The sequence below is a fragment of the Dendronephthya gigantea genome, unplaced genomic scaffold (genome assembly GCF_004324835.1).
Source record: "Dendronephthya gigantea isolate DGI-Jeju-01 unplaced genomic scaffold, DenGig_1.0 000106F, whole genome shotgun sequence".
In the NCBI taxonomy this organism is placed as follows: Eukaryota; Metazoa; Cnidaria; class Anthozoa; order Malacalcyonacea; family Nephtheidae; genus Dendronephthya; species Dendronephthya gigantea.
Genome location: NW_021163116.1, coordinates 233,492 through 294,439, shown reverse-complemented (window position 1 = coordinate 294,439; position 60,948 = coordinate 233,492). Strand labels below are relative to the sequence as shown.

The following is a 60,948-nucleotide window of genomic DNA, read 5'->3' as shown; positions in this document are numbered from 1 at the left end:
ATGTGCGTGAATGTAATCCACCTTTGTCAAGGCCTGTCAGTGATGAAGATAAAGACGTTCTGCAAGCAGCTTTGACAGAACTGCCACTGGGACAAGGAAATAATTTAAGTGCATTTGGTTCTGTAAGTACACATTGTTCTCACCTGAGCTTATTGATGATATTGTCAGTAACTGTCATAAATTGTTCACTATATAAGATATTGCTGAAAGCGATTTCCCATATATTCCATTGGACATAGCCTCAAAATTCTTGAAGTCATACAAGAAATATTTGAAGATATCCCTAATCTGGACTGGCTTTGGGCTTTTTTTCCGAGTTAGCACATTGTGACTATGAATGTGAAAAAACCGAGGAAAAGGACAACGAGGATGGTTACTTTATAGATTACTTTGATTTATCTGATCATTAATGTGATATGTCATGAGCAAGTTTGAGAACAAACTATGTAGTTTTTTTGTAAACCATAGTGTTTATGTACCTCATATTGTAAAGATTAAACATTAATTATTCAATATGATTCTTTACTATAAAAAAACAGATTATGTACAATAGAAGCCAGAAATTCCCAAACAAGTATTTTGTTAGGGCTTGTTTTGATTAAAAGTATTATTTTTTGTCTTGTTTGTATATATAGATTCCCACTAAAAAAAATTCCCACTGTACAACTATAGAACTCTATAGTTGTAATGTTATATTGTTGCATAGGTTATTAATAAAATTGTCGTTTTCTGAAGTTGTTTCGGTCTGGTCTATCGGTGTCGTTTCATTGACAATACTATAAACGCCATTTGGGTCAAGATTTGGGTTTTCTGAGCAGTCTGAGAATAGAGTCTTGCAGCATGTGCTGTCACAAGTATCTGCTTTTTTACATTGTTTTCATTATCTTCTTGATGAAATTTCTTTGCTGAATTTCTATCGTGAGTTACAGTGCTCAGTAGCTGTCTTTTGACTCTTTCAGCTTCACTTTCAGCGTTGTCAACACGTGCAGCGGTGGTGTTGTCTCCTTGCGCTTGTGTAGAAGAAACTGCCTCCTTTACAAAGTTATATGACTCAGCAGCGTTTCTGATTATTCTTCCACGTGGTCTGCACACTCTTTTGGACAAACTTTCACTGCATGCTAGCTTAAATCCAACAGACTCGCATGCAAGAATCAAATTTAGACTTTCTTGCCTATGCGATGGCTTAAACAAATTTTCAAATGTGGTATTATTTCAACCAACAGCTGGGTAATTAGAGCAGATCGTGGGCGGAAATGCAAATATATAGGCCATCAGAGCAGGCGTTCCCTCCCTCCCTCCCCCCTTTTGTTCACCATTCCTCGCGCTCTCCTCCCCCTTCCTCTCCCTTCCCCTATTTAAAAACGCCTGCTACTCAACTAGTAGCTCAAGGCTATTCGCAAGTTGAAGGAATCAACTACTCTTAGGTTTTTTCTCCTGTCATGCGTAATACAACATTTTGAGCATTACTTGCTTTGCAAAAAGCCAAGGATTTAGAAATCCATCAAATGGACATCAAAACGGCATTCCTACAAGGAAATTTGGCGGAGGAATTATATAGGCAACAACTAGACAGTTACGTGGATAAGAGATTTCCAAATTAACTATGCAAATTGTGCTTGTAAGCCCAAGAAGAGTATATATGGTTTAACCATCTGCACACTGCTGGAACAATGCAATTGATACATTCGTGAAGTCATGTAAATACGAGCAAATGCTAAGCGAAGAAAAGAAGCTTATCAGTTTGAAGTTCAAACAGACTGGTATTCGAAAGCAAAGATTCAAAATGTTCATTGATTGGTTTCTCAGATGCAGATTTGGCAAACGACCCAGATACAACAAGATCGTTATCTGAATATGTGTTTAAGATCAAAACAGTTGGTGTCAGCTGATCTTGTTGTTCTTTCATGGTTTTGAGTTTGTGGCATAACGTTTTTATTAATGGTTACCATCCCATATATGCACTTAAAGAAGGCACGATAAAAAAAACTCATGACAATAGCAGAGTGGTAGGAGATCCAACATATCTAGTCTCTAAATGCAACATGTCTGGTATATCTAGTTTACTCATGCATCATTGAATTCATTGCAAAAGTTTGATGTTCTCCACAGATTGTGGAGCCCAGATTTGAGAAGTGTAGCATAGTTTCTAGCATACAAAGGCCAATATACATGTATATGTATATGTATGTAGATATAGATATAGATATTTGCGTTCACAGTGTGTGTCTATTTGGTTAATAACGTCCTAAAGCCCCTTACGAAAAAATCCTATAGGAATTCCTATAGGAAATTCCTACAGGATATTCTATAGGATTTTCTGACGTTTCAAATAGGAATTGTAACACAAATTTTGATAGGATTTCCTAAAGGAATTCTTATAGAATCCTAAAGGAATTCCTGTAGAATCCAAAAGGAATTCCTATAGAATCTAAAGGGAATTCCTATAGGATCCTAAAGGAATTCTGATAGAATCCTCAAGGAATTCCTATTAAATGCTAAAGGAATTTCTACGGAATCCTAAACGAATTCCTATTAAATGCTAAAGGAATTTCTACGGAATCCAAAACAAATTCCTATTAAATGCTAAAGGAATTTCTATGGAATCCTAAACGAATTCCTATTAAATGCTAAAGGAATTTCTACGGAGTCCTAAACGAATTCCTATTGAATGCTAAAGGAATTTCTACGGAATCGTAAAGAAATTCCTATAGAACCCAAAACGAATTCCTATTGAATTCTAAAGTATATCCTACAGGAATTCCTGTGGAATCCTATGTAAATTCTTATAGAATCCTAAAGAAATATTTTGCAAATGTCCGGAATTTACCAATGGCACAAATATAATAATAATGAGGATACCTTCTTCTAATGTTAACAATAATTTATGTTGGGCCTGTCCATGCAGTCTTGTCCTTTTTTCTACAATACTGACATGGATGTACATTACATATATAAGCCTAATAAGGCCTCGTTTACACTATACTGGAATGTTATAGGAGTGGGTTACATCTAGATATTGATGGACTGTCAGGATTTTTAATGTCAAAGACTGAAAAAATTATGGCAAATCTGTCAAGCTTTCATATGCATTTGCTACTATAATCATTAATTGCTTCTTTAATGGTAAACGAAAATCTTGTGATGCAAGGCGAATCCGGTATAGTGTAAATAGGGGCTAATTTTAATCAACAGATAATTTAAAATAAAGCAATAGGATTTAAATAAATACTGGTACATATAATATATTACCTATATATGGGTCATATAAATAAACGTTTAATATATTATACTTAATCATTTTTTGTTCAACAATTTTTTGTTGTTTGCAGCACATAATATTGTTTATCTTCGTTGTCATCAGGTTCCTCACTTCTTTTTGAGTAACCCCAAATTTCTGTTCCACATAACTTAATAAATTAAAACAAATAACACATTCCAATTAATTTCAACTTGTGCAACTGTTTCATAGTAGTTGGGAAAATGGCCAGAAATTGATTAAAGAATGAATTGATTCTTTAAAGTTGGCAAATCACATCACATCACAAAAATAGTTTAACATATAATAAAATTTTGTTCATAAAATATAGTAAAAATGAACAATGATTAAAATACTTATGTACTAACTGCAAAGACTATCCACTTTCTCAGCATCAAGTTGGGGCTTTGCCTCTCTTTCTTTATGTGCATTGGACTTCCGGCCAGTTACAGAATGTGTGCACAGCACCTCCCTTGACCAAATTATTGGAAGTGCTGAATAAACAAAATCTTTGGCAGAGAGTTTACTTGATAAGACTCTCTTTTGCCCTTTGCTTATTTCTACACCCGGACAAAGCAGGATCTAAATGAAAGCAATAAATGATAAATATAATTTCACTAACAGTGGTGCCATTACAAATGCTATTACCTCCAACCATATTTTCTGGTGTAAAAATTGGTCTATTGTTGTCACATAATTATATTTGAAGAAATACCAGAAACATTCTACTGCTAAATTGACTGAACACTCAGTAAATTATTATGCGTATAAATGTGGACCTGACTTACACTGTCAGATTCACTGTCGGAACTGGAAGCTTTGTTAGCAATGGTAACAGTTGGTGAAGATGGACGTTTTGAAACATCTTTAATTGTGTCAGGGGCACCAATCCCCTGCTGTTTGCATTTGAATCCAACTGAAGCTAACTGATCCAATATTCCCACTGAATGCTTTAGTTGGGTAACAAAATCTTGTAAATTTTGCATATCTATAATATAAATCAATCTTAATTAAGTAGAGAAAATTGAAGCTAAAGTTTTAAACATATAAAAAGAACCATCATTATAGTTAGGCCACTTATTAAGTTTTTAAAGCTTGTTATAAAGACTTCAACTGAAACATTTTGGTATAATATATTTAATATTATCATATAGATATAGAGATTTCTTCACAAAATTAACAGTGAATAAAAATCGTATTGTTAAAATTTCGGCCAATAGGAAACGCGAACAATTTTTCTTCACCGTGAAAAAACTTCGTTCGTCCCATAGAATTCGCGAACGATAAAATTTCACTGGTGAAGAAAAACTCACTTATTTTCTGTCAACAAGCCAAAAAATTATGGCCGAAAAGCGATTTGTTTCACAGTCGTGCTCTGCTGAAAAGTTCATTTTAGACCAAGAAAATAAGAGTACTTGGCAAAAAACTCGAAGAGATGTTCATTTACTTGAAAGCTTCCTCGGAACGAAAAGCGAAAAATTGAACAAATCCCAGCAACGGTACTAAACAAGTACCTTTCTGAGTTTATTATGTCAGTTCGCAAGAAAGACGGCAAGGAGTACGAGCCAACGTCACTTCAAAGTTTAGTAGCGAGCTTTGAACGGCACTTAAAAAGTAAAAGCTATCCTTCAAGCATCATAAACGATTTGGTATTCGGACAAACGATGAAAGTCCTCAGGTCTAAGCAAAAAATGCTAAAGAAACAGGGAAAAGGAAACAAGCCGAACGCATCGGTAGCGTTCACAAATGAGGAAATACAAATAATATACGAGAGGAAACTACTCGGTATTGAAAGCCCTGAGGCATTGTTAAACACACTCTGGTTAAACAACTGTCTTCATTTTGGTCTCAGAGGTTGCAAGAACATCGTGACATGTGCTGGGGAGATGTGAAGCTTCACAAAACAGCCCAAGAACAAGAATATCTCGAGTTTAATGAAAGGCAAACGAAAACTAGGACTGGTTCAGACTACTGTGATGTTCGAACAGTTCCGCCGAAAATGTTTGCGACCGATGGAAGCAAAAAAGATCCTGTTGCAGTTTATAAATTTTTCTTAAAGAAAAGACCTCGAGAAATTAATTACGATGATGCCCCCTTTTACTTGTCAGTTAACAATTTTAAAGCTACAGATTCCGCCGAAACTAAAGCGTGGTTTAAACCAGTTGCCGTAGGCGTGAACAAACTTAATAGTTTGGTAAAGAGGATGGCTGCAAATGCAGGAATTGAGAACAGCCGACTACGGAATCACAGCGGCTGAAAAACAATGGTCCGAAGACTCAGTGAGAGTGATGTTCCACCCACACAAATTGCCCAGCTTTCTGGCCATAAGAATTTGAAAAGTATTGAAAACTACAGCACTGTGTCGACAAATCAACAAATGCATATGTCCAAGTTATTGAGCGGTTTGGCGGCAAACTCATCATCCTCGCTGACTGAAACCGCGGCTTGCTCATCTTCCTCATCTGCTCAAAAGCAAAGTATGGATCTATTTAGTGGAGCTGTCATTCAAGGCGGCAATTTTTCCATAAACTTAAATACTCTCAACCAGTCACCGACGTTTTCAGTATATTCAGCGAAGAAACAAACTTGGAAGCAACTAAAACCTTTGGACAGCAACTCTGACAATGAGTAGTAGATTAACTTTATTTAACTAGCTGTTACTGGACCAAATTCAAAGTCTTTTATATGTTGATAGTATTGTTGAGAATAATTGAGTTTGGCTTTGTCATTTATAGAATATTTTGTGATTTTGAATTTCACTTTGAATGATTCATTTTGTGTTGTTGATTTCATCGAGACATGCATGCACTAGATTGGCTTCCAAGTCAAAATTTTTATTTTGCGATTTTTTTCAAGTAAGAAATCTCTATATTTATAAAATAAACAAATTCTCGTTGTGGAATATGCTAAAACTCACTCTCTCGTACCTTGCTCGTTCGTTTTAGGATATTCCACAACTCGTGAATAAAAATCGTATGCACGCATTAACCATGAAGTAATCTCTATTTATCTTTATAAAATTTCAGTAAATAATAATCATGTTTCAACACATTCTGACTTAGATAATCAAATTAATATTAATTTTGAAAAACTGACATATGATATCATTGTACCCTTCATATCAGCAATTTGTCTTTTCAATGACTCGATTTCTCTGTCTTTCGCATCAATTTCTCTTCTCATGTTATCTACCTCTGACCCAAATTCATCATCAGAAGATTGTGAAGAATTGCCCTTTATGAAATTAATAAATATAATTATTCCATCAGCAATTCAAACCTATACCCAGAATCAACTAAACTGGTGCATTCAGGCTTACAGGTATTTAACCTAAGCTCTTAAATTAGTCCTCTTAAGTAGTTGTCATAAAAACCAAGGTGGAAATTAAATTGTAATCTTTTTAAAAGGAATGGGAATATTTTATTTATTTATATAATGGTGCTAACCCATAAAGTAGCAAAACTCTCCACTTGATCAGTAAATGATCTGGTGTTAATTATTGTGAAATGCTTATAAATATATACATATACAACATATAGCATGTATCGGTACCTCAAAAAAAACATTAGGCTGCTTTCCCCTCACTTTTTCCTTCAACATGGCAATATGTTCATCTGACAAAATTGAATTTGTCACCTTCTTTTTGGCAGTCTTTTGCTTCTTTGCAGGCTATATTACAACATGAAAATATATGTATATGAATGTAGCCTTCAACATTTTTGCTTCACAATCACTACATCAGGAATCATGTAAAGCTTCACAATCACTACATCAGGAATCATGTAAAGATGGCCTTTTCCCAAAATACCACTGATCAAATTGCTCTTCATTTTTCAGATTCACTTCTATTGTCCAATGTGTTTGTTTTACCTTGGTGAAAGCAGAGTGGAAAGAAATTGTGAATCTTGTGGGGAACTATTTAATGTTGATGAGTGTACCAAGAACGGCAACTATTTCTTATATCTACCCATGAAACGTCAGATTGAAGACTTGCTTGGTGAGGAAAAATTAAGACAACATTAAATGAACCGTCTCACTAGGAACAAAAATTCCACGGGTGTCATCTCTGACATAACATCTGCAGAACTATATGGCAAGTTAGCAGAGAATCATAACTTTTCTGGCAGTCATGATTTATCACTAACCTGGAACACAGACGGAATTTTTGTCTTTTGAATCGTCTAATTATGCAATTTGGTCTTCGACCAAGTTCGGGGTAAAGTATACTTAATTATTTCCCAAAAGTTCTTCCAGGGGTCTGTGTGTCTGGTAAGCGCCAGTTACGCCATAGATAACTGGTAAATTAAAAATATACTGTACATGTTTTTCTTCTTTTGGTAATGTGATTTTGATTGCGTTCTTTTGTTGCCCAATAGTCTTGCCCAATTTAGGGACCCCTTGCCAAGTAGGGTATTCGCGGGTGCCTCGATAAAGCATGCATTGAGCATTATGTTTTGTGGACTGGCACAGAACAAACTTTGTTAACTCTTTAAAAATATTGTATTGCAGGGGTTGCTGTTGACTTCATGCATTGTGTCTGTTTGGGTGTCACCCGTCAGTTTGTAAACATGTGGATGGATAGTCAACAGCATGAGAAAAGTTTCTGCATTGGTAGAAGTGAAGAAGAGATCAATGCCTGACTATATTCTATTGAGGTTCCTGGGGAAATGAGCCGTGCACCGAGGTCGATTAGTGATAGAAATCACTGGAAAGCATCAGAGTGGAGAGGCTTCATTTTCTACAGTCTCGTTATTCTCCGTGGCATATTTCCTTCAACACATCTAAAGCATTTCTTCTTGTTTGTTTATGGCGTGTACTCGCTCCTTGGTGATTCCATCACGGAAAATGATATCAATTCTGCAGAAGGTTGTTTAACAAAGTTTGTTATTGAAGTTGAGAAATTGTATGGCTTGAAATATTGTACATTCAATGTGCATCAGTTGATCCATCTTGCTCAGTCAGTTCGAGATTGTGGCCCTCTTTGGTCTTCTGCAGCGTTTATTTTTGAGTTGAATAATCACACATTGCAAAATCACACATTACCGTTTCACGGTACGCAACATATTCCGAGACAAATTGTAGAGACATACATACGTGATTACCAAAAGGATTCCTGTACTTGCTAAGCAATACATCAACGATGAAAGTTGCCCCGCTGTTTACCAACTGTGTCAGAAGTTGAGAGATGTTAAGTCTTTTGACAACAATGTGTCCCTAGCAGAAGGTGTTCGAGGTGTTGGCAAAGGAAGAGCTATCCAGCTCTCTGCATCACAAGTGCTCGCTGTGCAAAATTTGATTGGTGTTGAAGTGAAAAAGCGCTGTGGCTTGATCTATTCCAGATTTGTTGCAGATAAGAAATTGTACTCAAGTATACAGTATGTTCGAGCAAAGAGACATGTGAACAGAAATGTAGCATTTGAACATGGCCAGTATAGATACGGTATTATTGTAGGTCTTCTAATAATTAAACCAGAGTGTTTATGCACTATGGAAGAGTTGCAATACTGCAAATGCAGTACTTATAATGTTGTGTTGGTTCAACCAAAGATTGACCATGGTAGAGCGCTGTACAGAGACCCCGATTTTAATGTGGAAAGCTTTTTCCTGAGAGAAGTAGAGCCTGCTGCTGTACAAATAGCAATTTATCCCAATCAAATTAGAAAGAAGTGTATTTTGATGAAATTGGAAGGGAATTGTCCTTTTTTCCACTTCCTTATAACATCAATGACAATTGATATAGATAGGATGTAAATATATGTAAATAGAGATATTGTAGTGTACGTAATGTAATTTTTAGCGACACGTTTTCCATATTATGTATGTTATATATTGTACAACACTTTTGAAGAATGGTAGATAATTAAAATTTCCAAACCTGGGTTTTTTCTTTGTTGTTTACCACTATTCTACTTATTTTACCTTTGATAAGTAAGTATTACAACATCGTCAAGCAGTATATATAGGCAGATAAAATTGTCAAGAGGATGGACGGGACATGTTTTGAAACCTGATGGGTTGATTTTAATCCACTTAATAAATTTCCTGCATCACATTTTTAACAGACATTAGCTGTATTAGTAACTTGTTTTATAATATCTCTGAAGTAATAACAAAATCGGAGATTTATAAATAAGAAAAATGGGTGCCCACTATTTACCCTGAAAAACCGGAAATTCCAATCCAAAAAACATGCTGTGAGACTACTATTATGAGTAATTTCGAACAGAAATTTCAGGAAAACTAGGGTGGATTAAAATCGAATTACTATGAAATATGCACAAGTTAGGAATTATAACAGGAATATTAGTGTCCATAGGAATTTTAATAGGAAAATGAATATCCTATAGGAGTTCTAAGGCATGGTGGAAAACACGGATAACGGATAGTGGATAGCGGGTACCGGATACTTAAATGAATAGAGAATAGAGTACATACATTATATATACCTTTGGCGGCAAATTGCAGAGCATGGCCAATTTCAACAAGATCTTGGGTGCGCAATAGGGTTGCACCTGAAGTGCAGGTGCAACAATACTCCCGAAATTTCTCAGGTGCACCAGCCGGCCCAGCCCAAGTGCACATGTTTACGCGAGCGGCCAGTGCTAGCGGTGCTAGTGTGCATATGTTTGCCACCATTGATTGCCACTAGGTCGTGCTTTTTCTCTGTTCTGTTGGGATTGTTTGGCTATCACTTTGAAAATTGAAATGGCGGAGTTTGGCGGCCATCTTGGATTTACGGTCATTTCAATTTTCAATTATTTGTCGATGTTTTGCAATAGATGTGCACTGATTTTAGTTTACAAAGAAGTTCTATGCTCTAAAATATCTTTCTAATTATAATCACAGGTTTGCCACTGAGGTTCATTAACACTGTCTTGAATTTACGTTTTAGTCATTTATTCGCCTTAAATTACACTCTTTTTTACTTACAATGAACTTCTGTTCCTTCTCTTTATTTTCGAAATAAAAATCCTGTCCTAGTCATGCATTGCAAATCGAGGCTAAAAACACCTTTTGAAAATGGCCTTTGGCTAATTATTCAATCATGAATTTTAGCAATATTGTTCATCAGATATTTAGGGTGAAAATCTTTTCCATGCAAATGGCTAAATCAACTGAGGAAAAATATCATTAAACAAACATTGAGAAAGGCAGATAAATAAGAATTGGTCCTTCATTGTCATTACTGGAAAATACCTGTTTGTTTTTGTGAATCACAATGTATTCTGAACGACCATTTTATGCCTATATGCCTTAGAATGTTGAGGTGAATTCTACTTTCATGATGTCAAATATCATTTAATTGACCTTGAGAAAGCTGCTGAATCAACAATTAAACCTTCAATGTAATGGATTATGGAGGAATATTTTACACGCAGTTGACACATAGTTTAGTTACGATTACTTAATACTAGAAATTGTATAGGTCTGTATTGTATCTCAAATGCCTAAAAAAACATCTCAACTACTCAAACTTTTTGCTTTTTGCAGTATCTCTATCACTAAGTTATAATTGGTTTCCTAACCCTAACCCCAACCCAGACTCTAACCCAAACTCTAATCCAAACTCTAACCCAAAATCTAACCCAAACTCTAACCTAAATGCTAACCCAAACCCAAGCAGTGAAAAAACTTTGTTTGCTTTAAAGAGTGGGGGAAAAATTATTGTCGCGGAGCGGATTCAAACCTGCGTCCGAGAATGTGGCAAACGTATGCTTTACTTCTTGAGCTAATCTACAATCGCTAAAATTTTTTGTAAACAACGCAATTTATATTAAAATTTTATTTTGATTTTTGTCAAAAGTCCTGCCAAAGTCCAGTCAAGTGTTTACAATCACTGTCAAGCCTGCAGCCACGTGTGGTGGTAACGTATCAAAATGGCATTTACGCTACCAAGCTTGAAAAAGCACTTGGCTTTACAGAGTAGACATTTTAAACATGAATTCGACTTCGAAAAGGTAGAAGACAAAGAGGTGATTGGTCGTGGCGGGTATGGCATCGTCTACAAAGGGCAGTATTTCGACGAAACTGTTGTAGTAAAAACTATTCTAGGTGAGGCTAAAGACGACGAGGAGAACTTTGTTAAAGAAGCCAAATTAATACAAAATTTACAGCATAAAAATGTTGTTTCCTTTAAAGGATTTAGTAGTAAACCATCTGCCATCATGCTTGAATATGTGTATTTTGATTTCACGCCATTTGAAGCGCCAAAGAAAGTGAGCAACTTGGTGGACTTTTTAAATTACCTCGACAAACTTGATAGTGTCGCATCATTTCATCCCAAACTGCACCAAACAATCTGCCGCGATATTGCTGAAGGGTTGGAATTTTTGCACGTCAAAGAAACTGCGCATTGTGATCTGAAGGCTAAAAACATCCTTGTAAGCAACCAGCATTACTGTCACATCAAAGACGAACAGGAACTATTTGCCATTTACCAACAAGCTCCTATTGTTTGCAAGCTTGCTGACTTCAGTGAAAGTAGGTCTATATTGATACAAACTGTTGGAATAAATTCCAGAACAAAAAGAGTCAACAGGTGAGAGGTATAGTTAATAATACCTAATGAAAAATTATCCACTGGATAGTGAATATTTTAAACGTTAAACATATCCTCACCGTTTGCGATGGCCAAGACTGAACTTAACAATTATGAAGTAAAAATAATTTTTAACTATTATAAATTTAATAGAAGTAGCTTTATTGTTTTTCATAGCTTTTTTACGACGGTTGGCAAAGTCATTATCCACCTTTCGAACAACCGGTCCCTGATGCCATTATAATTCCTTCTTGGTTCGTTAGTGCTGAAGTTAGAATCAAATTTAAGCGTGCTTTCTCGATATTCTACACCAGAGGCATGGGGGGGCGGTTGTATCAAAGGCAGGTAGAGCTATTCACCAGATAGCGGTTTTTACAATCGCTGCAAAATTGCTAAAAATAATGCTATGTCTATGAACATGCGTATTGCTTCTTCAGTTTTTTCCTGAACTGCAAATCGATTACAAAAAAGCGTACAGCGGTTTCATTCAAAATTGTTTTACTCTATAGAGGTACACTGTCGTATATGGCTCCAGAAATTATCGGTACCGTTTCCTGTTTACAAGCAGCATCGTTTGAAGACCTCAAAAGAATTGATGTTTGGGCTTTTGGCATGGTGTTGTTCAATTTGCTGAACCCTGACACCAAATATCCGTATCAATTGGATATAAAAAAAGGATCGACTCCCAAGGAAGCAACGCAGCAAATGCAAAACCTCATAACAAAGAAAAAACTACCAACCACATCCGCAAAATACAAAGATTTTCAAAGTTCGGTTTGGTACCCTATTGTAAAAACAAGCGAAAGGTGCTTAGAATTCAAAGCGTGTTTGCGTCCGACAGCAAAAACGTTAAAGGATACGTTTCAAGCTCTGCTGTGCCAAGAAACAACTGATCATGATCAAATAGAGGAAGGCTGCGAGGGTGCTCATGAGGAAAAAACACCTCAGATAACGTCAGATACAAGGTTATATTACATATTACATGCGTTTACACTGACCAAGCCGCATATATAAATACCTATAATTGTACTACTTTATATATAGTTCAAGTCAAAGGAAGAAACTGGTTGTTATCAACTTGACCGAACAGGGAAGCTAAAACAAGGATGATGCTCGAGTTTCTAGTCAAACGGCTACTAATAGGTAATCTATTATTATTATGTTGTTTTATTTTGGTCTGACTCCATATTTTATGTTGCTTATTTTTAATTTAGGTTTATAACAGCTAGTTTGGTTATTTAGGTTATCCGTCCAGAGATGTCAGCTTCTAGACTAATAATTAAGCCATATCATTGATTGGCCTTCAAAAATAATCTAATTTAGATTACCAATATCAGATTCTTTTTCCTAATATTTTTGAAGCATTATTGTTAAAAACGCAGTCTAGAAAGTCTTCTTATGGACGCAGTGAAGAAACACGTATAATTTTATATTTTTGTGTAAAGCGCGTTTTCGGTTTTAGTACAAAAACAAGTCATAGAGAGAATGTGTCAGAAAGTGTTGCTGAAAGAATGACGTTGATCAATGACAATGAACTCCAGGCTTCCTCCGACTCACAATCACCACGATTGTCTCCAAAGAGGTATAATGCTTTTGGTGTCATAAGCAGATGAATTGACACGTATTTCTAAATTTTGACTGGAAAAACTTTGTTTTTGTCTATTCTGAACATTTATAAAGAAGTAAATTATTCTGTTGCTTGTATAACGTTTAAATATAATCTTTCTTAGCGTGAAATCGAGTAGGAAGCAACTAGCTTCAAATTTGCCACACAAAGAAGAGAGGTATTAATATATTAGTATAGAAGTAGATATTTAATATTCCATCAAATTACGAGTAGGTAACTTGACGTTTTTCCTCAATGTAATGTTAAAATAAACTCTGGAAACACCATACTGTAGAATTCATTTTGCAATCCTACTTTTCATATAGAGATTCATTTATGGGACATAAATGTCTTCATTTGGAAGAAGTTATCTTAACAATAAGTACTTCACAGGAGGTGATGAAAAAGAAAAAAGATTCATGAAAGAGGTTTTTTGCGATTTTTTTCATTTTCAGGCAATATTTTTCATTCTACGGATGTAATATGTATGCACAACTTAGACAACGTTTTAATTCTTTACTTTTTTTTTAAAGGAAAAGAACCCAGGATGTATATGAAAATATGGCCACAAGTCACGAGGATGTCGAATATTACAAGGGAAATTTCTTATTACCAGTCTTCTCGAGCGGAATGAGTGTTCTTTCACCTCAAGAAGTAGTAAATTTTCTTTTCGGTGTGGGGAAATGCGTTTCAAGTCTGCTACTTACGAGTCACCAGCCTCTGCATGTGGAGCACAACAGATAATTTCTGGTGGATTTACATTCGCTTAAATCTCCTGATGATGTTAAATGCGATGATTGTGGAAGTTGGAATAACCTTAGTTCCAACAAGTACGAGTTTGTTCGGGAAGGGGATGAATTAATTCAATGTTTTCAAGATGAAGATTCAGACGATGATGTAACTGGGGAACGGTTTACCCTGAAGCGTACTTATTTCAAATTAAATGAAATCTTTCGAAAGAGAATCGATCAAATTCACTGTAAGTAAACGTCTTACAACGTCTTATACGCCTTGCCCACTATGACATTATTTAACCACCCTTTCGGTTTAATTGCAATTTTATATAATTACAAAAAAATCTTAGCTTGGTCTTAGTAGTTAGAGTTCTTATAACAGAAAACATTATACTTGCAAGTGCCAGGGCTGGCTCCTCTGTTTGGTTTACAACTGAAAACAAATGTTTAAGCTAAGTTAATCGCAGAGAAACGGCAAGGCCTTATTGAATTCCAAAATATTCATATGTTTGCTTTTCTATAGTGAAAAATGGTGAGCTGCACAGGTATTGTCTGGTACAGTACAAATTTAAAGATGGCAAGGAACGTCCAATAATACCTCGTCCACACAATAACGCCTGCAATTCATCGCAGGCGTACGTTAGAACATGGGAAAGTATTAAATCGCTAATACGAGATGCTGCCAAAGATATGAGACCGCGGGAAGTGGTCTACAAGACTGTAGCAGAGAGTCTTGGAGGGATGTCCAAATGTTCAAGTCATGGTCAACTTCCGAGAGGGAGACAACAAGTGAAGAATCTTTCAAGAAATAATGTCAAGAATTTAAACGGGAAAAAATGTATCTCGGGTAATGGGGGCGATGACGATCCATGGTACTGCTTGCTTGGCAAGTGCAAGAAGCAAGCGACTGAGTCAAGAAATACAGCTTTCATTAGAGATGTGAGAGTTGCGCCAGAGCCACTCTGTGTGATGTCAACAGACAGACAAATCAACGATTTAAAATGCTTTTGTTGCAATCCAATTGAATACAGACCGTTTACAGTTGACCCGACGTTCGATATTGGGCGGTATAACGTGACGCCGATAACATATCAGCACCTGCTACTGGAAAACAAGAGAGATGGTAAATGCCCCTCTCTCATTGGTCCAATTATGATCCACGAAAAGAAAACAAAAGAAACCTACTCGGCGTTTAGTGGCACTCTGAGAAACCTTCAGCTCGCATTACGTGACGTCTTCGCATTTGGCACAGATGATGAAGAAGCTCTGATTGATGGGTTCAGGAATAACTTTGACCGATCTGTTAATTTACGATGCGAAATACACTTGAAGAAAAACGTTGAAAAAAAGCTGCAAGAGTTAGGAATAAAAGGAAAGAGCAAGGACAAAGTTTGGTTTGATTGACGGGAAAGATGCGGAGAGTTTTGATGCAATACTTCTCAGCCTTGATGAACGTTGGTCAGCTCAACATGCAAACGGGAAAGAATTCCACAAATGGTTTAGTCAAAGAAAACGGCCTCTGTTTGTTAATTCCTCCATCGCCCCAGTACGCCAAAGAGCCGCTCTTGGCCATCCTCCAGAGAAATTCACTACCAATCGCTCAGAACAGACAAATCGAGCCATACAAGAATTTGTCAGGCAAGAAAGCAAAGAAAAAAGAAATGTTGATGAATTTTCATTCTGTATTTCTATGTCTAAGTTGGTCAACATCCAAAAGCAAGAAATTGAGTTGGCAATCGTGGGAAACAGCAAATATTGATTGAGAGAAAAATTCCGTCACCTTGAAATACCACCTGAACAGTGGACTAAAATGAATGCGGCGCAGAAGGAAAAAGCTGTTGTTAAGATCCATTCAATTACACTAGAAGAAAGCGTCGCAAAAAATATTAATACCATAGATTGTATTTTCAACGATATGCTTCTAAACGATATGATTCATGCTGGCATCAATTGGATCCCGCGAAGTATATTGTCTTCGATTCTGCAGAAAGCGGAGACCCTAAGTCAGAGTGCTGGAGCAATAATGCGGCAATCGGAAAACACCTTTGTCGTTGCATCCAAGTCCAATCCAAGAAAGCCCCATGTCGTTAATTTCTATGGGAATGGAAAAGTAGATTGCGCTGACTGTCCGTCGTGGGCATCTCTTTCAATTTGTGCTCATGTTGTTGCTTCATGTGTTAAATCAAAGAGAACGAAGCAATTTATCCGTTGGTTTGTGTGTTCCCAACGTAACAAAGGAGGAGTTAATCTTTCTAAAGCGGTGACGTATGGCATGCCTAAAGGAAAAGGGAAGAAAGGAGAGAGGGCACCTCGCAAAAAGAGCAACTATAGTCAACAAGCGCCAACTGCAGAAATCTCGCGTGTTCCCATGGCATCATTCCCTCCACAAAATAGTGTCCGACCTTTTCACGAAGAAACACGTGTCTCCAACACAAACCAGCAACAACATTTGACGGATGCTGCGTCTGCAAGTACATCTTTGCCCAGCCTCGAAATAACTCAAGATGGCGAACCATTTGGCATGTCGTCGAACCAGAGGCCACAAAATCTCCACCGTCCAAATTTAAATAACCCATCCTTCAGCGTCACTCAGCCAACCCACTTTATCCCGCCTCAACCTACTCATTTTGCTCCACCTCAACTAGTGATGTCATGTTCTCAACCTATTCAAAACCAATTTTCATGTGGACAGCTGCAGCTAATTGAAAACCAGGTACCGTCGACACACCTGCTCTGGCAGCAATCACTAGCTTCCGAGAATCCACCAACAGCATTCCTGCAACGACCACCTGGCTTTCCAAACCCAATCTATGGTGAGTTCCTTGTATACCTGCTCCAGTTTTGCCCAAGCAAAACCGCATCGTGTTTTGGTTGCGGGTTACCGCCAAAGGATGGAAGTGCTATAAGAAAAGCCCCTGACGACCTTGTTATTGTGTCAAAGATGTATCGCGAATTTTCGTATCAAGGTACCCCTCAAAGCAAGTTAGCAAATGTATGCTTTCACTGCAAATGGCCATGTTTGCATCGAAAGCAACCAAACTTCGAAAGAAGCATGTGTCGTGTTTCTGAAAACATCAAATCTTGTATGGTCACGGTCCACAAAGAATACCTAAGAATCAACTTTGGACTTTAACTTGCAGTACACAGCTTGTCGTAGTACTATATATTTCATATAAACAGTTTGAAGTTTAGGTTACAACAACTGGACGCAACGCACACAAAAAAATAAATGTGTATAGATGTTTGCGATTTTAAAATTAAAGGCCCTGTTACACAATGCAATTTTTCTTGCAACTTGCAATGCAATCCTACACTTAAGAGATGTAATTTAGTACAGACTATTCAAAAACTAAGTGTAAGAAACGTACATGCACAGTTAATAGAATAAACATGGTTTGGAGACCACATATAACTACAATATAACTCATTAAATATGTTGAGATTTATGCCAAAAATTGTTCCTTTCTCATCACATGTGTATTGTATTTTGCATAGATAAACCAATAGCAATCATTTAATCAACACAAGGTATTTTGAATTTAAAATTAAGCCTTTTAATTTATTTTGCCCCACTTCCGCCACTGAAAGGAACCGTTTTTTGCGTAAACCTGGACAATAACATAGCTAATGAGTTGTATTGTACTTTTATTTAGTCTCCAAACCATGTATATTCCATTAACTGTGGCACATGGAGTACATAATAAACATAAAAGTTTCCTAGTTGCCAAATTTGCATCTATGAAAAGTATAATTGGATTGCAAATTGCAAGAAAAATTGCACCATGTAAAAGGGCCTTAACAATAACATTCTATTTCAAGTTATCGTAACTGAACTATGTGTAAACTAGGTGTAGCAAGAATCATAGATATGTATTGAAATTCATATTCAGTAATTAACTTAACGAAAGGACATTAAATATTGGGGTTTGTTATTGTAATTAATTTTAATTTTGTTATGTTACAAAGTGTTTTACCAAGTGTTCTGTTATAACATTAGTATAATTTTTATCATGAATAATTGTTAAAATTCCTATTCAAATCACATTGGAGGAGTGTACATCTCAAAATAGGAAAGATATTCTTCTGATCATTACATTGACACTGTCATTGTTGATTTAATAGCTTTCACAAGGTTCAACGTTGTCTATTTTATCATAATGTAGAATTTCACCGATAAATATTTTAGAGCATAGAACTTCTTTGTAAACTAAAATCAGTGCACATCTATTGCAAACTCCGCCATTTCAATTTTCAAAGTGATATCCGAACAATCCCAACAGAACAGAGAAAAAGCACGACCTAGTGGCAATCAATGGTGGCAAACATGTGCACACTAGCACCACTAGCACGGGCCGCTCGCGTAAACATGTGCACTTGGGCTGGGCCGGCTGGCGCACCTGAGAAATTTCAGGAGTTTTGTCGCACCTGCACTTCAGGTGCAACCCTATTGCGCACCCAAGATCTTGTTGAAATCGGCCATACTCTGCAATCTGGCGCCAAAGGTATATATAATGTATGTACTCTATTCTCTATTTATTTAAGTATCCGGTATCCACTATCCGTTATCAGTGTTATCCACCATGCCGGAATTCTAATAGGAATATGAATATCCTATAGGAATTCTAATAGCAATATGAATATCCTATAGGAATTCTCATAGGAATATGTATATCCTATAGGAATTCTAATAGGAAAATGAATATCCTATAGGAATTCTAATAGGAATATAAATATCCTATAGGAATTTTAATATGAATAGGAATATCCTATAGAAATTCCTATAAAAATTGAATTTCCTATACGAATTCTTATAGGATCCTATAGGAATTTTTCGTAAGGGGCAGCTTATTTTGTTCTGAGTTGGGTGGTTACTGTTAAAATTTAAGATTTGATCAGTGTGTGTTTTGTTCCATGATTTGATGTTTTCGTTATTTGGTGACCAATTTCTTCTCTAGATCCTGCATGACTGCTTCAGCAAGGAAGCTAGAGAGAGGAGATCCCATAGGTGTTCCTGAAATTTGTCTGTAGTAGGAGTTTTGAAAAGAGAATTCTGTAGAAAGGCAAAGATTAAGAAGGTCAAGAATGTTGTTTTTGTCTAAATTAGTTCTGCTTTTCCATATGTGTCATTTTTAATTCAGTAGTTAACTTGTGATTTGTTTGGCTTTGTCTAGTGGTATGGATGTGAAAAGGGAAACTACATCAAATGATATCATGATTTTGTCAGTTTCAATGTTAAGATCCTTAATATTATTTAGAAAGGCATTAGTATTATTAACCGTACGAGGTGATATTTTAACAAGAGGATGAAGAACCATAGCGATATTTGGGTAACTCGTATGTTGGGGAGTCTGGAAGAGACACAATAGGTCTTAGAGGGATATTCCTTTTGTGTATTTTAGGTAGTCCATAAGATTTAGGGGTGGATGCATTGTTTGGTCGGATTCTGTTATAGGTGCGTTTATCACACTTGCCTTTGTCTTTAAGTTGTTTTAATTTCTGGTTAATACGATTAGCTGTCATTGTATTTGGGTCAGTGTCAAGTGGTTGATATGTTGCCGTGTCTTTTAGTAAAGTGTTTGCCTTACAGATATAATTGGATTTGTTCATAAATACAGTCATTCATATTTGTCAGCTGGTAATATAATGATTTCTTTGTCATCTTGTAAGTCTTTGATTAGTAGTTGTTTGATGGCAAATATGTTCTTTAGTTTCATCAGGAAGCAAAGAGCTTTTTAGTGCAGATTCAAGGTCTGCGATGTAATCTAATCCATCGGCATCTTTATTATTGAAATTTAACCCTTTAGCTATACTAGGAGTTTGTTGTTCAGTGAGTGATCTGTCTGAGATATTTTTACCCCAGGCGTCAGTGTTATTATTGGATTGTTTGTAGGATCTCGTGTTTTTAAATTTCCTTTCAAGTTGACCGCGTCAGGTTAGCATCCTTCTCAGTTGTGTCCTTTATAACAGGAGTGCGATATCCCTGTAGTCTTTGTCACATATCCGCGATTGTGAAAATCACCAGCACCTGGTGTATGACATCCATAAATATCTGGACAAGAATTAGAACAGCCTTGTATAGTAACAGTGTTCTTTTGATCTCCAACGTTAATATTTAGGTGTCGTGCAAATGCAGTGTTCTTTTCAGTAGGGTCTACCTCCATTGTTTGGGTTAGGATCTACCAGTCCACTAAAACATGACGAAACGGGTTTGCTGATATTTTCTTCTTCTGATAACTTTCTTTTGATGTGTTCTGTAACTGTTACTTTTTCTTCCGTCGTTGCAATATCAAGTGGACAAACAGTATTTTCTAAATACTCTTGTTGCAATACTGATCCAATATCAATCAGAAAATGCACTTCTTCGTCATGCGACTTGTGTAGTGCTAGAGTGAGCGGTGTCTGTCCTATTCCGTCCTGAAGGTTAATTTCAGCTCCTGCTAACACCAGGCATTTAACAAGTCTAGTATTTCCTTCAAAAGCAGCATGATGTAGCACAGACCGAAGATACTGATCATGGGCAGGTGCCCACACATCATTTTGGACCTCTATTCTTGATGGCAGATTTTCATTGACTCTGTATACTGAAGCTAACTGGCGTAAACCATCAAACACTTGCGTCGTTCAACGATCAAACTCTTCATTAGCTTCTTTGACACCAATAATATTGATAAGCTTTGCCCATTCGCTTGAAGTTGTCGTATCCATTTATTAAACTTTTGTGTATTAAACCAACATGAGTGCTAGAGGCGGAATCTTTAATTAGGTAGCAGTGCTTCCACTCGCTGCGATCCGAATTTCCTTTTCTTTTCTTGTTTTTCTAATTTTCTTTCATATTTCCTTCCAAACATCACAAAACTTCCTTCCAACTTTCCGGACAGTTTTGTCTTTCTTTATCAATAAATCTCTGCATTTGTAGCCCTTTTATAACTCTTGCCAGAAAATTTCCTGGCAAGTGGAAGCGCTGTCAAGCCCCCCCTCCCGTGTGGTTGTGACACATGCGGTCATTGATCAAAGGTAAGCAGTGGTTTCCATCCGTCAAATTGATGCAACGCGAGTTTTAAAATCTTATTAGGAGAGTTAACATTATCTAATCTTCCTCCGCGCAGGCAATCTTTGGCAAAAATTGGGAAATAAGTAATATACTAATAATAACAGACATGTTTTATATATGAAAGGATAATTATTTAAGAGTGAGGAATTGTTAGAAATCAGTGAGGATATAGGGGATACCCTATCTGAGCAAAGCCATGGTACACATGTTAACTTTGACAATTTTCGCTGATACTAAGTTACCTTTTCATTCTAATTTCATTTTTTCCCATAAACAATTCCACAGAAAATTTTTTAATTTTTCCGTCTTACTTTATCCACGCTGGCGATCTTTGGCAAAAATTGAAAAAATAATAAATAACAGAGTTTTGCATAAAACCGGAATTGTTATATTTATGACAATTTGAGTTTTGCATAAAACCGGAATTGTTATATTTATGACAATTTGAGTTTTGCATAAAACCGGAATTGTTATATTTATGACAATTTGCGTTATTTTCAACAATTTTTTATACCAGAGTTGCCTGTGTTAGAGGACAAAAAAAAGGTATTTTAGAGAAATGAATTTATAGTTAGGGATTGTTACTTGTCAGGGATCCCTACTTTTTAGGGATAAAAGCAAAATCCGTTAAGTATATGAATAGTAGAACCGAAACATTCCTAAATCGCAATGCCAATGGCAACCTTGTACAGACCGGCAACAGAAACTGGTGGAAGAATACATTAAAGAACAAAATAAATGAAATAGATAAAGAAGACAGGTGACATGTTGACTATTGTTGTCGATATTCTTTTGGTAAATCTTCTATATTACAGTTAATATACTATGTATTATACATAATGATTGAAGTCAAAATAACTTGTTTTATTGTGCATCTTAATTGTCCAATCACTCATTGAATCCTCTTCTTTGTCCTGTGTTACAACGGCAATGATTCCATCATCATTGTTCAATTTGTCTTCGGTTACTTCTTGCACTGTGCTTTTTCCATGCAAGATTTGTTTGTAATCATGTTGGGTTTTCTTGTGATGTTCTAGGCTTTTTAGAAAAGCAAACCCTTTGTAAGCTCTATCAAGATCAAATTCCTTTCCAGAGCTCTGAAGAGGAATAAATTTCTTTTGTTTTTCAGAGACAAAATTAAACTCTTCTTGAAACAGATCCAAATTGCTGGCAACTCCTACGGTGGTGATTGATGATTTTCGTGAGAAATTGGCAACAGATATATCTGTGCTTCTTTTGCTGCCATGTCTGGAAATTCGCATGCATTGATGCCTCTGGTAGATGTAATTAAGATGACTCACGCTCAAAATCTTCACTTTTCATGCTCCTCAGTTGTTCTTTTGATAGCTTGACGCTGTTGAAAGCGACATTCATTTTTCGCAATGTATTGTGCTTCTGAAATTCTTTCCACTTTTCTTCATTATTTTCAGTAAAAAAGTGTTAAATAATAATTTCTTTAATACATGTTCAAATGAAAAACTGTCTTCTAATGGTCAACAATACTTTTACATAGTAATAGGAAGGTCTTCGTATTTCAAATCTTTGACTACTCGTTGTGGTTCAACTGATGACTTCTCCTTAAACAAATTTTCTATCCCATTTATATCAGCCACACGCCAGCCACGAACAGTAAAATCCCAGATTTTATTCTGCTTCACCTTTTCTTTATGCAACTTAGAAAGTCTGAGGTGTCTCATTGATGTTTATGCATCAGCTGCATGTTATCCCGAAAGGTAACCACGGGTGTTTCTTTTTCTACTTGCGCCCCAATTAAAGACTTATAGTTCCCCAGTTGAACTCTCAGTATATTGATTCTGCAAAGCAAACACCAACTGAGTAAACTTTAAGTTGGAAGTATTCAACAAGAGAGAAACATGTATGTCACGTTTCTCAATCGCATATCCGCAACTAGTTTGCTGCCACTTGCGCGTTACAATAATTATAAAATTTTTTAGTTAACTTACAAGACAGGGTAACATTCCGACAATCCCAAGCGTTGTAGCAAACTAATCATGGATGGCCCAGCACCAAAACAGAGACAAAGAAGGCCAAAGAGAATTGGTATATCAATCTTAGCATTCTGGTCTCTTAAATCAACAAGTGATGCCAGGAAATGAACTGAACAGCAGCTTTCATTTTCATGCTGGGTGTCTTGATGATGTTTCTAGAAGTATTTGGAGACAAAACTAGTTGCTCCAATACCGATACGATTGTGGGACAGTTAATTTGAAGTTTCTCCATTGTGACTTCAAACAATTTAGGATTAAGGACGTTTGTAAGGTCTTTGACTTCATGGCCTCTCAATCCAAGGTTAAACAATTTCTTTGTCGAATCTATCTCACTCCTGATGACATTTTTCTCTGATAAAGATAGCAAACCTCCAACCATTTGTCCACTCTGAACAATTTCCTTGTACAAGTTTACTATAGCCTCATGCTTGCTCATGATCTCATTTGAGAGCAGGACATTCTGTTCAAAACATGTTTGTAATTGTACTAAGTTGTCTGAAAGTCTTTTATTGTTGGAATCAAGTTCAAAAATTTGTGATTTCAGTTCCCGTAATTCTTTTTTCATGTTTGATAGCTTGCTTCTTGTGCTAATATAACTTGCCAATTCAACATCTGAAAAATTAAGAAAACAAAAAAATTATTAGATAATGCTGTACTGTACATCCAGTTATACCATATAAGCATGTATTATATGAACATGATCATAATCAAAATCATGACTACAAATTCTAAACGTAAAATAATTCACTCAGTGAATTCACTTTGATATTGCCTTGGAATATCATTGTTTTTGGTAAATAATAAAAGTGAAGTAATGACGGCTTACTACATGTATTCTAACTAAAAAACCTTTTGCTAAAACAGATCTATGTCAATTTGTGTAATGAGAAAGGCAACAGGAAGTTGGGTCATAAGTTGCACTGGGCGATTGGTATAACATAAAAATTATCAAAATACATAGTTAGTATTACCATTGTCATTATCTGAAAATTCCAATTCTTTAAACTGTCAAGCTAAGTTGTCCACATTTGACAAGGCTCCACCTGTAAGAAAATACTTATTATTTACTGAAAAATTGATAAGAAAAACAATAAAAGTGCTTATAATATAATTTTAGAGTTATATAAACACGATTATTTTGTAAAATTTGAAATTGTGTAATTTTTTCTTGTGAACCATATGGTTTTACGCAGTAAGGTCACTAAAAGCACATTAACTAAATAATCATACTACACTCCAACATGGATTGTTAAAAAATAGCTTATATACTGGTATAAGCATAGGTAGCCCAACAATCTGCATGCTGTGACATATCATATATGTATATATTATCCTACAGGATAATATATACACAGATGATATGTCACAGCATGCGGATTGTTGGGCTACCTATGGTATAAGCAATGTCTTGGAGACAAAAACAATATTGTGATATGGTCACATAAACCTGCAAAAGCTCTGTTTTAACATTTTTTTAACATTTTTAACATTTTATTAATTTTCAAAAAAACAAGTTTTACAAAAATAATTACTGTCTGCGGATAGCTAAAGCTAATCTAGGCAGGCAGTAATGAAAACATTTACAAATAAAAATCAAAACATAAAGGACAAAAAATGAACTTGCTAAAGTCTTGTTTTATATTGTAGTAAACAAAAAAAGAGAAACAAAGACACACACGCGCAAACAAACAAAACAAACAGAGTTACAACTACAAATAAATCCGTATAAATCCATGGGCTCCAGGTTCACAAAAAAAAAAAAATGACCCCTAGACCCACGGATTCATACATTCCATTGTTTAAGGTACCGAGAGTGCAAACACAATAGCATCCTTAAATGCTAAATTTTCATATATATTCAAATAAATTAGCTTTTTTTTACTTTTCTAATTATTGTTTCTAAATCAACATAATCGTCCTCATGTGAGAGTATATGAAGTAGTGTTAGATTTAGCGTTTTTTTAAAGTTATTTTTTTTATAGTTTTGACATACTAATAGGAATACTATTCCATATCCTAACTCCAGCTCTTGAAAATGACTTAATTTGTTGGGCAGAATTTGAATATTCAACATAATAATTGCCTCTTAAAGAAAACCTAGTACTATATTTGTGCACTTGGTTAGAAGAAACAAACAAATTGGAAATGTTAGACGGTGTAAAGTTATTTGCCACATCAAACATCAAAGTAGACACAGACATGAAGTACAGCATATTAACAGGCAGTGCATTAGCAGAGACAAATAATGGAATTGCATGAGATGCATACTGCTCAAAATGTATTAACCGGAGAGCACGTTTTTGATGTTTAAGAATTTTGTTAAGATGAGTTTTTGCGGCTTGACCCCATACCACAATGCCATATGATATATGCGGTAAGATAAGGGATCTGTAAATGTTATGTAAAGTACTTGTAGGTACAAAATGTCTCAATTTAGCGATAATACCAATCATTTTACTTATTTTTGAAGCAATGTGGCTAATGTGATATTTCCATGAGAGGTTGCTATCAATGAGTACGCCTAGATATTTGACATAACTTTTGCGTTCTAAAGGGATATAGGTATTAGATTGAACATCGAATATTTTCAAATGTACTTCATATTCAAGCCGTTTTTGGTATGGGTGAAAGATGACAAAGTTAGATTTCTTAATATTCAATGATAATTTGTTTGCGTTTAGCCACGTGCACAAATTAGAGAGTTCAAGGTTGACAATATTTTCAAGTGACTTTAATTTTTTATCAGCATATAATAAGTTAGTGTCATCCGCAAACAAATAAAATTTTAATTTCTTAGATGAGTTATAAATGTCATTTATATAGATAAGAAATAGCAGAGGTCCCAAAACTGAACCTTGAGGAACACCAGATAGCGTTTCCTCTTTGTCTGAAATATTTGGGCCAATTTGCGTTGTCTGAATACGTCCAATTAAATATGACGAGAACCAATCGTTTACGACACCACGTATTCCATAGTGCTCTAATTTTTTTAGTAGTATCATGTCATTTACCGTATCAAATGCTTTTTTTAAATCAATGAAGATACCGCATGAATACATTTTCTGGTCCATATTAGTTTGTATTTGGTTCACTATATCGAGAAGAGCATGTTGAGTAGAATGTTTCTCACGAAAACCATACTGAGATTCAAACAGCATCTGGTATTTCTCAAGGTATGCTTTAAGACGATTGTACATTGTTTTTTCAAAGATTCTGTTAAATACAGAGAGGAGAGATATTGGTCTATAGTTTGAGGGGTCAGACATCATCATCTTTGTATATAGGGATAACTTTAGCATGCTTTAATTTAGCAGGAAAAGAGCCATTTTCAACTGACTTATTAATCAGGTAAGATAGAGGATGGCATAATATATTTCTTGCACATTTTAGAATACAAACAGGGCAGGAATATAGACCATACGCTTTGTTTGCTGGTATTGACAATAACTCCAGTTCGATTTCTTTTGGAGTAACGAGACTAAAAGCGAAAGAGTTTGAATTGTTCAAACTAGGCAAATAATCTGTAAACTCGACAGACGGATTTGGTATTTCTGACGCAAGAGAATGGCCAACAGACAAGAAAAATTTGTTAAGAATATTAGGGTGCTCAAAAGTATTGTGTGACAATCTTTGACTGAGAGGACATTTAAGAACGGTAATTGGTTTACTATTCCTCTTTTTACGGTTGATTAAATTGTTTATACCTATCCAAGTCTTCTTGGTGTTTTTTAAATTAATTTCGAAGTATTTATGATAATAAGCTTTCTTACTCAAGCGAGTAAGCATCAATACCTTATTTCTATACAGCTTATATTTGTCAATATCACCCGAAAAATAAAATGAATTTTTAATTTTAATAGGTTGTCTGATGCCTTTTGTTATCCATGGTTTTGATAATTGTTTAGCTTTACGATTTGAAACTGGCTTTAAAGGGGCATGCTTGTCAATTAACTTGTTAAGCTTATTATAAAAGGTAGAAAATGCTTTACTTGTATCAATTGTACAAGAAACAATACGACTTAAGTCAAGTTGTGTAAGGTCATTAACAAAATTTGCATCAGAAAACTTTGAATAATCACGATGAAAAGTATTGTGTAAGTTTGAAGTTTTGGTCATAATACTAGATCGAGTGATACAAAATTGTGAATAGTGATCACTAATATCTGAGACAATATTACCGCTAATAATGCGGTCTTCAATCTTATTAATAAAAATATTATCTATGAGTGTGGCAGAATTATTGTACATGCGAGTTGGTTTGTCAATAGTAGGAATTAAATTAAAACTTTGTAAAGAGAGAAGAAAGTTTTGGGCAAAATTACAGGTTTCTGAGCGAAGAAGATTTATGTTCGTATCACCCATTAAATAAATAGGTTTACCAAACCCAGTCAGTTTCTCAATTGTCCCCTCAAAGTAGGCTTGAAAACGCTCAGGTGAATTATGCTGTCTATAGATTACTCCGCATATTATGTTTGCACTCCTTGGTAACTGAATTTCAATCCAAAGGGCTTGGAATGCCTCATCAGAGCATTTTTCTATTGTTTTATATTTTAGGGTATTGTGAATATACATACCAACACCGCCGGCGGCATGAGGTGTTGGGACAAATTCGAATCTATAATTTGGTATTGATGGATTAAAATCATAAATAGTGTCTTGATTGATTCTAGTTTCAGTGATTCCTATTACACTAAACTGATAATTAAGTTCTTCTAGTAAATGTGATTGAAAGTTTTCTAAATTGCGTTTGAGGCTTCTAATATTATGAAGTAAGGAAAAACTGTTCCTGGTTGCAGATGTACTAGACTTATTTTTTAGCTGACTAAAGCTATTTGGTGAATAATATTTACAACGAACCGTTGGTAAACGAGTTACCGAAAGGTTAGGTTGAAAAGATCTAGATCATGGATGCTAGTTAAGCGCTCAAGGTATCTCTTTGTTGGCAAGGAACTTTTTAAGCTATTATTAAATTGCCCATGGAATTGAGTAAAATTTAAACCATAGTATGGCAACTCCCTAAGGAGTGCTTTATTCAAAGCAATATCTTTTGCTGTCATTGAGTTCGCCATGTTTATCTAAATACTAGAGTATAGTTAGACATATAAAAAAAAGTTCAATTCTACTTAGCTGTTGCTTATTTTGGATTTAACTTTGGTTGTTTGCAAGTTCGCCAGATCACGTTGGTCTTTGATCTTGATCGCTCGGGAATCTTCATGTTTTCGAAGATATACCATAGAGTTTTTCGTCCAACAGAATCTGAAATCATTTTCGTCTTTGAATCTTTTAGCATCTGCTAGAAGTTGTTGGGTCTTCGGCGTTAGGTGGTCGTATACAGCAGCGTTCGCTAAAGATTCCTTGGGTAAGCCAACAAGTCTTGGATTGATTTTCTTAATGTCCCTTCTTACTGCCATTACTTGCTCACGGGCAAGGCGTCGTATGAATTTGCAGACTATTGGTTTGGGTCGTCCATCATTATTCCTTCTTGTGGGTACACGATGAGCAATGTCTACGTCTTGTAGTGTCACTTGAACGCCCATGGCGTTGAAGATTTGTACACATAGTGTACTTGTCTGGATAGCAGATTCTTTGGCTTCAAGCTCGGGTATTCCTAGCAGTTTGACATTGAAGGAGTAGCTGTATTGCTGAGCATCGTCAATTGACTTTGAGAGGTTTTCTACATTTTCAGCAATTTCTGTTATACGGCCTTCTAGATGCGAAAGTTGTCTTCTTGCCGATGTTCGGAAGCTTTGTAGGTCGTCGTACTCGCTTCCCAAATACTCCAAGGACTTGATGGTCTCTTTGTTCACAGTCGATGGAGAATTCATCTGGTCGGCGTTACGTGCTTCATTTTGTTTTACATTTTCTTCTAGTTTTCTAAAATCTTTCATCAGAATCTCAATTTGCGCCTTTAGATCATCATTTTGTTTCTTTAGTGACTTAACAGTGTCCTTTGACATGTTTTATTTCGACAGTTTTGATAACAATTCAGGAGCTCATGGAGGCACGTCTGTACATAACAAGCACGTGCTTTGATAACTAAGTTAGTCTCCTTAGTTATCAACTCTGTTGATAACTAAGGAGACTAACTAAATTAATAAGTTTGGACACTTGCTTTATTCTGAGTGATAAAAAGTCCATGGTATGTATCACACACCTTTGGTTTGCTTTCGCTTTGGAGATGAAAATTCATCCTGTTGTGCCTCATCTGTAAACTTCTCTAAGAAATAAATTAAACAATATATTATTCGAATAGAAATATAGGTGTAATATATGTGTTATATAAGAAACCAATTGTTGCCAATAGATATACATACGACATATTTTTAAGACAATCAGTAGCCTACCTGGTGTTTTAGATGGAACTGGTGATTGTTGTGTTGTTAAAACAATGCCATCATAATAACCCCTGAACACAAAGGCAAAAACATGTATTTTAGCATCAAACATGTATTTATTGTATATAAGATGTACCTATAAAACATGTATGTGACATATTACACATTAAGTGATCCCTAACAATTCCTCACTATTAAATATTTCTCCTTTTATATATAAAACATCGCTGTATTATTACTTATTTTCCATTTTTTTTTCCAAAAATTAATTGCCTATGGAGGAGGCTAATATATTGTAACTACATATCATGACAATACTCAACAATAACAGTCTCTCATTGAAAAGCAGATCCCAAGTTGAAAAATTCATCTACAGTATATACCTATTTTTTGCACACTCTATTTTCTATGACTATGTGCACAGTGCACACAGTAACTTACTTCCTCAATGTCTCCTTTCCTCTATACTTGACGAATTTTTGGGTTGGTTTTGAGACTTCTTTAAGTATTTCCTTTCTTCCAAGTGTTTTCAAAAATGAATAACGTCCCAAATGATCTAAGAGGTCATCAACCAACAGTGATCCACCTTCCTGGCTGGTGATGTTAGCTTTCAATACGTCATCAAGCTTCTTTTCAAAACAAACGTGTGAAGGTCGTACTAGACAAAATGAAATAACAGAATTAAGCGACTATAATGACATGACAAACACTACCATTTATATTATTGTATTATATATGATAAATTACGATTATATATGTATAAATAAAAGTTGCTAACCTTTCCTCTTTGTGCCTTTTGGTGTCACAATTGTTGTTCTAATTTGGCTCTTGACATAGGGAGAAACTGTCTGTGTCTGTTCTTTTTCGAAGTCCTTTCTGGGCTCTTCTTCCACATGTTGTTTTACGACAGATATTTTTCAGTATCACCATGGATAGTTGTATCACTTACACTGGCCAATTCCATTTTTAAAACTTCAATTTCTGCCATCCGTATTTTAACTTCTCCTTTTTTGTCTCTAATCTGTCTAAGTTCACTTAAATAGCTTTTACTTAAAACTGGTATCTTAGAATCTAGTGATTTATACCAAGGATTTTAATAGGAACTTCTCCACTCTCTTGACTGTCTGCCATGTTGGAACAAAACCCTTCTTAGCAAGGGTGGGGTACAGACTAAAGTCCATGAAGTACAGACTGCGGTCCACGCATGTTGAGTTTTGGCAGGCAATCCCTGCGCTTCCCCTCCCCGCCATTTCCCCCTTTATCCTCAGTGATCCCTAACAATTTCACACTATTAAGTATTTCTCTTTTTATATATAAAACAACTCTGAGACTCTGCTATTATTACTTAATACTTATTTTCCAATTTTTGCCAAAGATTGCCTGCGGAGGAGGCTAGTTACCTTTCATACGTTCCAACAATCTGCGCCTCGTTTTGTTTGCGGATCAACAAAGAACGAGTTCGATGATGCCAATTAGCAGCTTAACCCGAATTAGGTTCAGTCCTGTCCGCTGGAGTTGCATAAAGTCCTCAAGCAACAAAAGCATTTGTCAAGCAACAGCCGGCCTGTTTACATATTGCTAGGCCTAAATTTGTTTCATGCAAATAAATCAAATCGTAATAATCAACACTTGTTATTAATTATATGCAAGCAGTTGCAATGACGGGGAACTTCAATATAACACAGTAATGCACTTTGTATTTTTTAACCTTATTAAATGATTTTTTTACCTACTCCAATAATATTTATTAGCTTTCATGAGTGTGACCTAATAAGACATTTGTGGCCTATATGCGTCTTAACCAAATAAACCAAAATCACTCAATATTTTGCCGGTTTTATACTTGCGCCCATTCTGATGAAAACTCACTGCATAGCCTGTAGCCACTAAAGTAATGTACTTTCCTTTAACATTACGTCATTATATTTATGCCTCATTCTTTAAGGTGGCTCCCTAGAGTTTTGTAAAAATTGTAGATAGTAGATTTGTTGTGGCGAATTAAGCGCCAATATTGCAGACTAAAGATCAATAATACTTTTGATTATATTGTGGAGTACGTTAGAGATGAGAAACTTGACGGATTAACTATGAAGGCCGTTGCTATGGAAACAATGAGGTTTCAACATGGCCGCTAATTATAATTTAATTGCAATTATTTCGTGAATCCCTCGGTGAATTTTTTTTATTTTTCACCAAATGCTTTGCAGGTCATTTAGTAAACGGCCGGACAATTTTAAAAGAAAGTTATCGATAGGATTTTTTTTAATTGCGTAAAACCATATTTTCCCTCTTTAATTTTTTTTCTTCTGGAAAAATGTTCAGTGGAAAAGACATTTCACCGAAGGGTTTGTGAAATAATCGTAATTTAATGATAATTGGTGGCCATATTGAAACGTCATTGTTCCCATGGCAACAGCTTCTATAATTGGCCAATCAATATTTTCGTATTTCAAACATGGTACTCAATACGTTAAAGCTAATTTTAATCTATAGTTTACAATGTTGGTGCTTAATTCTGCATCATCAAACCTGCACTTAAAAAAATTCTCAAAACCCTAGGGAGCCACCTTAAGAAAACTCACTGTGTAGCCAGTAGCCACTAAAGTAATGTACTTGGCTTTAACATTACATCATTATATTTACGCCTGGTTCATTAAAGTGCCACTAACCCCCTTTTTTTCCCCATGAAATAAATAACCATTACTTATGGAGTACAAAACTGGAGAAATTTTTTCAATCGGTTAAATTCTCACGATTTTATGCTGTCTCAAAGTTGGTAAAATTGCCCAAAAATCGTCGCCATTTTGTCCCACAAGCGCTCTTGATTGATTAGAGCTGTGGCATCATTTGGTTAATCCGCTGTTTTATCAACACTAATAAAAGTGTTAGGTTACAGTGCTATGCAAGTTTGTTTGGCGAGCGAATAAGGGAGAAAATGCGGAAAAGATGCATTGTTGCTGGTTGTAGCAACATAGGAGATAAGGAAAAAGAAATATTGTTACATGCTATTCCTTTTTTGGGGGATAAAGGAGCATAAGCCAAAAAAATACGACTGACTTCGTAAGGCTCAAACATGCAAAATGGACACCGAAGGCGTATTCAGACATATGCTCTGAACATTTCAAACTTAAAGATCTCTTGCTACGATTTTCGCATATCAAAGGTGAGAGCACTGTTGCCAACAGATGGCTCAGAAAGGACGAGATCTGTGTTTGCGTATTCCGAACAATCATGCCATTGACTGACACAATGAAACGTTCAGACAGGGTATGCTAATTCACATTTATTTTATTTACAAACTTTGAATCTGTTTGACTGTTATCATTTGAACTGATATTAAAAAGGCTCTTAAGCCGCCATAAAGTATAAATTGACCAAAGCATATATAAGAAAAACACATTTGAAAGTCTGAACTTTGTTTGTGTCATTAGTTCATAGTAATGATGGTATCATGTGGCTTTTTGTTCCACATGCAACTTGATACAATTTTGAACTGTTTTGTAGATCTTAAAGGAAGCAATATCCATGAAAAGAGGGCCACTGAGCCAACCATGTGCAAAGAAATTGACATATCAAACAATCCAAGCACTAGTCAAGAGATAATGATTTTAAGACCCCTGACCCTAAACCTGATCAAATTACTACCTCATCTGAGTTGTCACCTGCATGCAGGGATTGTGAACACCTTTTAGCAGAGAACAAAAAACTGTCCAGAAATGTGACAACATTGAGGGCAATTGGAAAAAAAAGACAAAATGAAGTCAACACATACAGGAGAAAAAATAGGAATAAAGTTACCTTCTATTACAATTTGCAAATCAGTTTAGTAGGACAGTTCTCAAATTTTCTGTCTGGAAATAAAAACTGCCTATGATGAGCCCATTTTATTGTCTTATTGTGAAAAAGAGACCTTTAATTTTTAGTTAAAAATTTGGAATCGAGAATAAAAAAGGTAAAAACAGCTGCAAAGGGTCCAGAGAAATACAAAGGGGTAGAGGAAGCCATTGCTATTGAAAGTGATGAAAATGAGGATGAAGAGGAGTATGAAATGGATGTTGAATAACCAGAAGAGGAAAGTAGCTCTCAGATATCCCAGTATGAAACAGAAACAGAAACTTCGGAAACTGAGGATTCAATTGACTTAGAAATGTAAGTCTACATTCAGGTACAAACTACGGACTGAATCTAAGCATATTGTTTCTTTCCAAGCTACTTCAATTGTTCAAGTTCTGTCAAATATGCAAGCATGACAACCCTGAGATAGAGGTGAAAGAATGTGGAACTAGTGTTTCAATAAAATCAAAATGCCCTTCATGTAATCAGAAGATGGAATGACATAGTCAGCCATATATGCCTGATTCCCAATCACAAATAAGAGCGGGTAATTTCCTCCTAAGCTTCTCAATACTAGTTAGTGAAGGATCACCTAGGAAGACTCTAAAGCTTTGCAAACATATGGGACTATGGAAACAAAAATGTTGGCATATTCGTACACTGTCCCCAAAAATGTTGGCATATTCGTACACTGGAATGTATTGCCGGTATGTGTACTCAATGCATTTACTTTATGAACCAGTTTTAATCTGTGTACACAGTCCTTATTGCTAGTGATATTGCAAGTACTATTTGAAAATATTATTTTTCAGGTTACTGTATTTTCAGTACAGGTTTAACACCAGATATTACATTGTTTTGCATCATGGTATGGCAGTAGACAGGATCAAGACATCCTTGAGACATACACTATTATGGTCATAATTTACATAAAATTCCAATTTGGTAAGCATATCTTGGCAGCTGTTCATTTCAACTTCAACCTTCAAAGAGATGTTCAGTTACACAAGACGACCAGAAGAGAATTGCAGTATCATATCCGAAGTTCACAAATGGTGAAGCAGTTGTTCGAGACGTCGTAACAAAGTTTTGATAAACTTTTTTTTTCTAATTTTATTATCAATCATGCATGTTCATTGCAAAAAATATACCTACACACCTTCACTAATTTTAGCTAAACTTTGATACTTTGTAGGGATATATAGGGAGGTTACTTATTGAAAGAGTGTTGCTTATTATTGAATGGGTTTAATGGGGTGGGATTTAATTTAAGGGTAGAGATATTTGTTTGTTTAATTAATAAATTATAATTTTTGCCATGTGCAATAATTTTAAATTTAATAAAATATCCTCATCCATTTCAAATCCAGTGAATGTTTCCTTTGTTGTAAGTGGAAATTTTTTTTCTTATTGCATGGTATGCACATGCAGGCAGTGGGAGTCCTTTTCCTTCCAATTACACCATATATCAACCTTATAAAATTCCTGTATGCCACACTTCGTAAAAACCTGGAAGATATGAAGAAGGGTAGTACTGACAGCATGCAAAAACTATTTAAAGAAAATATTATCTATAGCTACAAGAACAACTATAGGGGCATCCATAATTTCCAAATTTTGGTACATTAAACATTCTTTGTGAAATAAAGCACATCAGCAATAACTGTTACAGCAACTAAATGGATAACAGCTCACCTTTCTTCACCAGCCAATTGTTTGTATCCTTGTTTATTTTTCGTCTTAAATCTTCATGCAGCCATTCGTGAACTCCATTTCTCAAGGCAAACAGGTCTGAACCCTGGATGCTGTATAACACAAATAACGTTGTCCTCACCAGCCAAATCCTGCTCTACGATTTCACTGCACAAGGCCTCTTGGCACCTATCCAGCTCACAACAGCACTTGCATTCTTCCCACTTGCTTAAAAACTCTAGGCTACAATTTCCACATTTGCACCTAATAAAATGTATGTAAATTTGCAAACATAATGACTTTGCTTATTAAGAGCCCATATGCCAAAATGTAAATAAATAAATTGAAATTGTATCGTACAGTAGTATAGTATATCATTCACCATTAATGTTTAAAGTGCCTATAAACCCAAAATGGGTTTTTGGTGGTTTGGATAGAGGATAGATTGAGAGATGTGTTGAATTTATTAGGCTCAGATGATCACCCTGGTTTTCCAGCATTGTGCCTTAACAGATGGTCATTGGATCTGCAGCAGACATGTTCAAAACCTGTGATGGTCATCATTATCATCAACTTAGCACAAAGAAAAGGTACACATGTGGGAACCTTGCATTTTGTTACTAACCAACTCCCAAGCTATTGACACTGAACAACTTAGCAACATATAACAACCTTGTTGAAACATCCTAGTTGTCCATATTAGACTTGTCAAACAACCTTGCAAAAACCAATGAACAGGTGTGATCATGTTCATGCTTTATGTTACTTTCCACTGATTGTAACGGCAGGGACTGAAATTATAAATTGTCAATATAAAATTTTATATATTCCACACACAACTAACTGGTTAGTTTTATAATATAAGATCAAAATCAAGTTTCACTGTGGGTTACCTGGGTTTGTTGGTGGAACATTAGTAAGTTGCATAGCATTCCTTCTTCTTTTTTTCTCAATTGCTTCTCGTGGCTGCTTATCAAGCATAGTATTCATTGGGGGTGGCATCTGTTTATTCAGTTCATCAATCGCATCCTTGATTTTATCAATTCCTATTGATTTTACAATTGTTTGGAAGAGTCTCCTTAACATAATCTATCACATATGGATAGACAATGTGGTATTGCTCAACACCATCTTTCATCAGTTTTTCCCATGAAAGGTTTTCATTGAAATGTATTGCTGCAATAGCATGCCTAAAATAGAATGTTTGTCACAGTAATTTCTAATGTGAACATGTGAAACTTCAAATGAGGGAATGTTGTACACTAAAAGGACACTATATACATATAAACATATAAACATGTAAGCATGTAAGCATGTAAGCATGTAAGCATGTAAGCATGTAAGCATGTAACCATGTAAACATGTAAACATGTAAACATGTAAACATGTAAACATGTAAACATGTAAACATGTAAACATGTATACATGTATACATATATACATATATACATATATACATATATCCATATATAATATATATAATCTTGGATTTGTGCGTAGTAAACCAGAGTGCTCAATACAGGTAAATAGTAGAGCAAAAACACAAACAAATCAACAAAATATAATCATAAAATTGTATTTCGTCGCTACACTGTGTTTCACGTACTAGTTTTAGTATGATCCTCTGGCGATAACTATTTACAACGGTTTACGCACACGCGTTTTTGATTAATTACGCGAGAGTTTTAACGTGCATGTTTGCGTGCGCTTAACATTACAAACCTTAAAACCATATCTATGCCGGCATTTACTAAACAGTTCTGTCCTTTTGTTCAATGATTTGTTTTTGTCTGATAGCATGATTAATCTTTTTTCCTCGGTGCATAAATTGCAAACTTTCATTTCTGGACATGCGGCGGGAACTTGCTTCATCACTGACCATTTTATCCCAAATGGTTTATCTTGCGACTTGAGCCCCCAAACATACTTCGAAAGCTCCGTTTCTCCAGAGTAGCGTTCGTGGTTAAAAGACTTTAAGTGGTTGCTATATCTGAGTTTGAAGCTACCTGATGTCATACCAATATAATGCTTGACAACTTCTCCATTATCCGAGCTAACTTTCGCTTTGTACACAATACTTTTCACGAGACAATTACCGTTCATTGGGCATTCCTCCTTAACTCTGCAGTTGCATGATTTCAAAGAACATTGGGAGTTGTTTTGATGTTTAAGGACTCTATGATTGTGGTTGGAGATTGAGGTTTTAACATTGTTCATACAAGAGTAACTCACTTTGACCGTGTTCCGGTTGAAAATTTTATGGGGAGGCGATGACTTTGGCAAATGCTTATCAATTAAGCGAAGGAACCTTTGTGCTACATTCGTTTTAACATTCTTACTATAAGGTGGATTATACCAGATTATATTTCTTGATCGCGTTCTTCGCTTGGGGTTGTAGTTGTTTTCATCTTGTTGGTAACTTAAGGTGGTGTTGAAATGACTGTGTTTTAGAGCATCTTCGTAAAGCGGGGCAGCTAAATCAAAACTGGTTTTGTTGGACGAAAGTGAGGATATACGTTTGTTGATCGATTTGGGAAGTTGTCTGATTATGGATGGTGGATGGTTAGACCTGCTGTCGATGTAAACTGGGTCATTATTAGGTTTTCGGTAAGGGGAGAACTGATTATCTTTCAGGTTTAAGGTGACATCAAGAAAGTTGACTGATTGATGGCAAATATCGACGGTGATTTTTAACCCGAACTGCTCAAAGATGCGGTGAAGTTCTTTTCTAGCCGCGTCAGCTGATCTGCCCTTCTTTCCTTTGATCAACATCAAGCCATCATCCCGATATAGACCAACCATATTTTTACCAAATTGTGATGCTAATGTGTTTAATATGAACAATCCAATCAACTCGCAGACTTCGGCACCATCGAAACTACCCATAGCGACATCAAATAAAGAACCATTAACATCGTTAGTTTTGCTCCATGCTTTATCACTGTGAAAAAGAAACGATTTACGTGCGTGATTGATGATGGACTCTTCTTCATCTGTGATATTTATCATTGTCTTCGCCCAGGAAATTGCACTTTTCAATAGTTCTTCTGAAATCGATGGGTAGAATTAATTGATGTCGAAGGATAGGAATGAATGATCGCATTTGTTTCTTATTTCCTTGAACCATTTTAGAACCGCTTGTGTATTTTTCCACTGGTTTACACCCGTAGCTCTTCTTATTTCGTCATTAATTCTGTCCAAAATGACCTTACTGAGTTTTCCGAGCTTGCTCTTTAATGGGTTTATTAGGCAACATTTTGGATTTGTGTCAAAGTTCTCTTTATGATCTTTAAGAGTTATAAAAGCATTCTTCCTTGCCATAATATTAATTCTGTCCGAGACGGACCATTTATCCGCGATCTCTTTCATTTCATAATTTACACTATTCACGATTTTGTCATCACACTGTTTGTAGTTCTTACATATCATTATTTTGTACAATTACATAATATTACATAATATTATTTTGTATTATTATTACAATATATTATTTTGCACCTGTAAATCGGTTGTGCACTCTCTTGTCGTGGTTTTCAAATAATCATAGAATGAATAGGATCAGCGTTAATTACTCGCTGAAGAATATCGGTTTACCAAATCGTACGCAATATCATCGACGGCTGATTGAAAAAACAGAAAGTGTTATACAACGTATGCGCTGGAAAGCATATTTCTTTCTCGGGAAACAAACTAAAAGTTGCGAAGAAAAATTCGGATTACCATCACAGAACAACGCCCCTATTGTCCCACAATTGAAGGATTTCGAAGACGACGTGATCAATATGATATCAAACATTGAATTTAGATCAGTAAACGATCCGTTTTTAAATAAAATCTCCAAAGACGTCGATCGAATTAACTCATCAAATAACCTCATTGTTTTCGCTGACAAATCAAACAACATTTATGAACTAAATCCAGAGTTATACGGGAAAATCCTGACAGATAACGTAACTAAGAACTACAAACAGTGTGATGACAAAATCGTGAATAGTGTAAATTATGAAATGAAAGAGATCGCGGATAAATTGTCCGTCTCGGACAGAATTAATATTATGGCAAGGAAGAATGCTTTTATAACTCTTAAAGATCATAAAGAGAACTTTGACACAAATCCAAAATGTCGCCTAATAAACCCATCAACGAGCGAGCTCGGAAAACTCAGTAAGGTCATTTTGGACAGAATTAATGACAAAATAAGAAGAGCTACGGGTGTAAACCAGTGGAAAAATACACAAGCGGTTCTAAAATCGTTCAAGGAAATAAGAAACAAATGCGATCATTCATTCCTATCCTTCGACATCAATGAATTCTACCCATCGATTGCAGAAGAACTATTAAAAAGTGCAATTTCCTGGGCGAAGACAATGATAAATATCACAGATGAAGAAGAGTCCATCATCAATCACGCACGTAAATCGTTTCTTTTTCACAGTGATAAAGCATGGAGCAAAACTAACGATGTTAATGGTTCTTTATTTGATGTCGCTATGGGTAGTTTCGATGGTGCCGAAGTCTGCGAGTTGATTGGATTGTTCATATTAAACACATTAGCATCACAATTTGGTAAAAATATCGTTGGTCTATATCGGGATGATGGCTTGATGTTGATCAAAGGAAAGAAGGGCAGATCAGCTGACGCGGCTAGAAAAGAACTTCACCGCATCTTTGAGCAGTTCGGGTTAAAAATCACCGTCGATATTTGCCATCAATCAGTCAACTTTCTTGATGTCACCTTAAACCTGACAGATAATCAGTTCTCCCCTTACCGAAAACCTAATAATGACCCAGTTTACATCGACAGCAGGTCTAACCATCCACCATCCATAATCAGACAACTTCCCAAATCGATCAACAAACGTATATCCTCACTTTCGTCCAACAAAACCAGTTTTCATTATGCTGCCCCGCTTTACGAAGATGCTCTAAAACACAGTCATTTCAACACCACCTTAAGTTACCAACAAGATGAAAACAACTACAACCCCAAGCGAAGAACGCGATCAAGAAATATAATCTGGTATAATCCACCTTATAGTAAGAATGTGAAAACGAATGTAGCACAAAGGTTCCTTCGCTTAATTGATAAGCATTTCTTAAAGTCATCGCCTTTCCATAAAATTTTCAATCGGAACACGGTCAAAGTGAGTTACTCTTGTATGAACAATGTTAAAACCTCAATCTCCAACCACAATCATAGAGTCCTTAAACATCAAAACAACTCCCAATGTTCTTTGAAATCATGCAACTGCAGAGTTAAGGAGGAATGCCCAATGAACGGTAATTGTCTCGTGAAAAGTATTGTGTACAAAGCGGAAGTTAGCTCGGATAATGGAGAAGTTGTCAAGCATTATATTGGTATGACATCAGGTAGCTTCAAACTCAGATACAGCAACCACTTAAAGTCTTTTAACCACGAACGCTACTCTGGAGAAACGGAGCTTTCGAAGTATGTTTGGGGGCTCAAGTCGCAAGATAAACCATTTGGGATAAAATGGTCAGTGATGAAGCAAGTTCCTGCCGCATGTCCAGAAATGAAAGTTTGCAATTTATGCACCAAGGAAAAAAGATTAATCATGTTATCAGACAAAAACAAATCGTTGAACAAAAGGACAGAACTGTTTAGTAAATGCCGGCATAGATATGGTTTTAAGGTTTGTAATGTTAAGCGCACGCAAACATGCACGTTAAAACTCTCGCGTAATCAATCAAAAACGCATGTGCGTAAACCGTTGTAAATAGCTATCGCCTGAGGATCGTACTAAAACTAGTACGTGAAACACAGTGTAGCAATGAAATACAATTTTATGATTATATTTTGTTGATTTGTTTTTGTATATACATATATACAAATATACATATATACATATACATATATATATAATATATAATATATAATATATAAATATATAAATATATAAATATATATATTATATATAAATATATAATATATACATATATACAAATATACATATATACATATAAACATATAAACATATAAATATATAATATATAAATATATAATATATACATATATACAAATATACAAATATACAAATATACATATATACATATATACATATATACATATATACATATGCACCAAAATATTTTCCCATTGCACAACAATATTTTCGCAATGCACAACAATATTTCGCAATGCACAACAATATTTTTCAGTGCACCGAAATATTTTCCCAATGCACAACAATATTTCGTGCAGTGCACAACAATATTTTCTGCAGTGCCAAGCAATACTCGATTTTTCTTTCCATCGTGCTTTTCCACTGAGGCATTTTGCCAGGGCGCCAACATTTTTTTTCCGCAGACATATCACTGGGCTGGAAAATTGGGAAAATACGTATACCAATGTAATAGGCTTTTGAGCATGGATGAAATACTAAAAGATTACTTTTTAAAAGGCTTCTCGTATCAAAGCATTCTTCGTTTGTTGTCAAAATACCATAACATTAATATTTCCATGAGAACATTGCAGCACCGGTTGTACGAATTAGGTTTAAAACGAAGAAACATCAACTACAACAGGGAAGATGTAAGGGAAGCAATAACAAGTTATTGCAACGGTTCGGCAAGCTGTGGTGGGTATCGTGCAGTATGGCATGCCCTTAGGCTTAAAGGTTTGGCTTAAAGGTTGTTGCAGAAATATACAAGGAAATCGATCCAATTGGTACGGTCGAAAGAAGAGCTAACCGGTTGCAGAGACGAAGATATGACTCCCAGGACCAAATTTTGCTTGGCACGCTGATGGATATGATAAGTTAAAACCTTATGGTTTCCCCATTCATGGCTGCATCGATGGCTTTAGTCGGAGGCTTGTTTGGCTTAAGGTGTCAAGAACTAATAACGACCCTGCTGTAGTTGCTGGATTCTTCATGGAAGCTGTTCAAAATGCAGAAGGCTGTCCGACAATATTGCGAACAGATAATGGAACAGAAAATACAGTAATGGCATCAGTTCAAAGCTATCTTCGTTCAGAAAGTCAGGATGAACATGCCGGTATTTTGCAGTAAAAATTGTTTTAACAGACAAATATAGCTAACCCCCCTCCAGTTTGCTTTGTACTCTATCATAATTGTAACATGTTTTTCACTTCATTTCAAAACAGTTTTAATATTTTAGGTGTAAGAGCACATGTGTATGGTTCCTCTCAATCAAATCAACGGATAGAAGGGTGGTAGAGCTTTTTAAAAAAATCGTGGTCAAATTGGTGGATTAATTTTTTTAAAGATCTTATAGACCAAGGAGAACTAAGCACATCAAATATAATGCAAACAGAATGCCTCTGGTTTTCATTCTCACAATTGTTGCAAAAAGAGCTTGATGAGTTGCAACTTCACTGGAATACCCATTACATAAGAAAATCAAGGCACAATACTATACCTGGAAGACCAGACGAACTCTATTTTTTGCCAGAAAATGTAAATGCTGTTAATTATGTACAGGCCATTCAAGAGGACAAATATCAGGATATGCTGAATTACTGTAGTGACTATCATGAGGAATCTCTTCACTATGAATACTTTACTAGTGTTTTTACACTTGGTGGTTTTCAGCAGCCAAACACCTGGGATGATGTATTAACTTTATACAGACAACTTTTAGAAATAGCAGAGGAATAGTAGAGAGTGTAATGGTATGTTATGCATATTGTGTTCATTGATGTGATACAAAGTATCATATCACTATAATTATCTGAAAGGGCTACCCTGATTTTTTGATAAATATTTCCACATTCAAAGCAATTAATAATACATAAAAGTTGGTGGTAGGAGTAATACAAAACATAAATGTCCACATCATCCTTTAATTAGCACCAAGAAAAAACATTGCTTCCATGACACAATTGCCCCATGATAAAATGTCAAAAAAAACTTGAAACTTGCTCTTAAGGACTTATAAGATTATTAGGATTATGATTATTAATGTAGTTATTAATGTATATCTTGGGGCACATTAAAACTACAAAGCTCAGAAAGTGAAAGTAATTTAAAATAAGGGCAATAAGGAAAGTTAAATATGCATGAGCACACTCCTCACAATAACACATCTTGGATTAATACAAAATATTTTACATCAAAACCCCAACACAACTTATGTAAATAGAACATATGGTATCCATTGTAGCACAATTTCAAAAATAATGCTCATATGCTATAGGTATGCACTGGGATTTGTTGTAGAAACCTGGAAATACTTATCCCAATGTACATCATATGTGCGTCTAGCTTACATCAGAAAATCCCTGCATAAAAATTAATGGATAGTTTATTCCATATCAGACTTCATGCTCATAAGTTGATTTTGCCATTACATACTGTTTCCCTTTCCTCGATTAATATGCAAGGCAAATATGTGGAATTTGCCTTCTGATCTTGCAGTTGATACAAAACAGACAATATAGACTTATCTGTGATTGTTCAGATAAATAACAACAAACATAAATGTTTCCTTTGATGTATCATATAGGTTTATAACTTGCTGAATACACCATCATTCATCAAAGCTGTCAATAGATGATGATGAAAAGGTCCTGTAATGGTCTTATCATTGACAAACAAATACAGCATATTACCACATGTGTGGGCACTTGGATAATACTTTGAATCATCATGTATAAACTTTGTGGATGGCTTTGGATCAAAACCAGTAACTGGTGGAGAGGGTGATCCAGTGGCAAACATGAGTACATGACCAGGTGTTAACACTTCAACACAATTTTTCTCTTCTTTAGTTAGTTTGGTTTGGTCAGCTAATATCTCCAGAAGGGTGCCTCCTATATATAAAATGTATACATAATATGCATTCAAATTTTTAAAATTTTTTGGCCCCTTCAGCTTGCTTTTAGCCTACAAGGTGAACTACCACACTACCAGAGATGTATAAACGTAAATTAGGGCAGAAATTAGAGTGTAAATTCGTGCACTGCGAGAAATGTTTAATTCATCACGATTCGCCATATACAATAGCGCATGAAATCCAAATCAAAAGGAGACACCGGACACCCTCCCCCAAATGTTTTTTTGGTTTTGGTACGTGCACCTACAAAAAAGGGATCGTTCTTTAATACCAAGAAGAACATTAAAGGCCCAGCGGAATTTAGAATGGTTCCCTGGACTTGTGCTTTGAGACGTCTACACACCTTCAAGGCACTGCATGAATTCTACAAATTTTGACAGTACAACTTCTTCATTCGATCGTCTATGGTGCCCTATTGGTGACAAACATGGCTTCAAAATTGAAAGCACCTTCCGTGCACTAATTTTACAATCTGTGCTGAATTGTAGTAGATACTGCGCCAATCCATCGTTATGACGCACCAAGTCTAACACCTAAATGGAAATGTTATTCTTCATTTATTGAGTATTTGAGAGCCATCATTGAGGTTTTTGATGCAAAAAGCCACTTCAGTGCCTCCACTGCACTGGGCATCCAAATGACACTTTCTGTGTCAGGTGGATGCGTGAAAAAAAGTCCCAATGGAATTAGATTTTATGGAGGTAATTATTTTACGCATATTTGCGTTAAGCCCAGTGTAAGGAAGGGCATTGAAATTCTAACAACAGACAATTTCATTTTTTGGTACGATTCATAAATGCCAGATATTTAATTTCACTACTAGACTTCAAACATAAATTCTGCATGCGTGAATCGAAATAATACGTATATGTAGCATAATGTGACACTACAACACAGCCTTTTTACAGCTTTTTGAAATTTCCACCATTTTAAATTGGTGAAAAATGGAAACTTACTGTAGTTACAGAACAATAATACTGTACCTCGTAATATTTAAGCCCTTCTAGGATACTATCCAACATACTTTTACACTTAATTATCGTAAAGTATTTGGCAACTTCACTAATAAAAGTGCTTCTTTGCTGAAATGGAATAGTTACTGGCAATCCGTCGATATCATATCTCCAGTCACAAATGTTAAGGCAATCTTTAAATGATTGCTCATCTGCAGCATCTGCAAACTAAAACAGCAATTGTGAAGGTTGTGTATTGTTACATACATGTACATATAAGTGCAAGATTTGCGAACAAAGTCCCTAAACATAAACGTGAAGTGCTCATGGTTGATGGAAAATTGAGCGGAATTTATATTCTTGTAATGCTTAACCAGGAATTATATAACCAAAATTATATCTATAAACTTTAAGTACCTTTTTCAATGAATTTCTTACAATTGGATCTGGAACTTCCTCAACACTTGCATTACAAGACTCAATTCCCTTGCCAATATAGCTGCAGATGACAGGACTAAAGATTCTTGGGTGTTCACCACCTTGCACAATGATGGTCGACAGCATTTTGCCAATGGTTTGAAAATCATCATTTTGCAATGCACGGAAGTTACATCTTATAGCACAACCAACTGAAGTGCCTAACATAAAAGTACATGCAGAATAATTATAATTATCTGGTTGCATGCATGGAATTTATGGCTTTTTCCCTAACTTTACATTTTTAACAAACAGAAAAATATTCATTCAATAAATTTTCATTCACATACTGTGTGGATGGTTATATATGTGCAAACATTATCAGAATAATAATCTAGGGATTTCTATCACTTGGCCATTGGTTTAGGTCTGAATCACATGCGTATATATGTACTGTCTGAACCTTATCACAATGAACAAATTTCTCAGCTCAAGTTGAACTTTGCTGATAAGATATAAAAAAGGAATTTGAATATATTATCCTCCCAAATTGATTAATGTAGTTGTTAGATTGTGAGCTGGGCAATCATGCAGCCTGCTTGGTTACCACAAAACCTCATAAATAAATAAAAATTTACTGCCACTAACTGGAAGTGTTGATAAAATATTGCATCAGTTCATTACATCTGAAGTTGATCAATTATTTGCACAAAAATTACCCAATTTCCATGCTTGTCCACAATTAGTTAATATGTTACTGAAACAAAAAGCCATCAATTGATTCACACACAGAGGAAGTTAGCTGATCAAATTTTAACAATTGAATTGATCAGTTCTAGGTAATAAATTAGTGCAATATTTTTATCAATACTTCCAATGGAATGACAGTAATGAAGCACATACTTGTCAGAGTACCACTATCCTGACATATTGCAGCTAAGAGGAGATGAAGAAACTCTCTTCGTGGACCTCCTTGGTCAATGGCATCTTCTTCAAGTAAATTTGCAAAGGTCACTTTCAAAATTCCAGTTTTAGCCATGAACGATTCTCGTCTTGCAATGTAATGCTGTTGTCATCAGTTTCAATGTTATCTTGGAATTCTCTTAAACTAACCTCGATAGCTTCGTCAACTGCTTCCGTTTCAGTCAAGCCCACAGGGCTAAAATAAATAAAAGAACCAAGTGTAACTAATTACCATTTTGTTGCTATTTAGTTGTCTAATATTTGTATATAAATATAAAAATACAAAACCATTTATAGTTATCAAATTCATGCAAGGTTCAAATTAAATTTGGAGAAATGATTTGTGAAATGTAATTTTGCTATTTCAAGGTTAATGAGTAAGTTAAGCATTACTATTTTTTATTTCTCTCCAAGATATTAATGGCTAATAGTAAATGTTAAATAATGCTATACAGGGTGTATCAAAAAAAATGTCCCAAATGTAAAATCTCCGTTTTTCAGGATATTTTGCAGAATTTGGCAAATTTTTGTGTTCCTAGAGATAGTTAAGACTTATCTGGTATACATAGGCAAAGTTTGGTTTTTCATTAACAAAATTATGTTACTGGGGGGTGGTTCCTTTCCACTGATATTGAGAGGGCTTGCGCGCGAAAATGTGAAGCTGAAATTGAGATATTATTTAGCTGTCTAAAAGTAGGAAAGCTTTTTAATAAACTGTCAAAGTTTCAGGAAAAGTAATGCAAACTGGGAGCAACGCGCGACCTCTAAAAGTGACAAATATTTCATTGCGCGCAGTGGATTAAATGCATGGTTGATTTTAGCGTGACCGATCTCATGCAAGGCTGGGCAAATGAATAAATTAAAGTGAGAAACTGAACAAGAAGACGAAGCGATTTAATAACAAGATTTTTATTCTTGATGTTAATCCTCAACATTTCCACCATTTCTTTCTAAGCAAACTGCGGCTCGTCTGAGCATGGTAAACACTGAACGGCGAACCACATTTGTCTGTCCTGTATCAAATTATCCATTTCGTTCAAAATTCTTTTTTGCAAATCTCCTACGCTACCACCAGCAAATCTAGGCGAATGGGCAGACAAATGGTTCGCTGTTCAGTGTATGCTCAGACAAGCCGCAGGTTGCTTAGAATGAAATGGTGGACATGCTGAGGAATAACATCACAAATAAATCGCTTTGTTTTTGTGTTCAGTTTCTCGCTTTAATTTATTCATTTGCCCATCTTGTATGAGATCGGTCACGCTAAAATCAACGATGCATTTAATCCACTGCGCGTAATGAAATATTTGTCACCTTTAGGGGTCGCGCGTTGCTCCCAGTATGCATTATTTTTCCTGAAACTTTGACAGTTTATTAAAAAGCTTTCCTACTTTTAGACAGCTAAATAATATCTCAATTTCAGCTTCACATTTTCGCGCGCAAGCCCTCTCAATATCAGCGGAAAGGAACACCCCCCCGGTAAAATAATTTTGTTAATGAAAAACCAAACTTGGCCTAGGTATACCAGATAAGTCTTAACTATCTCTAGGAACACAAAAATTTGCCAAATTCTGCAAAATATCCTGAAAAACGGAAATTTTACATTTGGGACATTTTTTTTGATACACCCTGTATTATAATATAAATATAGATATGGGGATAAATAGTATGGGATGAATATTTGAGAAATAATCCAAATAAACACCTCCTAATATAAGGCCTAGGTAACATTTGATGCAACTTGCAACACAAATGCTGCTGAGCCACACTTGGCAAGTTGCAACCAACATTGCTTCTACCAAAAGGACTTACGTAAAATCTGTTGCCACAAAAGAACTAAAGTGTAAGGAATGGTCTTCATCTACAGATTCATTTTCCCAAGCTTGGTCAATAACATCAGTAATGTCAGAATCCACTGAATCAACATTTTCATTCATGGTGGTTGTATCACTTGCACCATCTAATTCATCCCCATTTTCACCACTCATCTGACACCGGGCTTAAGTACAGAGTTATTCTAGAATATGCCTTTCCCAGCCATTCTTTATAGCTCTTTAACACAAAATCATCTTCAGTTCCAGGAAGTTTTAGGGCAATAGTTGTATCAGGGTATGCTACAACATATCCCCTTTCCACATTAAACCTCCTGTCGAATGCTTGGCGTTTTTCTATTGCAGCAGAGCGGACTTCATCATAAGTTGCTTTGTCGCTAATTTTTAACGGCAAAGACCCTCCTCTTACTGGTTTTAATTCACCCAATACATACGCCAGTAAACCTATGTTTATTGTGACCTCGCATACTTTCGATTTCGCACCTCTTTTTGGCTTAAAATGGGACTGTTGTTCTTCTGACTTACGCTTAGCAAACTGTTCGTAAGTTGGCAACAATGTTTGTCGTTTACACATGTTCGAAACACTTGTACTTGACATAGTGGTGGTTGAAGAACTACCTCGAGTCGTTTCGCACCTTGGGCTTTCTTTTGCTTTCGTTTTAGTTTGCAATCGTTCTCCGCAAGCAGAACAGTAATTAAAAGACTCTTGAACATGACAGCCACAAGCAGAACAATACATCTTTTGAATAATTCAGTGTTTTTAGAACCAAACCAGAGCAATTTTAAATGCTAGCGAAATAGGAATTTAGAAGCGTTTTGAGGATCTTTTTAAGGAATTTATGTTTTTGAGGAATTTTCTTAAGGAATTTTGTGCCATATTCACAATATTAGACTTTTACCTAGAAAGTGTCAGTGTTATAAAATATCAAGCTGAGAAATTTATCTTTTCATTGAAAATTTTTTTCACTCCTTCTTCATAAATGAAGTTATCGTTCCAGCTGTATTAGAGTTACTTTTAAGACATTTGACATTTTTTACCTAAAAACTATGTTTAAGACCTGAAAAACAACAAAGCAGGTGAAAAAATTTTCTTAACCACGTTTTTACGAGTTTAAGGAATTTCGATGAAATTTAAAGAATTTTCAACCTTTTCCTAGAATCTAGATATTGTTGTGCACTGAAAAATATTGCTGTGCACTGCACGAGATATTGTTGTGCTTTGGGAAAATATTTTGGTGCACTGAAAAATATTGTTGTTTACTGCATGAAATATTGTTGTGCATTGCGAAAATATTGTTGTGCATTGCGAAAATATTGTTGTGCATTGGGAAAATATTTTGGTGCACTGAAAAATATTGTTGTGCACTACATGAAATACTGTTGTGTACTGCGAAAATATTGTTGTGCATTGGGAAAGTATTGTTGTGCACTGAAAAATATTGTTGTGCACTGAAACATATTGTTGTGCACTGAAAAACTTCTAACAGTATTGGCAAAACGTTCTAGCGCGTTGCGAAATGAAATTATGCATTTCAAATTACTGTTTTGCATTGCATATATGCGCCATTGTATATTTGCTCTAGGTCCCGATCTTTTAATTTTAGGAACCTCCTCACGATTTCCACACGTGCCAATATAAATTTGAAAAATAATTTCAAAGATATAATATATGTTTTCATTGTTTGCGGTTGTCTGGGGTGTCGAAGTTTGTCGTTTCCCAGAAAGAAATTATTTTGTATTATGTCGATTGACTTGTCCTGCCAAATAATTGAAATGTCTTTTGGCTTTCTTTTTACCTCGTAAAGCAACCGGGAAACACGGTTTACGTGGTCTTGGGCATCTGCTTTCTTTCGGGTCTTCTTTTCAAAGCTCTGGAAGTGGTTGAGGAATACTTGCAGAATCTTCAGTTGGTTTATTTTCTTAATGGTCTCGCACGGTGGATCTGGCCTCGGGTTTGCTTCTTTGAACATTGCCTCCTCTTCTTCTTCCTCCTCACTTCCAGAGGTTTCACTGCTCTCACTTTTTACCTTTTTACCCCTTACCTTTTTACCTTTTTACCCCTTACCTTTTTACCCTATATATATATATATATATATATATATATATATATATTTATTGAAAGACTAGCTTAGCTACTCGGAGTTTCACGCTATAAAGCGATCATCAGGCTAATGGCAGGTCTGGTTGCTATTCTCTATATTTACATCGTGATATAAGGTGTCGAATTACGTGTCTACATTTCGTAAAGAGTTCAGAGCGTTTGTTCAGCAGTGTTCTAGTTTTGTTGTTGTACAATTGAGACGCACCGTCAAAAGTTGTTTTGTCGCATGATAATTGTTTTAACAACTTTTGATGCTGCGTCTCAATTGTACAACAACGCACTGAGACAAAGCAACTACGACGCAACACTTACGTACGAGCAACCAACCAACAACGTAGACATCGACAGCAGCAACACAACGCAAAAACGTAAACGGCATCGCCATATAATCTGGTATAACCCCCCTTATTTGAAAAACGTAAAAACGAACATCAGACAACAATTCCTACATCTGTTAGACAAACACTTCCCACCTTCCAATCAACTCCATAAAATTTTCAATCGACATAACGTACGAATCAGCTACGGCTGTCTTGACAACATGCGCTCATTCATAAACAAACACAACAAGAAAATACTGAACAAACACACAAAACAGACAAACGCAAACACAAACGACACAAGCAAACAACGACAATGCAACTGCAGACTACCGGAAAAATGCCCAGCTGAAGGTAAATGCCTCACATCAAACGTAGTCTACCAAGCCGAAGTGTCCACGCGCAACAACGATCCACCAGCCAGGTACATCGGAGTCACTGCGGACGTTTTCAAAACACGCTACCGAAATCACGCAAAATCTTTCGCGAATAAGAAGTATGCCAAGGAGACGGAACTGTCGAAACACATATGGAAGCTGAAGGAAGCTAAGAAAGATTTTTCGATTTCATGGTCCCTACTGAAAACTGTCCCAGCCTACAAAGCCGGTTCAAGAAGATGCAACCTCTGCCTTGAGGAGAAACTCCATACCATGAAAGACAAAACTAGAACACTGCTGAACAAACGCTCTGAACTCTTTACGAAATGTAGACACGTAATTCGACACCTTATATCACGATGTAAATATAGAGAATAGCAACCAGACCTGCCATTAGCCTGATGATCGCTTTATAGCGTGAAACTCCGAGTAGCTAAGCTAGTCTTTCAATAAATATATATTATCGCTCTGCCAGTAATGGTATTAAGCGCTCTCCAACCATTGTCAAGTTCTGTGATCTTTTTGTTACAGTCAATTATTTGGATATATATATATATATATATATATGCATTATGTATATGTATGTATATGTATATATATATATATATATATATATATATATATATATATATAATTATATATATATGCATTATGTACATATATGCATTTGAGACAATAACAGGTGGACTAACCTCTCATACTCAGGGTCGCTTCTGTCCATTTTATGGACAATTCTCAGGTGTTTATCCACCCTGCATATCCTTCCATCACAATTCGGGACAGGGCATTTGATCGCCAGTGCCCTTTGTACAACCCCTCTTTGAATCGCCCTTGGTTGCCTGCTAGAAATTTTCTTCGCCTCTCCTTTTGTCAGCTTATGGAAATTTACCAAGTATTTCGGCAGGTATTTGACAAGTTTTCCACACTTCGGGCATGGCTTTTGCCTGCGTTCTGGTACCTGAAAAAAATTTTCATAAATTTCGAATTTAAAATTGCACATTTATTTTAAATGCCCAAACCACAAATTCTTAAGAAAACAAATGAATACCTTTTTCTTTTCTTTGTTTTCTTTGCCTTCAGATGATGTGTCATTAACTTAACCAGAATTGACCGATCCAGCTTCAACCTGCTCTTCAAGGTCTTCGAACAGGTCTAGTGACCCTCTGTCCTCCATCTGTAGGAATCAATGATAAAAAATATTTAACTAAAGATGTTATTAAATACATGATCCACTAAAGGACCACCATTTTATATGCCTAAACCACAAATTCTTAAGAAAACAAATGAATACCTTTTTCTTTTCTTTGTTTTCTTCGCCTTCTGATGATGTGTCATTAACTTCACCAGCGTTGACCGATCCAGCTTCAACCTGCTCTTCAAGGTCTTCCAACAGGTCTGGTGACCCTCTGTCTTCCATCTGTAGGAATCAATGATAAAAAATATTTAACTAAAGATGTTGTTAAATGCATGATCCACTAAAGGAGCTCCTTTTATATGCCTAAACCACAAATTCCTAACAAAACAAATGAATACCTTTTTCATCTCTGTGTCTCCTTCACTCTTTGATGACCTGTCATCAACTTCAGCAGCATTGACTGATCCAGCATCACCCTCCATTTCAACTTCTCGTGCCAGGTCTGGAGACCCTCGGTCCTCCATCTGTAGAAATCAATCTAAAAAATATTTAACTAAAGATGTTATTAAATACATGATCCACTAAAGGTTGAAATTGGTAAATACCCCCATGAGATACACCTTTCCAAAGTTTTTAAAAAATAAAAAAAAAAAATTAAAAAAAATACTTAATTAGCTTCTAACTGAACGTGGCCGTGGCCCATGGTGGGTGACTACGCCCTACATACCCCACCCAAGTTTTGTTGAAATCCGTACTAAGCGCTCTGAGATACACTTGTCGGCAGTTTTTGGCAACGCCCCATAAATATCCACTAAAGGACCAGTGAAGGAGGTCCAGTATTTTTAGTGAGATCAGTGGGTAATGATTTGATTGACAACATTTTGTATTTATTTTATAGAAACATAAATTTGCCAACAATTTTGGAAATATTAAGCTAATTGCACATTAAATTTTCATAAAAACATAATGATACACACCTTAAGAGCCTTATGCTTTGTGGTAGATGTTTTGTACTCCACCAGAGCAAATAAATTTAAATAACTTTGAAATAATACACCAGAATAATAGAAACACACCTTTCAATTTCGAAACAACTTTCACTCTTAGTATGGATACACCAGAATGACACTTTCCACTTAAAAAAAAAAATTCCTTAATATTAAAACTGACTAATAACTCAAGTTCTATTCACTCCCCTGCAATGAAATGCATATCATTAGATTCCTCCTGGTGAGAGGAATCTTTTGATACCCCATACATAGCTCCATATAGCACAGTTACATTTCAAAATAAAAAATTGCTGACTTTGCATTATCTCTACATGACAAAGAGTATAAACATTTTCAATAATAACTCAAGTTCTATACATTCCCCTAGAATGAAAGTGCTATCATTAGATTCCTCATGATGAGAGGAATCTTTTGATAGCTCATACATAGCTCTACATAGCATAATTCTCTTAAAAAAAATTGAAATTATGAGTGTTATTTAATTATCTAAAAATGACCTCAGTTGGAGACATTTTCCCCAATATATCCAGTTCTATTCACTCCCCTGCAATGACAGTGCTATCATTAGATTCCTCTAGGTCAGAGGAATCTTTTGATACCTCATACATAGCTCTACATAGCATATTTCGCTTTTCCAAATTTTGAATATGAGTGGTATTGAATAATTCTTTTATAGTATACACATTTCCACTAATATCTCCAGTTGTGTTCACTCCCTTGCAATGAAAGTGGTATCATTAGATTCCTCTTGGTGACAGGAATCTTTTGATAGCTCATACATAGCTCTACATAATTCTCTTAACAAAATTAAAATTTTGAGTGTTATTTAATTATCTAAAAATGACCTCTGTTGGAGACATCATGCCTAATATCTCCAGTTTTATACATTCCCCTGAAAATGCTATCATTAGATTCCTCTAAGTGAAAGGAATCTTTTGATACCTCATACATAGCTCTACATAGCATATTTAGTAAAACCAGTAAAATCCACACAAGGACCACCTGTATTATAGAAACTTAAGATTTACACCATTTTCCACCAAAGTTAGGTGGGGTAATGAGGGCGTGGTCCTGAACACGTGATCACGCCCACTTCCGGTTTCGAGTTATACACACTTAGATATCTAAAAAATCGCATATTTTTATAGTTAAAACCGTTTTCAGAAAAATTTTATTAAAATGCGAATATTTTACACAACTTCAATCTCATGTGAGATGTTATGTAAATACCTTGATAAACAAGTCTGGAAACGTTTTCAATGTCAACGAAATACCGCCAAACTCGGGTGGGGTAACTAGGGCCTGGCCCTTAACACGTGACCACGCCCACTTCCGGTCCCGAGCTTTTTACACTGATATATGTAGTTAAATTTATATCCACTAAAGGACCAGAAAATTCCACAAAAAGACCAGAAATCCACCAAAGGACCAGTCAAATCCACTAATGAACCACATGTATTATTCAGATTATATTTCATTAAGATTTCATCCATTTTCAACCAAAGTTGGATGGAATAATAAGCGTGTGGTCCTTAACATTTGACCACGCCCACTTCCGGTTTTGAGTTTTTCGCACTGAGATACCTAAAAAACGGCGTATTTTCATAGTTAAAAACGTTTTCTGAAAAATTTCTTAGAATATAAAATGTTGCAAATCACATCAGAAAATACATATAAAAATTGCACGGAAATATATTTAATTCCCAAAATTTTGAAAAAATCCACTAAAGGCCCAGCAAATCCACTAAAAGACCATCAAATCCACTAAAGGCCCAGTAAAATCCACAAAAGGACCACCTGTATTATAGAAACTTAAGATTTAAACCATTTTCGACCTAAGTTAGGTGGGGTAATGAGGGCGTAGTCCTGAACACGTGATCACGCCCACTTCCTGTTTTGAGTTATACACACTTAGATATCTAAAAAATCGCATATTTTTATAGTTAAAACTGTTTTCAGAAAAATTTCATATAATATAAAATGTTGCAAATCTCATCAGAAAATACATATAAAAATCGCGGAAATATATTAAAATGCGAATATTTTACACAACTTCAATCTCTTGTGAGATGTTACGTAAATACCTTGATAAACAAGTCTGGAAACGTTTTCGATGTCAACGAAATCCCGATAAACATGGGCAGGGTAATTAAGGCAGAGCCCTGAGCATGCGATACGCCAACTTCCAGTTTCAAGCCTTTTATACTGGTATATGTGTCTAAATACATAATCCACTTAAGGACCACGAGAATCCACTCAAGGACCACCAAAATCCACTAAACGGCCATGTGTCATTAAGATTTTATCCGCTTTCAATCAAAGTTGGGTGGGGTAGCAAAGGCGTGGTCCTCAACACGTGAACACGCCCAATTTCGGTTTCAAGCTTTTTATACTGACATATTTTGCTAATTACATAATCCACTGAAGGACCACCAAAATCCACAAAATGCCCAGCAAAGTCCACTAAAGGACCAGCGATCCACATAAGGACCAGCGACCGGAAGTGGGCGTTGCCAAAAATCGGGGGCAACGCCCACATCCCCCCCAGAATATGGGTGGTCCTGGTAAAAACCCCCCTGAGATACACCTTTCCAAAGTTTTTTAAAATAAAAAAAAATACTTAATTTGCTTCTAACCGGAAGTGGGCGTGGCCCATGGTAGGTGACCACGCCCCACATGCCCCACCCAAGTTTTGTCGAAATCCGTCAAAACCCCTGCGAGATACACTTGTCCGCAGTTTTCGGCGACGCCCACCCCAATACTAATCTATAGTAAAATCGGAAAGTAGATAGAAAAAAAAAACAAAAAAACTTTGAATCCTTGAAACCGGAAATGGGCGTGGTCATAGGTGAATGACCACACCCTTAGTACTCCTCCCAAGTTTCGTCGAAATCCGTCGAAAGCCCTGGCGGATAACTCTATCCGCAAAAATTGCCCCGCCCTGTTCAAATTTTAATATAGGAAAAGCAAGAAAATAGAATAAAAAAATGAAATAAAATACTTCTTTTTATCCAAACCGGAAGTGGGCGTGGGACATTTTGGGTGACCACGCCTCCATGACCACGCCCAAGTTTCATCGAAACCCGTCAAAACGGTAAGCGGGTGGATTCGTCCGAAAACCCGGCCACGCCCTAAAAAAAATGACCCGAAAAGTTCCCCGATTTCAGCCTCAAATAAGTGATGCTTGCCGAAGGGCCACGCCCAAAAACACCATGCGGCAGCAATCCTTAATCTTCAGTGACCACGCCCATACGGTGACCACGCCCAAAAAGTTCGACCACACCCTTGCGGAAGCCGACAAACTATTCCACATAAGGACAAGGCCAAAAATGGAAATCCACAAAAGGACCTGGTCCTATGGTGGATAATCCACCAACAGACCACCTGACTCCTAACCCTAAGTAGCGTTTCAAACCTCCCCTTTCTCCAGAGTTGACATTGGTCATGTCCATGCAGGCGAATCTAGCGTTACGTAGAGGAATGCTTCGCTTTAAAAAGAAATCTTCAATGGCTGCCATTATGTTTGTGGCAGACAACGAAGCATCAACTTCTTTGCTGATGGAGATCAACCCAATGAAATGCTCGGAAACTGTGTTGTTGATACAAAATGTCGCATATATAGAAAATTGTTCTATTGAAGTAACGTCTGTTGTTTCGTCACTATAGAACGTATAATTCCCTGTTTTTAATGCTGAATATAATGGTTGCTTTACGTAGTCAGTCATAACTTTGAGGGAAAGGTAAGTAGCATTTTTTGGAGCTGTTAACAAATGCGTTCGTATCTCTTTCCCTCCACACTCGGCCACCAGTTCCCAATGTCTCTGAAATTATGGGTATACGCCCAGTTTTTTTGTATCATTAAGAGCACTATACGGAAAAATGATTTAATGACAAATCTATTTTAAGATCGTAAACTTGAAGCGTTAGACAATACGGCATCAGTGGCAAGTTGCCAGACATTGGTGTTGCATCTAGACATCTCTATGTAGCCTTGTTTATTTTTGACAGATATCAAATGACGCTTCGATTTTAAATGGTGGTCGGTGAACCTTCTGTTGGGTGATCACCTACATTACCTGGCTTATCAATAAAGGCCCTGTTTCCTACTGGACCATGTGCAAACGAATTGCATGTTTTACACAGCCAACCATTTTCCGCAGATGAAAAATAAAAGTCGGGAAAGAGAGTCTCGTATCGAGACGTTGATTTTATTCGGATATCTTTACCTTTGTTTCAAGCCATGTGTTTGTCAGCACCGGGTGCATTTTCAGAAAAAGCCTGATCTTCATGTCTCACTTCTGCCGCTGCACTACCAGGAAAAGAATCGGTTCCATTTGAGTTTGACTGTTCTCCTTCATTAGAATTTTCTGAAAAAGATGCATTCTCCGTGCCAGAAATATCGTCTTCAGCAGTTTTACTGGCCGTAGAAGTTGGATCTTCACTTGCTTTTATGCTTTCAGATTCTGTAGAATTTAATTGTTGAGCCTCGGCTATGTTTTTGAACATGTCGACAAGGTTTTTGGACTTAACTGCGCTTCTCTTCAAACTCTTCCTGTAATATTTTGAGTTATGTGACATCGTGGTATCAACTCACAAGACCTCTACTTTCCCAGGAAAGTGGCCTGTTTCCCACGATATTACATAAGAAATTTGAGATGTGGAAGCGTAAATTAATATCATAGTGAAACCAATAAATAGTTGTTAATTTCACCAGTGCTTCCACTTTGCTGAGGCACATTTCGTTTCCAGGACATAGCTGGGAATCAAGCTGGGAATGAGATTTCGAATCGCGCAGTTTTTCAAGATTTAACAATATTCATATTATCAATGAAATATACGGTACCGGCGGTCTATTATCAGATGTGAAAAAAGATTGAATTTCTATAACTATTTTTTGGCTGACCCAAATTGGGAAATTGCGACCTCAAGAGATAATTGGGAAAACCACGTTTAACGCGGAATTTTTGACTGTAGCTAAAACTCTGTCTATGCTGTTCAGAACAGACTACTTAAAGACTATGATGACAACAAGATACAAACTGTTATGTAAACATAGTACATTATCTTATTGTTGATGCAAACGGAAATAGGTGCGGTTTTTATTATACGTAGTTATTCTAACCTTGGATGAAAAACATAAAGCTACATCCCCTGACATATCTTAACTTGTTCTAGTCTTTTTTACACGCAGACGCAGTATTAATTTAGCTATCACCCACAACATGCAATATCATTCTGTCTAGTTTCTATCTTTGTACTCTTGTGAGTTGTGAGGTTTTAATAAATCCAGTTTATAATTGTTGAAATAAATCCAGAATAATTGTTTTGGTGTTTTCTTAACAAAGTTTGTGGTTGTTCCTTAAAATAATTGAATATAACATTACACAAAACAACCAGGGCTCTCACTCACAGCACAGTTATTAGAATATACATGGTTTGGAGACTAGATGGAAGTACAATACAACTCATTATCTAAGTTATTGTCCAGGTTTATGCGAAAAATGGTTCCTTATCCGTCACATGTCTATTGTATTTTAGCCCAACTAACCAATGGCTTGGCTTAGCTCCTCAACCTTGACTTGAACAACATATTAATTCAGACCTTACTATTGGTTTACTTGTTCAAAATACAATAGACACATGACGAATAAGGAACAATTTTTTGCATAAATGTTCCCCAACATAGATAATGAGTTCTATTGTACTTTTATAAACCATGTATATTCTATTAACTGTGCTCACAGCAAAACAAATTTCCTTAAAATGCAGAGTAAAATTTCCTTAGATCTGATAAAATTTCCTTAAAACTGAAATTTCCGAAGAGCCAAACTTTAAAGTGAACCAATTTTGAATATTTTGATAATTTTACATAGAAACTTACATAAAAAGCTTTACATAAAAACTAATAAAACTGTCTCGATAAGTTCAATATAATAAAACATTTGTTTCTAGACTTGTACGAATTGTTTTTATGTTTAAACAACATTTATTTATTATTATAAGTTTTATTTATAACTTAATCTTAATCTAAACCGAATGGTGAATTGGGTTAAGATTGGCGTGAAAACAAAATATTGTTTGTGTTTCCGATTATGCCGTTTTGTTAATTTGAGAAGTTTGAGATAAATGAAAAATTATAAAATTTAGTGATAGTGTAATAAAGCCAGGAAAGTGTGTAGCTACAATCAGTGAATCCTTGTCTGAAGATGAGGGTCCTCCAAGAAAGCTTTTAAAGGCAAAAAAAGAGCAAACAAAATGCACAAATGTGATTCGCCAAGGCATTGGACTGCATTATGCGAAAGAGTTGATCGATATCCTGTGCTGCAAACAATTCAGCATAATACCAGATGAGACCACAGACGTTTCCTCGGAGAAGCAGTTGGCATTATGTGTGATGTATGTTGATGAAACAGATTTGTTACCTGTAACTAGATTTCTGGATATTGTGGAGGTTAAAAACTCTGGTGCACACGGATTATATCAGGCGATAAGAGGAATCTTTGAGGAAAAAAGTATTCCTTTCTCTAATATAATTTGTTACTCGTCAGACACTTGTAACATAATGCTCGGGGAAAATCTTAGCATCTCCACGGTCCTCAAAAAGGACTTTCCGCATGTTACCGCTGTCAAATGCAGTTGCCACCTTATCCACTTATGTGCTTCTTACCCCTGTTTAAAACTTTCAACAACATTGGAAGATATGTTTCTGATTCTGATTCCAAGGAATGCTGTCAAGTGCGTACCATCATCGCTCAATGAAGTGTTCGTTAATTTGCCTTAGTTGGCTGAGGTAGCTGACATAACCAGAGCTGACCTAGAGTGGAGAAAGCAGGCTTTAGAAGAACCAGAAGAGGTAGATCCTGATGAAACGTCAACTGTTTTTTAGCAAAAAAGATTAAATGCTAAAACTATCAACGGAAGTCTTAAATATCCAAACCTAAAAAAAGTTGTTGCCTGTATAATGTCACTGCCATTTTCAAATGCCTCGGTTGAACAAGTTTTTAGTGTGCTGAAGCTGATAAAAACAAGTTCCAGGAACTGCCTTAAGAGACAGACACTCGTTAGCCTTATGCACACTAATGGGGGCATGAAAGCTAACAAAGTGCACACAAACCAATTGGAGCCTACTGCAGAATTTGTTCGTGAAATCAAGTCTGTTAAAGCAATGCTAGCGACAGTGAGGTTCCTGAACTTATTCACGAACGTTTCAAGAAAGCTTAAAACATGTACTAAAAAACATGGACTGGCTAACCTGGCTTATACATTTATTAAATTGAAAGTGACATGCATTTGGTCAGAAAAGATCCATCTTCAGTTTTTATTTCAATATACTAAGTTTTTTGTGCATTATATATTGTGTTTGAAATTTGAAAATACATGCTAAATAGCATGTAATTTTGTGTTGCGGTATGTATGTTTTTATTGCGCATTCTTTAATTTAAATGGTTTCACTCAATACTTCATAATATGCGTTAATAGGTCATAACTTTTAAGTGGTTTTTAACTACAATCTAAATACTATAGTATGTTCAGTACTTGCTGTGGAACATCGTTAAATGAGGGGCTACTGTACTATTAATATTTTCACGTTCAGGTTTATTTCTTTTTAAATTGTTCTTTTTTACAGTCTGCTAACATGAATTTTAGCACACACACACTTAACATCACCCTCGGCCATTGACGTTTGTATGTTGATTGATAATCAATCTTTTACTGATATGCCTTAAAACAATGGCTAGCGCATTCTATAGTAGCCTAATGCTACCGTAATTCAGGAATGTCGCTTTTACTGAAATGGTAAACTAAATAGAAACTCTAATATATATTTCACTGTAATTAAAGAAGCTTGTTAAATTTGTAAACACCAAATAGCCCTTTCTCTCAACTGTCATCACTTTCAAATTTAAAGGGCGTAATGGAAATGCAATTGATGTATTGCGCAACTTAGAAACACTCAAATTATGCAATTC

The 60,948-nt window shown here is 35.8% G+C and overlaps 2 protein-coding genes across 2 annotated transcripts; one reads left to right on the top strand and one right to left on the bottom strand.

Annotated features, from left to right (window-relative positions):
- Window positions 1–4,597: 4,597 nt before the first annotated feature.
- Window positions 4,598–5,148, top strand: LOC114534769 (zinc finger MYM-type protein 2-like). The gene is given in 2 exon segments (XM_028556240.1): window positions 4,598–4,724; window positions 4,727–5,148. Coding segments are annotated over 2 exon segments (549 nt in total).
- Window positions 5,149–28,318: 23,170 nt separating this feature from the next.
- On the bottom strand, window positions 28,319–29,152 carry LOC114534768. The gene has a single exon (XM_028556239.1). It carries the CDS (start codon window positions 29,150–29,152, stop codon window positions 28,319–28,321), a length of 834 nt encoding a protein of 277 aa, XP_028412040.1.
- Between the last annotated feature and the right edge of the window lie 31,796 nt (window positions 29,153–60,948).

What these genes read in the sequence shown, in the direction of transcription:
- LOC114534768 (XM_028556239.1), bottom strand. Translation starts at nt 29,152, where the DNA reads ATGTCAAAGGACACTGTTAAGTCACTAAAGAAACAAAATGATGATCTA.